This window comes from Pelodiscus sinensis, chromosome 3 (assembly GCF_052426305.1).
Source record: "Pelodiscus sinensis isolate ZL-2025 chromosome 3, ASM5242630v1, whole genome shotgun sequence".
Classification (NCBI taxonomy): domain Eukaryota; kingdom Metazoa; phylum Chordata; order Testudines; family Trionychidae; genus Pelodiscus; species Pelodiscus sinensis.
This window is the reverse complement of record NC_143054.1, coordinates 141,385,914-141,451,406: the sequence shown is the minus strand read 5'-3', so window position 1 is coordinate 141,451,406 and position 65,493 is coordinate 141,385,914. Positions and strand designations below refer to the sequence as shown.

The 65,493-nt window shown below is 49.9% G+C and overlaps 1 protein-coding gene across 9 annotated transcripts; it reads right to left on the bottom strand.

Moving 5' to 3' along the window:
• Positions 1-6,078: 6,078 nt before the first annotated feature.
• On the bottom strand, positions 6,079-60,296 carry TJAP1 (tight junction associated protein 1). Of its 9 annotated transcripts, none has more exons than XM_089777394.1 (13): positions 60,169-60,296; positions 58,895-58,975; positions 54,043-58,166; positions 30,520-30,613; positions 25,992-26,044; positions 24,687-24,845; positions 21,053-21,081; positions 18,813-18,974; positions 18,125-18,191; positions 17,647-17,676; positions 16,233-16,340; positions 14,604-14,687; positions 6,079-10,294 (listed from the first exon to the last, which is right to left on the bottom strand). In XM_089777394.1, exons 6-13 carry the CDS (start codon positions 24,810-24,812, stop codon positions 8,978-8,980), a joined length of 1,923 nt encoding a protein of 640 aa, XP_089633520.1. In that variant the 5' UTR covers positions 24,813-24,845; positions 25,992-26,044; positions 30,520-30,613; positions 54,043-58,166; positions 58,895-58,975; positions 60,169-60,296; the 3' UTR covers positions 6,079-8,977. The 9 variants fall into 9 exon arrangements, with proteins under 9 accessions (XP_089633520.1, XP_075781122.1, XP_089633519.1 ...); XM_075925007.2 differs by lacking the exon at positions 54,043-58,166 and adding an exon at positions 49,538-49,693; XM_089777393.1 differs by having other exon boundaries at positions 58,895-59,012; positions 60,068-60,286.
• Positions 60,297-65,493: the final 5,197 nt, after the last annotated feature.

Below are 65,493 nucleotides of genomic sequence, written 5' to 3'. Positions count from 1 at the left end.
TAGTGTGTTGGACATCATGGCACTATGGCAATATCAGCACATTCACTTCTTTGCTGCTGTGTGGCTGTTTTTTATACCCAGGCTGCTCCAAGCCTGGCTCAGGGCTGCCTTCCTAGGTACTCCCACCAGCACTAGTGGGGCCACAACAGTACAATGCATCTATGCTGGCTACACTTGTCACCCCCCAGCCGTTTCACATGACTACACTGAATGGGAAACTGAGAGCTGCTGGCTTCCGAGCGCAACCTAGATGTTGAGGTGTTCCTGTGTGCTACACAGTGAAGTGACTGGAGCCCATCAGTGCCCTGGCCTCTGCTCTTGCCCCATTTTGTAATCTCTCCTTCTGCCTGCTGTTGAGATGAAGTTAAAGGAAGGCATCACAACAGTGAACTAGCTAGGACAAAATGGGTAGGTGTTAACCTGGGTCTCAGGGGAACCTAAGAGCCTTCCTGTATGACCTTGGGCAGTCACTTAAGAGCTGGGTTTGTAAAGTTATTCTGGGTCTTAAAACTGCAGGGAGGTGCCTAGCTGGTGTCAGCGGGGGTTGGCTGCTTTGGATAAATGCCACTCGCAGCATTTTTAGAACCTTTACATCACTGAACCTCAGCCTTTCTTTGCTTCAGTTCCCCATGTGTGACACAGGGCTAAGATCAGTGCTCAACCTTTCCGCAGTATGGGAGAATCAATACAGTAAAGATGGTGAGGTGCTCAGAATATTATGGTAATGGGGGAGGCAAAGAAATATCTCAGAAGTTGGATAATGGGGCCTCAGCAACAACCCACACACAGCTCAGGGCAGCAGGGGCCAGGGGTGGCCTGTCCATATAAGCGAACTAGGCGGTCGCCTAGGGCGCCAAGTTAAATGGGATGCCAAATGGTGGTGCAATATAATTGAGGGGTTTGGAGGTGGGGGTGCCGATTGCATGGTTTGCCTAGGGTGCCAGCTGCTGGCAGCTAGTCTAAGGCCGCCCCTGGCAGGGGCCTACCCTGTAGAAGCAGGCAGGGTGTGAGTATCAGCACCTATCTTTCTCAGGAGAGAGCTGGAGAGAAACAAGCCTGTCTACAAGGAGGGGCCAGGGGTTACAATTGGAGGCAGGCAGTTGCAAGTTAACTGTGTGTGGCTTCTCCACAACAACACTGCAGGTTTGATGTGTCCATTTCCCTTCAGAGCCCCAGCTGTTGCCATGTGATGAAGCCCGAATATGCCTATTGATTGCTGATCAGTGTGCAGTCCTCTATACGAGTGGGTGGGGGGAGCCCAGGCTGCTGAGAGCCCAGGCAGCAATGCAAAATGTTTGTCATGGCCCTTGCAAAAAAGCATTGCATGAGGTGGGCAACTGTGTTACTGCAAAGCGGGCAGGCTTTTGAGAGGTAGGTGGGAGGGGACGTAGGAGAGGCAGGATTTGCACAGTAGAGAATGCAGCGTGCACCCAAGTAACTGGGAGGTCATATGCTTAGGTTCTAGCCAGATTCTTGGAGAAAGGATGGGCTTATTGGTAAAGTACAGGACTGGGATTCAAGGCTCCAGGATTCTAGCACTAGCTCTGTGACCCTGAACAGAGTCTCAGTTTGCCTCAGTTTCCCTGCACCTTGCCTTAGTTTCCCCATCTATAAAAGTAGAGTCTCAGGGTCATTTCCTGCACTATCCTTGAAAGATGCTGCTGTATAAAGTTTGTGTATTACTGTAGGTCAGGAGAGTATGTAACTTATGGGGGAGATGTAACAAACAGTGCACTCCTATACAGTATCCTCAGGGATCCATTGTTTTAAATGACTGTATGATTTGTGTTTGCCTCCAGGAACTAACCCCAGGGGGTGCGGGATTAAGGTAAATCAAGGTAAACCCTACCAAGGTATCACTGCCTGCCAAAACTCACAAATACTAGTTCAAATAAGGTTCTTCACAGACCAGTAGACAAAGAAGAGACTTTTGGATAAATAGCCTAAACTTGTATTGACTCGGGATCTTCCTCCTGATCCAGCAAAGGAACTGGCCCTGCTGTCCAAGAGAGGCCCCTGGTCACTGTGGAAGGGCTGACACCTATCAGTGTCAGGGTGATTGCTCAAACTTTTTAGCATATGTGTAGGGGGTTTAAAATGCTTTTTTTCTGGAATACTTTCAGCTTATGAATGTGCTTGCTTCCCAAGAGCTGTGTGGTAATGCCCAACTGCTGGCTATACCACTGTTCAGAGCCTCAGAAGAGAGAGCCAAAATACTGGCCTTCTAGGCAGCCTGGCTTGTTGGAAACATCATCATGCAGGCTTGAGAGAAATCCCAGTCAGGAGGGCCAGAGACATGGATCTCCACCCGAGAGAGGTGAGGGCTAGAGTGGGGTCTCTTGGATGACTACAGACCTAAATTCCAAAATATCTGCAAAGCTCAAGCTCCTCCTGTGGAAGGTGCAAGACACAAGCTTCACACCCTCTCACATTAGCAAAGAGGGCCCACATGCTTCTGTTCCTCTCCTCCCCCCCTCAGCCCACAGTAAGTCTCCCTCAATTCCTTCTCTCTTTCCCCCTCCCCCCCAAAAAAAGCAGGATGGGCAGTGGTGGGTTATCCACCTCCAGATGAGGCCCAGGGACAGTGCCTTGATAAACCATCTCTCATTCCCCAAAAACTAAGCACCAACTCTATCAAACATGGCCTATGCCAGGCCTGGGCAAAATACCCTCCGTGGGCTGCCAGATTCCCTGCCTGCCCCCCACGATACTGAGAGAAGCTGCAGCAGGGTTCTGTTTGAACAGTGTGAGCCTTCACATGCTGCTCCTGCCCCCAGCATACCACCATTGGCCAGTTTCAGTGGAAGGCACCCTTCCCCACACCCCTCAGGCTCCTAGCTGTTCAGAAACCACATGGTCCTGCAGCTAAGTGTAGGGGCGGGGCAGGCAGGTAGGTCTGCTTTAGAAGACTGCTGGCTGGGAGTCAAGCAAGTAAGTCTCCCAGCCAGCGCCTGCCTCTGATACCCCAACCCTTTGCCCCCCTACCCTACATAACCCAAACCCCTTGCCTCCTTTCTGCCTCAGATCACAACCCAAATGCTCTGCCCCTACCCCCTGCCCCTATATCCGCTTCCAGATCCTGCACCCCAATCCTCTGCTCCATGTCACAACCCAAACCCTCTGCCCCTCCTCCTGCACCTGCTACCCCACATAACGCAAACCGCCTGCCCCCCATTTCCATATCCCCTCCCAGATCCTGCCCCATGTCACAATCCAAACCCTCTGTCCTCCTTCCTGCACCCACATCCCCTGCCCCAGGTCACAACCCAAACCTCTGCATCCTAGTCTCTTAACCCATGTGTGACAAGGTGGCACTGCCCCGCACTGCGGCTAAAGGAGTTCAGTTGGCCCTGGGGGCGGAGTGGACCCCCTCCCCACAGCCCTGCTGGGCATGATCAAGAGTGATGCCTCAGATAAAAGCCAGGGAAAGCAGGCAGTTGGGGGAGGTAGCCAAAGGAGGCAGGAGCACAAGGAAGAACTGCCCCCCCGTCTCCCCTGAAGCCAGGCCTGCCATCACCACCACCTCAGGAGCTAGGCCTGCTGATGCAGCCGCCTAGGAGCCACATCACTAGCCACAAGCCCGGGGATGTAGCCTCAGTTGGGGAAGAGGTAGGAAGCAGCCCAGGGTGAAGGAAGGACCTCCAGGAGGTCAGCGTGTTCCAGCAGACATCCCCGCCGACCAGGCAGTAGATATTTTCACTACCAACAGGGCCCTGGGCTGGGACTTGGTGGAGTGGGAGGGCCCAGGTCTCCCTACCTCTGCAAACCCTCCCCCCATAATCCAGCCTCCTGGACCGGGAAAAAGCCTTGACTTTAGAAACTAGGCCGGAGGGCCATATAACCCTGGATCGAGGGGCATTGAGGCCAGGCCAAAGAGATTGTGTGTTCCCAGAGCCAAGGGGGAATCTGCTCTGGGACTGGAGCCTACCCCATCACACCATGTCACAACTTCCTCCTTCACTCAAACTCCCTCCCAGAACTCTCTTCTACATGCCAGTCCATTATTGCAATCTCCCGTCTGCACCCAACCTCCATCCCAGGCCCTACACCTCCTCCATTAACATGGAAGAGTGTGGCCCTTGACCACTTTCCAAATTCTTGAGAGTGGCCCCCATGAAAAATTATTGCCCACCCCGGCCTATGCTGTGAGGGAGGGTGATAGGTACCTTGGTAGAACCCTGCTGGGGAGGCAGGGCTAAGAGGAACTTGGTATAGAGCAGGCTCCCTGTGGGGAAGGCTCCAGACAGTGCCTGCCCAGCAGCATACATACAGTGGGCAAAATGCCCCTCACACCTTGTTGGAGCCAGGCAGAGGGAGATTGTGTTTCAGAGCTGGAATTAAAGGGCAGCTGCTTCCAGAGCACAGAATAAAATGATAGGAACAAAGGGAGCAGTAACCATAACTAAAATGGGGATAAGGGAGGAGAACACAGCAAGGAGGCAGCACTGGCTAAGTCCAAACTACCAGATGGAGAGGCAGGCAAGCCCAAGCCTTCCTCTGCTTAGCTATCAGGTCTTGGCCAGGGAGTTCCTAAAGTGCTCTAGAGAGAGCATCACCATGAGATCAGCAGCCCCTTTATCCCTCAGACTTGAGCAGCCTTTTCCTGAGGGGCTCACAGCATCACAAGCAATATTCAAAAAAATCACAATCCCCCCCCCCCCAGACTAGTACAATTTAAACAGTGGGTTCTTTTTCTTTGCCTCTGGCTTTCTGAGCCTTTAGGTGCCCTTGGATCATATTTGCCAGCTTTTCTCCACAACCACAAGGGTTAGAAAGACACTTCTTTTAAATGAAAGCTGCTAGTCTCATCGAATCACATGGCTCCAATGTTTGGGGCTTTTAAGAAAATCACCAAGCAGCACAGTTGGCATCAAGAGTTTGGCACTTGTGGGCTAGTTAGAAAAGGTGCAAGACTGAGCCCTGGAATTACAACACAGGAACAATCAGCCACAAGAAGGTTCAGAGGTTTTCAGTGCCCTTTTCTTCCTTGAGCACTGTGCTGCTCTCCTGAGTCTTAGGGGCTCCATGAAGCTGGCTTTGGTTAAACGATGCTGGCTTTTTCCAGGACATCTATATTTTCAAAATATGAAAGCAGGACACTTTAGGCCAGCTAGTTTAGGATCACAAAATAGTCATGCAAAAGCACCCTTGATAAAAAGTGTGCCCCTGTTAGTACCACCAGCTTCTAAGTCAGTGACATGCAAACTCTGCTAGGAGCGACAATTATTCCAGAAACTTAATGGCCTGAATGAAACTGAACACCTGACAACATTCACCATGAGCAATGGAGCAGCTCCCACAGTATCTACGCTCATCTGACTTCTCCTCGGTCCATCACTGTTCACCAATGTGAATTCTCCATCCATTGTCCTGTTGCTCCATTCCTGGTGAGTGCCAAGTAGATTCTCTGCGTAACGAGACCTCTTGAACAAACAGGCTACGTCTAGACTGGCATGATTTTCCGGAAATGCTTTTCCGTTAAAAGCATTTTTGGAACAGAGCGTCTAGATTGGCATGGATGCTTTTCTGCAAAAGCACTTTTTGCGGAAAAGCATCCCTGGCCAATCTAGACGCGCTTTTGCGCAAAAAAAGCCCCGATCGCCATTTTCGCAATAGGGTTTTTTTTTGCGCAAAACAAATCTCAGCTGTCTACACTGGCCCTTTTGCGCAAAAGTTTTGTGCAAAAGGGACTTTTGCCCGAATGGGAGCAGCATAGTATTTCCGCAAAAAGCACTGATTTCTTAAAGTAGGAAGTCAGTGCTTTTGCGGAAATTCAAGCGGCCAGTGTAGACAGCTGGCAAGTTTTTCCAGAAAAGCGGCTGATTTTCCAGAAAAACTGGCCAGTCTAGACACAGCCATACAGTGTAGTTCAAGTGCAGACAGGTACTGAAGGGTGAAAGGAAGAGCCAGGATATCAGCTGAAAAGATAAGCCATACACTAATTTGACCCCCAATGAGCCAGGGGGTGGCAGGCAGGACCTTGTCTCCCCCCATCCCCAGCACAGCAGCTTGTCACAAGAGGGCCTCCAATTTGGCTCCCACCCTGCAGTGAAAGCAACCCACATCCTACCTTACAACTTTTACTACTTTTAAAATAGTTTATTTCTGGTTTTAAAATATACATCAGTTTGAAAATCTCAGAAAAAAACCCACGTTAGTTGTAGATTAACAGGCTGGAATTAGGACACTGAAAATTGCCCCCCCCCCCCAAGAGTCAATACTGCTAGACACAAGTAGGAGTGCAAAGTCTGACGCCCCATGGATGCAGCCCAGAAGCAGGTTGTTCCTTCTCTCCTGGCTGCACAAAAAATTCCCCTCAACATTCCTCTCGTGGGTTCTGCGGCTGCCAGGTCACCCTCCGAAGGAGATGGCACTGCAGATTCAGGGCCTGGGCTGGGACTGTTCCCCTCCTCTTGCTTCTATCCTGCTGTGATCGAGGCAATAGAGAAATTTGCCTCACGGGGACCAGCTGCTTCAGCAATCAGGGGGGTTTCATTTGGGTCTGAACCACCTGTCTGAACTGAACAGCCAACTGCAGGACAACCAGAGTCCTTGGTGTTGAGCCAGGAGGGGAAGCACCGTGTGGAGAGAGGGAAGTGGACTGGGCCCACCTACACTGACCAGGAGCAGACACGGCCCAGGCCAGTCTCAGCCAGCTCCCGACATACATTTGCAGCTCGAAGCAAGGTCATGACACACAAATGAGGCCACCAAGCCAAGCAGGAGGCTTGGAGTCAAGCTGCTGACAAGGGACAGCCTGGGCCCAGGAACCCAATCAACAGGAGAGGCCCTGTGGCTGGGGCATGAAGAGGGGGTGGGAGGAGGCAGCAGCTTGGACCTCAGCACTCATGTTGCAAGGAGGCTACAGCAGAGAGGAGCTGAGCTGGGCAAAGAACTCCTCCGCTACCCAGCACTGAGGATTAGTACCTTGCAGGCTGAGGAGAGGCTCCCACCATTAGCACCAATTTTTGAGAGTCGCTGCGCTGAAATACTGAGTCCTGACCCAGCTCCATGCTGAGCTGAGTGGCCAGGAGCAAGGCAAGTGTGCAGGCAGCGGAGTGCCCAAGCCAACCCACACAGGGAGCAGCCCCAGGCTGGGTGGCCAAGAGACACTGGACAGGAAACTGCTCCCTTTCACAGGCCCTGCAGCCTCCAGGCTGGGTCTGAGAGCAAAGCTTTGGCCCTGGCTGCCAACAGCTACAAACAGGAAAGGACACTGCAACAGGGCAGCATCTCCTGCAGGGTGTTTGAATGAGGTTTCCTTCTTGCAGGGACAGGCCGCACGCTTCATACACAGCTGTAACACAGGTAGCTCCTGCTTCAAACCCTCCATGGCCGAGGAAGGGGTCCTCCAGCCCAACAGAGCAGCACAGGGACCCATGCCAGTGCTCTGGGGTATACTTTTGGGTGCAGAGGTAAAAATACAGATAGGCAAGGGCAGGTCAGAAAACTAACTAGACACCAGGGCTCTATGCCCCAAATAAAATATCTACACTAGAGACCTCTCCCCTGCCCCTGGGACACTGAGCACACAAACACTGAAAGGAAAATGGTACCAACACAAGGAAAACCAAACAAATTTCCAGCCCCAAGGGGGGGAAGCCTCGGAAGGGCACCAGAGTCAGTCCGGGATCCAGCCAGAAAAGGGGTGCATGTGCACAGGGGCCTTGCTCAGCTGAGGTACCGTGTCTGCAGACAGAAGCAATAAGCCCTGCTCCTCAGGTCTCCTGCTCTCCCTGGGGCCCTTGCTGGGGCCCTACCCAGAGATGGCTTGCTACTGTCCTGCATGTATTGCTCTCCTGGGGTAAATTCTTGCCCTGAAGTCCATATGGCTCCACTGGAGCAGAAAAGCCAGAATGGGAAGAGAGGGGGTAGTTCCTAGGGCAGGACCTCAGACTAGATCCCTGGGCAGACAATGGGTTGGCTGTCAGCTGCTTTGTTCATGTATGCAGGAAAAGAAAACACTGGAAAAGCAAAGGCCTGGGAAGAAGAAAAATGAGAGGAAGACCCAGGAGCAGAGTAGAGACCCATTCAAACAAGAGCTAGGCCAGTGCAACAGCGCCTAGAGACGGAGACACAAACATTCAATCTAACCCACGGCATGGGGAACCACTGCCATGGGATTCTGTAGGCCAGCCTTGCTGAGCAACTGCAGGGGAGTAGCTATGGCCCAGTCCCACAACAGAGGAACCGGGGCTCTCCCAGTGCATTGCCTCTGCGTGAGTCATGTGCTAGGCCAGGCCCATGAGCTTAGCAACAGTGATCTGCAGAGGAAGCTTTGAAGGAGAAACAGCTACCGTTGTCACCTAGTTTCCATACAGATCCACATGACCGGGGGGGAGGAGGTTAGCAAAACAGAAGTCTCCAACTCAATGCTCCTGACCCACACCAGGGGGCCAGGTGACAAGGAATACTCTCCACCCCCACCCCCCTCAGGGCCAGGTGACAAGGAACACCCCTCCTCCAGGGAAGTCCTCATGCCCCACTCATAGCCTGCAGGAGCTCACAGGGATCAGACAAGATCAGGAAAAGATTTTCTACTTGTTGGCACAAGTTGAAAGGTAGGAACACAGCAGCCATGGGCATCAGCCTGCAATGGGAACAGGGACATGGGTGCCAGGGCAAGGTTGTGAGCATGAGTGTGAGGGCAGGCACGGGTACCAAGGTGAGGGAGGGCATCGGTGCCAGGGTGGGGCTGCAAGACTGAGGGTGAGGGCAGGCACCGGACTCATGGCGGGTGGGCACAGGCATGGGCACGCATGCCAGGGCGAGCGAGGCCCCAAGTGTGTGTTCTACTGTGATGGGCACGAGATCCTGGCTCCTCTGGTATCAACACCAGACTAAACATAAGGGGAGAGTGAAGCCTGGAGCACTCTGGGGTGAGTGGTGCCAGGGCCACCAACGCCGTGAAGGGTGAGGCAGCCCTGGCTGGAAGGTGACTGCAGCACTGCTCTGGGGCACTGCTCCCTGCTCAGCCTCAGTTCAGCAGGTTGCCCTGCTCCTGGGCCTGTGTCAGGCTATCCTTGCGATGGAGATGGTGAACACCCATCCTCTTGGGGCTGCGGTGTGGCCGCCCTGAGGGAGGCTTGCTCCTGCATTCCCCGCTCTCCTCCAGGGCTCCCCCCGCTCTGCTCTCCTTGCTTGCTTGCAGTAGCATTTCCCTTTCCTCAGCTGGGCTCCCAGGTGAGCCCAGGTCCACATAGTCCTTGTGCTTCTCCGGTGGGGGGCTGCTGGGCTCAGCAGTAACCCCACCACTCTCCTGGAGCAGCTTCCGAGCCTCATCCTGGGAGAAGTCTGTGCCATAGTCGGAGGAGAAATGGCTCCTGCGGGCTCGGGACTCGGTGCTGTCTGTGTCCACACTTGAGTCCCGACTCACGGTCCAGCTGCAGCTCTGTGCAGACTCCTCACCGTCTGAGTAGGCCGAGGCTGCCCTGCCCAGCTCCAGCATGGAACGGCTGAATCGCTTCTGGAGCTCGGGCGCCATGTCACGGCTGAAGGAAGTGCGGCTCACCAGCACCTGCTCCGAAGTGGGGGGCTCCTTGTCCACAAACATCCGCTGCCAGTTGGCCAGGAGGTCCTCCTCCGAGCTGGCCGAGCTAGCAAAGGCGCTGGGGATCTGGGGTGGGCTGCTGAAAGGGCTGCTTTGCGAGGAGCCATGTGCCCGAGCTGCCTTGGGAGATGGCTGGTAGGAGCAGCTGGAGGCGGAGTGGCGGCCCTCTGAGCCAGGGCTGTTAGGGAGCGTCCGGTGCCGGTCACTGCTCTCATCCTCTCCCTGCACCAGGCTCAGGGAGATGGCCTGCCGCGTGGCATAGGTGCAGTTGGGTAGGGGGCTGTTCTTTGGAATCCTCACCTTGTCCTCAGAGAACTCAATCACCTTGCGCCCTGGGTACATGGGGTGGGGAGGGGAGGGAGTGGGGTAGGGGCTCAGCTTCTCAAAGGCTGGCACCTCCTCTGACAGGCTCTCCACACTGCTCTGTGGCTTGCAACCCCCATTCTGCTGCTTCCCCACCTCCCCTCTCTCCTTCCCTGGCAGCCCCGGGCTGGGGCAGGCATCTGGCAGAGCTCCACTCATATCCACGTGCACAAAGACGTCCTCAGCCATGGGGCAGCTGCCGCTGCTGGACTTCGCTGAGTTCAGGACCAGTGACTCTGGCTTCTCCAAGACTCTGGCAATAACTGAAGTGGGCACGACATCGGATGGGGCTAGGGTATGTGCAGCATCCTGCCCAGGGCCTGGGGACCCCTGGGTGCTGTGCAGGTGCTTATTGACCATGTCCTGCAGCTCATAGGGAAGCTAGGGAGAAAGCAAGAGAGCATTAAGCAGGATCTCAAATGGCCCCTCAGCAGAGCCAGGAGAGACCGGGAAAGAGCCACAAGCAGCACTTGGGACCCTGCTCCACCCAGCCCTAGCAAACACCCCACACTTGCCTTACCCCTAACGTCCACAACTGCTCCCCATCGCCTGGGTATGGGCCAGCCACTGGCATGTCGCCCTCCCCATCCTCAGAATAGGCCAGCCCCACAGGAGGACTTAGAACTTTCCCAGCTCTAACTTCCGGCTGCAGGATGCTGCTGTTCTCAGAGCACAGGGGCCTGCCCCACGCCTGACCGAAGGGCCCCATTCGGAAGAGGGAGCGAGGGAAGACTGCTCACAAGCCTTAGGCCTATGGCTTATGAGTGTGGAGCTGAGGCCTAGCTGGGGTATGCTAGGCTAAGGGGCTATTGATCAGTGGAAAAATCAGCTGGTGGTTGCACAGAAGTGACTGAAAAGCCCCCACTGACAGGATCTGCAGCTCCCAGGGAGCACACAGTAATTACAACCCCACTGCCTTGGCAGCTTGCCCTGGGAGCAGTATTGATGACTGGGCTTCCACTTGCCAGTTGCTCTGCCTGACCCAGCTGTCTCACTGGGGCATTAGCAGCTGGGACAGAGCTTTGGGGACCCACCACCACCACCACTTCACTGAGGGTTTAGCTCAGGCTTGGGCAAAATACAGCCCACAGGCTGGATCCAGCCTGTGGATGCTGCGGGGAGCCCCAGGCAGGCTCCCTGCTTGCCTCGCCCCACCCGCATTTCACTTTAAAAATTCATCCCAGAGGGGAGGGGCAGAAAGCTTTAGGAGCTGCTCCCGCCGCCAGCACAATCCCATTGGCTGGCCGGCTGGCCAGAAACTGGCCAATGGGAGCTGCCTGTTTCAATAACAGGCAGCTATAACGCACAAGGTGCTCCTAGTTATTCACATGTCACAGGGCTGCAGCTTGTCAGGGGGTGGAACAGGCAGACACGCTGATTCAGGAATGGGCTGCTGGTTGATAAGTTTCCTGGCCAGAACCTGTCTCTGGCACTCAGCCCCTCCTTTCCCCAACTTTCTGCCCCCTACTCCACCTACCCAAATCTTCTGCACCCCTCCTGCACCCATACCCCCTCCCAAAGCCAGCACCCCAATCCCCTACCCCAGATCACAGTCCCTTCCTGCCCTAGCTCACAACCCAAACCCTTGCATTCCCCTCCTATACCCCAATTCCCTGCCCTAGGTCACAAGCCAACCCCCTGCACTCCAGTCCAGTGCCCTCGGTTACAACTGCCTCCTTCACCCAAACTCCCTCCCGCACCCAAACTCCATCCCAGACCCCACACCTCCTCCATTAATATCATGGAAGAGTGTTGGCTCGACCACTCTCCAAATTCTTAGAGTGCCCCCTCCCCCCATACAAAATTATTGCCCACCCCTGGTTTAGCTGCTGGGTTCGAGCTCAACAGCAGGCTGGCAACAATCAAGGTGTGCCAGGCATTTCAAACTGGCTGCAGAGCTGGGGTGAGCACTGACCCTGCCACTGCCAGCCAGGTAAGCACCTTGCCCTATTCAATCCCATGCTGCCCTCTGACTGGCCACACAACCACCATGGCAGAAGATTGGGGTTGGGCTTTGTGGACTCCCACTTGAAACCCCCAGGTCCAGAGCCATGGCACAGGCTGCTGCAAGAAGGATCCTGCAGTCAGACAGGTGAGCCCAGGGCGCACAGAAGGGGAGTAGTGGGTGGATGGGAGACAGAAGGTCCTTGCACAGCTGCTCAGCTGCATTTTGCCTTGGGTGGCATCCAAGTGCCAAGCCCTTTGGGGGCAGAATTCAAAGCTCCTGTTTGGAGTCAGCTGGGAGGTGACGGTTACACCGGCAATAACTGATACATGCCCTATGGAGTTAATGTGACATATGCCTGGGGGTAACATACCAGACAACTGCTTGCTCACAAAAGACAAGCACCAGGGTTGGATGTGCAGGGCGCTGGGAGCCCTCTAAGGCAGTGGTTCTCAACCGCTGGGCCGCGAACTGCTGGCTGCCAGGCCGCAACCCTGCGGTAGGAGTAGGGGGTGTCGCAGTAGGATCCAGCAGCAGCCAGCAGGAGTCTGGAGCCCGGTGCAGCAGCAGGAATTGGGGGAAGCCATCACTGGCTTAGGACAGCAGCAGGGAGCAACTTGCAGCCTCTGCTTGTGGGGACTCTGAGGACAGGCTCCAGGCCAGATCCCTGAGCCACGGCTATGGAGGTGGAAGGGTGCTGCTGGGCAGGGGATCTCCCACAGCGCCAGTGGTATATAGAAAGCTGTTCCCTGGGAGCCGCTCCCAGGGCAGCGTCCCCAGTCTGGCCAGCCCCTGCTGCAGGGCAGGCAGCACTTGGGTGCAGGTAAGAGACCACCCTCCCCTTCTACTGGGAGCAGGGCTGCAGGGGAAGGGTTTGGCCTCGGGCTGCTCTCAGCAGAGCTGGCTGTGATCCCTGGTTGGGCCCAGAGGAGCTGCCACCAGCTCCCATAGTGTACAGGGTGGAGGGAGTGAGAAGGGGCTGAAGGGGCGGGGTGCAGATAAGCAGGCTGAAGGGGAACAGGGACATGTGAGGCATGAGCAAGATGCAGTAAGTGTTGAAGGGATGTTGGGGGGGATTCTGGGGAGATGGGGTGGATGGGAGCAGGGGTGCAATGGAGGGAAACTCTGAGGGAGGAGCAAAAGGGGGAGTGGGGGAAGATAGGAGAGTGTGGGAGCAAGAACAGCCTGGCTGGGGAAGACAGAGGTGCAGAGGTTATACAGAAGGAGATGGGGAGATACAATGCTCTCCCCACCTCCACTCCATGGGGCGGGAGTCAGGGAAGGCAGAGGTTACCGGGGGTAGCATTTGGGGTGAGGGGGGGCACCAGCTCCTATACATCTGGCAACATTTCTAAAGTTTCTAAATAGGGTGCCCCTCCCTGCACCCCTTCCTCTGCAGGCACCAGTTGCCCCTGGGGGAAGGGCTGCCCCTGCCAGCAGCCAGAGAGGAACTTTTTCTGTGATTTCTTTTTTCAGTGTTGATATCTGCAAAGTCTGATCTGAGAGGGTGTGTCTACACTACCACCCTAGTTCGAACTAGGGTGGTAATGTAGGCAACCGAAGTTGCAAATGAAGCCCGGGATTTGAATTTCCCGGGCTTCATTTGCATAAAGCCGGGCGCCGCCATTTTTAAATGTCCGCTAGTGTGGACTCCGTGCCGCGCGGCTACACGAGGCACAGACTAGGTAGTTCGGACTAGGAAGCCTACCTAGTCCGTGCCGCGTGTAGCTGCGCGGCACAGAGTCCGCACTAGCGGACATTTAAAAATGGCGGCGCCCGGCTTTATGCAAATGAAGCCCGGGAAATTCAAATCCCGGGCTTCATTTGCAACTCCGGTTGCCTACATTACCACCCTAGTTCGAACTAGGGTGGTAGTGTAGACACACCCTTAGGGACTGGTAACAGTTTATTTGCATATTCATTATTTGTATAATGAATATGCAACTATGAAAATAAAATGTTACCAGTCCACCAGAAGTTTGTGAATGGGTTTGGAGGTCCACAGTGTAAAAAAGGTTGGGAACCACTGTTCTCAGGGGCCCACGTGACAAGACTTTATAGAGAGGGCACGAGAATTCTGGGGTTGGGGTCAGACCCCCTTCCAGGGGACGAGAGGAACAAGAAACGCCATCACAAGCATGGGTAATTCCCTCACCCGGGGGACAGGACAGGACAGGACGGCCTCCCATATTCCCAACCCTACTGTGCACCCACAAACTTGCTCTCTGCGAGCCTGCAGGCATGGTGAGTGTCCCCAGACCTGCACGGGTAGCCCCATCAGTGGCAGATGAGTCAGACCAGCTGCATCCTCATTCACCTGGTCCCTTAGTAGGCAGGATGGGCCTTGCACACAGCCAGGTGCAAATGGGGGAGAAGACAAGGGGTCAGTGAGAGGCCTGCTCCGCTGCTAGCTGACTTCAGGCACCCAACAGGCTATCAGATTCAAGGCTACTGTGCTGGAAACACCACCCCTCCCTTCCTTGGAAATGTAGCTCAAGGCTCTTTTAGTAACAACCTCCGACAGATGTCAAATGCAGCCAGTCTGAAAGAGGAGCAAGCCAAGGCCTTGCACAGAGGGTTGGGAGCTCCTTACACCTCTGCCCAATGCTCTGGGGAAGGGAGTTGCTGAGACACAAGGCAGCTCCTTTCCTGCTTACAGGCGAGAGTGGCCAGGCATGGAGAAAGGGCCAGACACAAAGCAGCTGTGAGCCCCTCCCCAGCCTTGCTGCAGAGCTGGCTACTCACATCAGCAAACTTGTGGTTCCTGAAGTGGGACTTGTTACACTTGAGCAGCTGCACTGCGAGGTTACAGTCCTGCCGATAGCGCTCCTGCAAGAGACCGCACAGGAAGAGGGGGTCACCCTGGCATTGCCTCCCCCCCGCGCCACACAGCCAGCCAGCCAGCCAGCCAGCCAGCCACACATGCAGGCCCCGACCCATCCTGAGCAAGCACCTCACTTGCATGGGGGAGGGGAGGTCACCCCACACCATGGGGCTCCCACTGCTTCCCTAGGGAGACTCCTTCACAGACCAGTACCTCTCCGCCACACAGCTGAGTGCCTTTCAATTTCAGCCCCACGCTCCCGCTTCACACCCAGCCTGTAGGAGCTCCTCACCCTCCAAATATCTGTGAGGGTCTGTACCTCTCCCTCTAATGCTGTCAGCCAATTGGGAGAGATCACCACCAAACAGGCCCTCACTGCCCTTCCCCGAACTCCAGCCGACAGGGTATCCAGAATCAAGTGCAAAGTCTCAGGTACTGCTGCAACAAAGCTGCATGGAGGGACCATCCTCTCCCAGCTTTGCACCCCAAACTCAGATGGGCCTTTTTTTGCTGCCATTTCATATGGCAAGCTTAGATTTTGTTTTCTACTAACTTTCTAGGAAGCAGGTCAATGGAGCTATTTCCTGCTTCCCCTGTCTGGCACCCCTTAGCTCCCCAAAATTAGCACAGATGAATGCCAGCCATGTGCTGCTCACCCCTCGCCAACCCTTAGTAATTAAATTATAGACCAGACTTTGGATGACTCAGCCACGGTTCTTCTACACCAGGGGCGGGCACTAATTTTTGGTGGGGGACCACTCCAAGATTTTGCAAAGTGGTCAAGGGCCACACTTTTCTGTGGAGGAGGTGCAGGGTGTAAGATGGAGGTTGGTTACAGAGGGCGCACATGGTAAGGGAGTGGGGTGCAAGAGACGGTGTGGATCTGAGAGGGAGTTTGGGTAGAGGAGACGGTTGTGACCTGGGTCAAGGGACTGGGGTGTAGGGTCAGGGAGAGAGTGGGAGTGCAGGAGAGGATTCTGGTCTGGGGAAGGGCATAGGAGGCGGTACAGAGTCTGGGAGGGAGTTATGACCTAGGGCAGAAGGGTGCAGAGGGTTTGGATGATGACCCGGGGCATATGGGAGGGGCAGAGGTGCCAGAGGTAGGCTCTGGCTGGGAGGTGCTTACCTAAGTGTCTCCAGGCCTGCAGCATCCCCCCAAGGCAGGCTGGGCTCCCTGCTTGCTGCAGCCCCAGACTGCTTAAAAGTGTGGGCTGCTCCCTCCATGTGGCTCTCCAATTTCTCAGTTCCTGTTGGTTGGTTGTTTCCAGCCAATAGGAGCTGAGAGATTAGCTGGGGTTAGTTCCTATTGGCCAGTTGTTTCTGAGGCTTGGGCTGGGAGATCACCCTCCTTCCAGAGTAGAGAGTCTCACAGAGCAGCCTTTGCTTCAGACCACAGCTGCATGGCTGAGGGTCCTGGCAGGGTGGTCTGTGGGCCAGATCCAGTGGCTTGGTGGGCCACATCCAGCCTGCAAGAGGTTTCTTGCCCATCCCTGTTCTACATCCTCATTTCCCCACACTGAGCAGACAGAGGCTGTGGACTGGACACTTACATTGAGTTCCTCAAGTTTATTGATGGTGGTTTTGGCATCTAGTAGCTTGTTAGTAAGCTCCACGATCTCCCAGTCGAGGGTTTTCCGGTCCAGCTCTGCCTTTTTTATCTGGGGCACAGAAATATAAGGCATAAATCCCCCCCCAGCACAGGCTAGCCTGGCCTCTCACCCACCAAGCCCTCTGCATAGCACAAGACCACATTCAGCTTGGAAACAAAACCTTCCAGACAGACAAGTAACAAACAGTCCTGGCTCTTCATTGAGGGAGGGTCTCTGACAACACAGAATTCTTGCCATATCTGTTAGGTATTGAAGTGAGGTGAATCTGATCCTTCACAGTACAGCACAGCTCCACTCCCTACTCTTCCTGCAGTAGGAGCATGAAGCGACAGAACTCTCTCAGCTTTAGAGCCACAAGCAGATCACACTGGCAGCAGGGAAGAAGCTTGCACTGAAGCTTCTCTGGAAATATGCAAAGGATTCAGTCCCTGTCAATCAAACACCTTTCACCAGCAGCAAAGGCCGCTGGGTTTATGACATCCAATCCTCTCCACCATGGCAACAGGAAGATGTTGCTCAGAGAGGCATGGGAGACAAAGACGGATGCAGCAGTTGATTCAGCATCGAGAAGCTTCTGCTTTTGAATAAGAGCTCTGGGAAGACTCCAGGGCTTGCTCTGGTGTGAAAGGATCTGTCTGGGCAGTTTCTTCTTGGTTAATTCTCTTCCCAAAGGACACCCTTTGGGCTCCTGCTTGGAGCAGACAGACATGGAGGCTACTAGCAGTGGCAGGTAACAGCTCCCAAGCCAGATCCTTTGCCTGTCCCAATTCGTCACGGCCACTGGAATCTGCTCCAAGTGTGTAACTAACCCAGCTCACTTGTGGAGCAGCAGTGGCAGCAGGGCCCAGTGTGACAGGTAGTGCTGCATGCACGGACAGGGCATTTCTGAAACATGGACTGACTTTTGGGCAGCTGTAGAAATATAATGAATCCAGAAAGCTCCTAGTGCCAAGGGAGAGAACTGACCCTGTATACTTTTTTATGGGCAGGTGACTTATCACAGCTAGAACTAGCATCTGTTTACTTACAGTATGGGTGACCAAATGGGCTCTCAGCCACCCACCACCATAACACAGTGTTGCCGGCTGTAGACACTATGCTGTCTAGCAGGCAATGCTCCATTTGGATCAGAAGCAAATGTTCACATTCTGACAGAGCACTGCATGCTAGGACCTGTCATCTTTGTGGGCAGCTGCTTTGTGCTGCAGAGGTGGAGCCCTGGGCTGGACAAGGTTTGGGGCCCCTCAAGCTAGGATGGTGCAAAAGGGCCAAGTAATGTGTGACTGACAATGAAAATGACAGGCTTAGACATGTGAAGAAGGGGAAAAAAACCACATAAATGAAAAGACGCAACTGCAAAAATCCAGCTTTGGCTGAGAGAGGCCTGAGAGGTGAGTGCACCCAGCGTGTGCCAGCAGCAGCATGGGGAGGAGAGAGAGAGAGGGAGGGAGAGAAAAGAAACAGCCATGAGTGTTATGAATGCACACAATGCACACACACAATGCACACACACAGGTTCTGCTCCACTTGCCTGAGCCCCCGAGGGCGATCCCCTGGAGTCTCTAGCGCCTTTCAAAGAGGCAGATGCAACATGACAATTACATGCAACTATATTGTGGGCAAACCAAGTTCTTGGGCATGATAAAGTGGGAGCTCGGCAAAGTATTCAGTTCAGGACACCAGGCTAGGCCTGGGGAGGGTCATGGCCAGAACTTCCCCCCACAATCTGTTGCAATGCCTGACCTGTCAGCCAGAGTCCCCCACCCCTCCTTGCATCCCAACACACCAGATTCCTCCACTTCCTCTCCCCAGAGGCTCAGTGCATCAGTTACCAGGGCATGAAGCTTCTCCTCCAGGTCCTGGTTGGTTCTCTGTGAAGCAGTGTAGCTGTTCTGTAACCTAAGCAGAAGCACGAATGTCCAGGTGAATAGGAAACCAGGCCATTAACTCAAGTCCTCTCCATAGCTTGGGAAGTGAGAGCCCCCCCCAAGGAAAGACTGATTGCTGCAGAGTGCACAGACATGTTAACTCCTTGCTCTGATACTCTCACTTGGTAGCTGTGATCAGTATTTGGCTGGGATACTTCCATGGAAAACACAGTCTGCTTCAGGGAGTCTGTGAGCACTCTACAGTACTGGGTTCAAACGTGATGACAGTGAGCACTGTTCTTCCTAAGGGGTTGCTTGTCAGGTGAGACGTAAAACAGATCCCAGATACCTATGGCCACTGTTTTCCCATTACATTAGTCAGGGTATTCATTTTCAAATCCTGGGTAAATTCCAGCTTAGACAATACCATTCAGCCTCTGAACGAGTCACATTGATTAAAAATCGCTTCTATTTCCTGCCTTAAATTTCTGGGTAGCACTGCTGTGCTCCCTCCCACGGGCAGCTGCATTATTACAATGGGTGCTGAGCTTTCTCGGTATCTCTGTGTCCTTCTCCAGGCAGCCAAGTGACCCCTAGACAGAGGTTCCCTATCTCCCCACAGCCACGTTCTCTCCTCTGGCGTTTGCCATACCTGCGGAATTTGTCCTTAAATTTCTCCAGCTCTTCACGGTTCTGGCCCAGCTCTAGCTCCAAGTAGTCTTGGCCAGACTCCAGCTCCCTCTCCATCGCCTCCATCTTGTTAGTGACATAGGCCAGCCGCCGGCGCAGCTCCTCGTTCTCATGCTGCAGCAGCCTGAGGCACACAGAGCAACACCCCTCAGTAAGTGGTGGCACTTCAGGGCTCATGCAGACACCCCACACCTAAGCTCACTTCAGGATCCTGAGAAGCAGAGACCCCACACAGATAGAGAAGAGGCTCCCAGGTGGTTCTGGTGGCATCATCTAAACAGCTGCCAAAGGCCGCCATTCCCTTTCCGGCTCACCTATTGGGGAGCATGCAGGCATTTCACACACAGATGTCCCGTGTGACTGGGAGGGGATTCTTTAGACTCAGATTTCATCCCTCCTCACACACCCACAACGGAGTGAGTCTGATGGTGTCTGAAAAGTGGCTGTGTGTGTACGCTATCCCCACAAGACCCAGTTACTCCTCTGGACTCAGAACAAGGACTTGGGGGGGGAGGGGCTCTGCAGACTATGGGCACTGAAAGAGCGGGGGCGGGGAGGGAGAGCAGAAGTGGACTAGAGGGGATGCAGAAGAGGATAGGAGTGAGATGCATGGACAATTTGGGGGCAGTTGCAGATCGGCTCCTGCTCTGGGTTGCTGTCACTCATGCCATGGGTTTTGTTTATGAGCAGCCAGGGCCTGTAGCAATAAACTAAACTGATGGGAGGACCAAATGCAGCACAAGGCAGCTCTGCTCAGCTCAGGAGGTGAGAAACTCAAACCCTTGCTTCCTGGCAGCACAGGTTGCTCTCTACTCTTGGAACAGGGGCCGAGTAGTGCACAGTAGCCTTGCTATCTGTGTCACCAGCTCCCTCTCAGGTTACAGCCTTTGGATATAGCCCACCAGCCAACTAGGCTGCACAGCTCAGGTGTCCCTCCCTGGAAAATGAAACCCACTCAATAATTTATCCCAGCCCATGCTGCAGGAGTTGGAAGTGAAGGAAGCATCCAAATCCCCAGGCCCAACCACAGCCCTCTAACCCTAAACAAGCAGTGGACAGGAGTCCCTGTAGTTTCTGGACCACGTGGGGGGTTCAGGCTGTGCAGGGAGGCATGGGCAGCATACACATTCTAGGGAGATGCTGTGACAGCCTCCAGCAGGCCCCATTCTAACAATAAGAGCTACATTCCCCTCACAGGAACACTCACTCCAAGGGATGCTTGCCACCTTCCTACACCAGTGGCATAGCGAAGGTGTTATGCGCCATGGGGCAAAGGCAAAATTTGTGCCCCCCAATCATTTTTTTCCTGCCTGGATACACCCAAATGTGCGTGAACTGAGGTGACTGGGTAGAGCGTATTCCTGCCACTATTTGCACTAATATGCATGCAGTATAACCTCAGCGCTTGTAGTACAACATAACTATCATCCTATTTATGAAGGTTTCGCTGAAACCTTTTCACAGTCGACTGTTGGAATATATACAAAATAGGAAATAATCATAAAAAAGGCAACAACAATATAACTTTTGGCAGCTAAATTGGTGCCCCTCTAGCATAGCGCCCGGGGGCAACTGCCCCCCCCATACCTCCACACTACGCCACTATCCTACACATGTGCTTTCAATGCACTCAGATGTTCAGAGAACCCTAGAAAACACAGCCTCTCTCGAGTTGCATCAGTTTGTTCTTCACTGGGATTTTGAGGGGAGTGAGATCCACAGAGCTGCAACCTGCTAGTTTGTTTGTACAGCAAATTTTCATGCAGTCAGCAAGAGGACCTCACACACTAGTTAGAGTGGGTCACCCCAAAATGGTAGCGCTTTTTTCTCCCTTTGATGGTGAAGAATAGATGCTTACAATTAGGGGTGTCTGCCCTCCCCTTCCCTCAAATTGTAACAGGATATGAGGCACCCTGAGCTGGGTCTCCTAAAGAAATCCCATCTATATCAGCATTAGGGACCATTCCCTCTTATGGGGACAGCAGCTCTAAAACTGTCCTTTCAGGGAACACAGGGAAGCCTGGCAAAATTTGGTAAGCGGAAGCAGAAAGAAATCAGCCCTAGTCTCTCCCCACAGAAGGGAAACCCATCATGCAGATTTGAAAGGCTAAGCACTGTGGTGGGAAGGGAATAATGGGAGATTGGAATCTGCGCACACAGCGGCAGTGAAACTAGCGCACGAGAAGGGAGCAGGACACTTACTTCATCCTCTCTGCATCGGTCAAGGGCTCCTGTGGTAAGAAGAAAACAGCTGTAAGAATCTCTCAAAACAGGTGTCTGACTCAAACAAGCACCAAAGGGCAGGATGCTGAGAGGTGAAGGGTACCCACTCCCAACACTTCTGGGCAGGCCATGTTGTGCCTGGCTAGCAAAGCTGGGCTCTATATTCACTGCTCAGATACTGCATGCGTGTGACGAAGTGGGTCTCTGCCCACGAAAGCTTATGTTCCAATATATCAGTTAGTCTATAAGGTGCCACAAGACTTTTGGTTGTTCTTGCTCAGATACTGCTTCTCAAACTAGTCAATATCAAGACATACCATGTGGTTCACTTCAGGGTCAGCACTAGTCTGGGTGAAACCGGAAACTGTCACATAGCTCCTGCAACATCCCTCCCCCCATGCGACAAGTTCAGGGACTCTGCAATGTGGAGAGCACCTCAGAGCTGCTTCCTTAACCTTTAGCAGCCCCACAATGTCTGGGTGGTGAGAATGGGAGTCTCCTGGGCCTGCACACACAAACCTATGCACCCTTCACTATGGAGGTGGCTGCAGCCTCCCCGGGATAACAAAAGAACTGCTCTAAGTGGCTGAGGAAGCATCTTTTCCATTTGTTTCGCCCAAGCATGTCCAGATGAGGGTTCCCTGGTGCTCAGCTTGAGCTGGTTATAGGTTCCTAGGTGAACCTAGACATAAAACACAGCAGGCAACACCTCTCCAGCAACCCGCCCCCCACAAGAGCAGAACCCTTGCACGTGAGCAGGGACAGGGGAGTGAGTAGGAGCAGCTTAGCTTCCCCACCCTGTGCATTTGATGTGCTAGCCCAGGTGACAGCAGCTGCCTCTCAACATGCCTCACTTGTGGCTGGGAGGAGAATGCCATCTCCAGGGATGGCCCTTTCTGGGAAGAGGAGGCCAACCCAAGAAATTGGAGGTTTCTCTTTGGAAAGCCCAGCTTGTTCTCAATGGCTTGAAGGAGCAGATTAGGGAAATACTGGACGGAGCCCTGGAGCTTAGCTAAGCAAAGCACTCAGGTCACCAAAGAGGACGCTGCACCTTAGAGAAGTACAAGGTCCCCTGCCACAGAGATTTCCTTGGAAGAGATTCAGTGCGAGCAATACCACAGTGCAAGAGCTGACCCAAGCATGGCCTCATTGCAGTGGGGCCATTCCCTGCTCCCAACAACCCAGTGCACTGCCATGGCCCACGCAGTACAGGGGGGTCCCCAAAGCTCCAGCTGCACTACACATGCTATGTTATGTCCCTGATGGTAAATGCAGTGCATCAGCCTGCACTGTGTACACCATGATTCTGTCCCAGTCTCAAGTGCACTATATTAACTCAGACCACAGGTAGCATCACCACCCTGCAACTGCCTCTCCTCTGAGGGCCCAGATGACAGCAGGCAGGCAGGTGAACAAAAATCAGGCCAGGAAATGTTCCAGGAGCCCTCTGGGTGCATGGAATTGGAGGGTTTGGTAGTTCTTGCAGACAAGGACTCCTTCAGATAGGTAAGGAACTTCTCACATAAATACAGGTCTGATTTACCAGGGTACCCAGGTGTGTGGGGCACCCATCTTAAAGCACTAGGGGGATTCAGAGGTCTCCTTCATGGACTAGACCATCCTGCTGTGCCCAGCTCTGCATACTGGTACCCTGTAGTCTGCTAGGCAGATTCTAGAAGCCTGCAATGGGAAAGAGGCACCAGCTGCTGCTTGTATGGCTAACAACTCCTAGGAGGAGCTGTTGCCTTCTCCTCTGTGAATAGGGGCACTCCACCTGGGAGCAACCCAACAAAGGAGCAAGATCTGCCACTGAACAGGTTAGTGGGGAGGCTGGAGGTCCATTAGCACCATGTGTGTATAGATACATAGATGGGCTAGGTCTGGAGAGTCACAAGGGTGATGCTCTGCCCCCACTGAGGTCTCAGAATTTTGTTCTTGGACACCCCCAACTACCAGTTCAGGAAGAGCCTCCCAGTAGGGAACATTGGGGTGATGTGAGGGGGACTGGGATGAGGAGGGTACCTTATGTGAGCTTCAGAGAGCCCATCACACCACTTGGAAAAGGGAGGTCAAAGTTCTTTGGCCAGGCCTTTCTGGGGCAATGGAGACTACACGATCCATAGACCAACATCCAAATGGAATAATGTGAAAGTTCAGCCATGAATGCCCCTTGCTCCCCACGTGGGCACTAAGGACACCTGTGGGAGCCAAGCAGGATAGGCTTGGCCTTTCAGAGGCCTCTGTCCCCATCCTGGGTGAGGGGCCTGTGCTCCAGGACTCTGGCACCTACCTTGTTTAGTGCTAGGCTGAAGGAAGGGGAGGTTCTAGGTGAGCTAGTGCTGTCTTCCTGGCTCCAGTGTGTCGGAGGGGAGAAGGACGCTCTCTCCAGGTAGCCTGGCTCTGTCATGGGCTTCTGGCAAGGTTTGGTGCCATGATGCTGCGATCGCACTTGCCGCACCTGGTGCTTGCTTCGGTCCCTTTCTCTGCCCTTTCCTCCCTCCTGACTGGTTTTCCACAAAGGCAACAACTGCTGCTGCTCAGAGGACACCCCTGCCAAACCCAGTTCTGCCAGCTGTTGCAGCTCATGATGGCATAGATCCACTACCCGCCTCTCCACAGAGAGGAACTTCTCCTTGCTGTCCTTCCTCACCAGGACGGGCTTTCTCCTCATCCTGGGGGCCCTCACAGCCTCCTCAGGGGGCTTCTTCCGGCAGGCAGCCACTTCCAGACCCTCACGCTTCTTATCTGCTCTTCTCCTGCTCAGGCGGGGACTCTTCTCTGCTGCTCTCTTGGCCCCCTCAGGCTGGCTTTCTTTCTGGCCTTCTGGAGTGGAACCTCGTGGTGAAGGAGAGTCCTGGCCTCCCCCTCCTGCTCTGCCCTCGCCTAGGGACTGCAGGTGGACAGGGCTCAGCACGCGGTGAGTGATCTCATCCAGGAACTTGGAGAACTGTAGCTTCTCCTCAGTGACCTTCTCCTGGCGCTTGATGGCATCGGCAGTGCTGCTGCTGCACTCTAGCGAGCGCCGCTCCCTCCGGCTGAGGCACAGCTGAGGGTCACTGTACTTGCGTGAACTTTGGCCATGGGCCAGCATCTCCACCGAATGGGACTTGCGCAGGCTCTCAGGGTGCACTTCCAGCATACCTGTCTGCTTCAGGATCCCTTTGAGAGGCAGAGGAGTGGCAGAGGCCTGGAACTTCCTGGGGGCTAGGACCTCAGCAGGCTCTTTGAACATGAGGGAGCGCTCTAGGCTCCTGCTTTTGAAGGAGCAGGTGGGCCTCTGGCTTTCATCTCCAGACACCACAACCGTCTCCACACTGCGGCTCATGAACTTGCTGAGACGCCCACGGCTGGGGTGCCGGCAGTGCTTCCCGCTCCGCCTCCCTGCTTTCCCGCTGTGCAGCAGCACAGGCGACAGAGTCCGGCTCCTGAAGTTTAGCTCTGCTCGGCACCCTGCTACCTCCTTGTCACTGCTCGACTCCAGGGACCAGGAGGAAAAGTTAAGGTTGCACACCTCAAACCCATCCACCTGTTTGAACTGGCCTGCCTCGGCATAACTAAACCCCGCCTGCTGGCGTAATGGCACCAGGGCCTTAGCTGCCCGGTTATCCGTTACCTGACTCTGCTCAGCCAAAATCACACCGTCTTGGTCGTCTCGAAGGATGGGAAGGTCATGGCGGATCTCACGGTGCTGTGGCGGAGCCTTGCGGTAAGGCTTCTTGGATGGAGCTGTGCTTGTCATCCTCCTTTCTGCTTGGGCGCAACAACTGGTCACCTGCCAAAAGCAGAAAGGCAGAGAGCAGAGGGTCACCAGCGCCCCAGCCAGCCCAAAGAACTTTCCAGCAAGAGGAGATCCAATACTCTATGCTCCCCAGCAGCTCCCCATCCAAAATGCTGAGAGAGTAAGAGGAACTGCCAGCCCAGGATCATGGAGCAGCCGCCGTGGCAGGAAAGCGAGACAGAGAAGAATTTAGCTTTGTCCTTCTCCCAGCCAGCGCAAACAGAGAGTTGGCACATCCTCCCCCCGCCGCCCGCGCACACTCACGTACAGCGTGTGTCCGGATTATATATAGTACATGAGAACAGGCCTCAGAGCAGCATATTGATTGGGCTCTTTAGGAAAGGCCTTTTCCAATATGGAAACTGCAAGCCTTACAGGCAGCAGTGACAGTCAGGGTAGGAGCTATTGATCTCGCATTGTCACTGCCAACAGGGGTTACAAGGGAAGGGGTTGCAGTCACTACATGCACAGCCTGAGCCAACTTACACTAGTTACAGTCAGATCGTCCCCACAAGCCCTCTCAAATGCATGGATTGCCTTCCTTGAACCCATCTGTAAGGTCACTATCCCTTGTTCTAGCAAACCCTTGGACTTCACCTTTGCTGCCACACCCTGGGAAACAACAGGTTGTGGAACAGATGGGGGCAGATGGGGCAATTTCTAACAGCTCTGATGAGCAAGTGTGAGGTATAGAATGTAGAAACACACGCACTGTATTCCTCTCCCTCGCTGCCTGGGCATCCCTTCTCCTTCCAGTGTGTGAACTCTTTGGGGCAACGAGCAGTGCACCTGTGAATATGCACAGCACCCTGTACAACTAGGCCCCAGGCCTGAGTAGAGGGTTATGCTGCAGAACAAACACCAACTCTGCTGGGAGATCACCAGTGGGGCCTGCTCCTTCTGCAGCTCATTGCGTGAGGTGAGGCACCTCAGCTGGGTGACAGAGCTACCTTGCTTTCTCCTCAGAGAAAAGTGCTAAGTCCTGGCTGAACAGCAGCTCATGTGAGCCAGGCAGCAGCTAGGTGATGGATAGGGGTCTCCTTGTAACTCCTCCCACAGCTAGGAAGCATGGACAGGATGGGTTAGTGCAGGCATCACCCCACAGCAATCTTGGTACCCCATGGCGGGTGGAGAACTTACCAGCCTGCACTCAGCGCTGAAGTCTGATGTTGGGGGACACTCACTCAGATATCCTACAGGTGAGAACACAACGAATTTAAAACCCCCAGAGACCACTTGGGTGCCCCACCCAACCCTGTCACGGGCACCATGCGTAATACTACACTCTCATGTGTCTGCGGGGGGCAGGGGGTCACTCATCTCTGCCTGTGAGCTCAATGGGAGCTCCTGCTTCAATGCATATGTTCAGCCAGAGGAAGCTGGTCACTCCTTGCTCGCCAGTCCCCAGACTTTGAGAGCCCTTGTCACTGCCCAGTCACAACATTGTTTTAAAATAAAGCAAATATAAATTTCTCAGGTGGCAGGCCCTTCTCCTTTACAACCCAGAATCTCCTTGCCAGGCAGGAGGCCCCATGTCCAAAACAGTTTGGCACAATCTACACTTGACGTTGAAGGTCCGTTTCTAATTCTTTGGAGCAGTGGTCTCCAACCATTTTACACCCAAGATCACTTTTTAAATGTCAGGGCAAACCGAGATCTACCCCATCCCTTCCCCAAGCCTCCACCCCTTCCTTGAAGCCCCACCCTCTCCATTCCCCTCCTCTCCATCATTTGCTGTCCCCAGCCCTTACTTACTCTCACTGGGTTGAGACAGGAGGTATGGTCTCTGGGGTGGGAATGAGGGATTTGGGTGTGGGAAGGGGTGAGAGCTGCAAGCTCTGGGAAGGAATTTGGTTGCAGGAGGAGGTGGAGAAGGGGATGCTGGTTCAGGGAGGGGGCTTCAGGCTGGAGAGTGTTGGGGTCAGGTGGAGGGTTGGGGTGCTGAGAGCAAGCCAAAGACTTGTGGATATGGGAGTGCAGGAGTTTGGATTAGGAGGGTATTTGAGGGGCTCAGGGCAGGGGGTTCAGGTATACGATGGGCTCAGGATTGGAGTGTGTGGGGGGTGCAGGAGTGTGATGCTGCTGCAGCCAGATGGGGGCTGGGCCCGGCTTAATTTTTAAATAAAATATTATGTCCAACACAAACGTTTCAGCGTTGTCTTTATTTATGGGAGGGGCGAGGAACCTGTTTTGGGTCAGGGACCACTGACCCACAGAAAAATCAGTCGGGGACCACACAAGTGAGATGCAAAAAACCAACCCCACCAAACCCTCCTTCCCCCCAAGCCTCACTGATGTGGCCCCAACTGAGACACTCCAGCCCCACGCGGGGAGAGAGTGTAAGTAGGACTGAGGTTCAAAGCCTCAAGCCAGATTAACTCTTCTGGGGTTCCAGGGATAGTGGATTTTTTACCTAGGTTCTGGGGTGGGGCCAAAAATGAGGGATCCAATGTGAGGGACAGAGCTGCCAGTGAGTGGGATAGGACTGGGGCTGCAGAATCTGGGTGGGAGGTAGGGTACAGGAGCAAGCTGGGGGTAGGTGTCTGGTCAGGAGGGAGAGGGAAGAAACAGGGTGGCAGTAGGTTTAGGGGTGGGGGGGCAGGAACAAGGTGCTGGAGGGTATCTGGCCAGGGTGCTAGTGGTCTGGGCAAGGGAGAGGGGGCAGGGACAGGGTGCTGGTCGGTGTCTGGCCAGGGGAGAGGGAACAGGAGCAGGTTGGTCAGTACCTGGGGGTCTCCATGGATCAATATCTCCCTGGATCTGCAGGAAGCACTGGAAGAAGCACACGTGTGGCTCCTTTAAGCAATCCAACTGCTCCAGATCCTCCACCGCCATCTTAATCCCCACTCCCACCCCAACCCCGACCCAGCCTCCCCAGAGCATGAAGGAAAGACAAGAAAGTGCATGTGATGCTGTGGGGAGGAGCAGTGCGCGCGTTTCCTAAGAAGCTGGATCTGGCGCAGAGCCTCAGGACTTTTCTCCCTAGTGCTGCAGGAAGCCGGCGCTGGCTCCAATTTTGCGAGGGGCAGGAGGCTGTAGCGCCAGCGAGGGCTCCTTGTTGCAGGTGGGGGAGGCAAGGGGAGCACTGCATCGAGATTGACTGGCAGTGTGGTCGATCGCGATTGACTGGTTGGTGACCACTGCTTTGGAGCGAAGAGGACGCATCCCAGTATGACCCTGGTACAACACTGCCTTTCTCAGAGCCAAAACAATAGCTTTGAGGGCCCTCTCCTGCTTCCACTGATGGCAAAAGAAAGCTGCTAGCAAGAATGGGGCCTTAGAGAGTGATACATTCGCCTCAACAGGATGTTAGAACCCTCAAAACCACAGATTTGGCCATGTTAGTTATTTCCCTGCTGAGCATTTTAGCAGGAACATTTAGCTAATGCACGTCTCCAGGTTGGTGCTTGTAGTGGTGGCACCTACCAGCCCAAGAAGGGGCACTGCATACTGGAGCCTATAGGCTCCATAGCCTCTGTATTAGAAGGGCAAGCTACAAAGAAGTTTAGACATGAGACGTTGCTCTCTAGCTCAGTGGTCCCCAACCATTAGAGGTTGCCGGGCGCCAGGGGGCGTGGCCGTTCGCCCGCTGGGCACCAGGGGGCGGGGACACTTGCATGCCCGGGTCGGCCCCCCCCCATAGCCACATGCCCGGGGCCGGCGCTCTCCCCCCGCCAAGCGCCGCACGCTTGGGGCCGGCGCTATCCCCCCGCCAAGCGCAGCGTGCCCGGGGCTGGCGCTCTCCCCCCCCCAAGTGCCGCGTGCCTGGGGCTGGCGCTCCCCCCCCCCAAGCGCCGTGCGCGTAGAGCGCGGGCGGCCAATCCGCGGTGCTCCCGGGGCCGGCGCTCACCGTGCGCCATGTGCCCGGGGCTGGCTCCAGCACCGTGCATGCACCACGTGCCCGGGGCCAGGCCAGCCCCGAGCACTTGGCGGGCGGGAGCACATGGCCGTGGGCGCCATGTTGGGGATCACGGCTCTAGCTCCTGGCAGTCACCACAGCGGCAAAGCCTGTCCAACTCTACAGGGGTCTCCTGAGGTGAAGTGCTCCCAGACAAATACACACAGCACAAGCGTAAGGAGACTGACTGACAGTCCCGCTCTGAAGGCCAGCACTCAGGGTATGCAACCACCACAACAAAACACAATGAGATATTCCGGTGATGGGAGCCAGATAAGACCTTAGACAGACAGCCATTTCCTTCCACTGCCTGAGGCACTCCAGAAATTCCATGGGGCCCTCCCTTCCCCATCCATCTCTGCTGCAGACCTTTCCCTCTCCATGGCACCCAGCCCAGGAGGTGGGGACTGGAATCTTTGTACACATGCAGAGAGTCATACGGAAAGTGAATGGAACAGGCAGGCAGCAGCGACTCTGCAGAGCTCTGCTGAAACAAGTTTAAGAGATCCCCTGGCACTGGCCCTGCCCCAACAAGTTGGCTGGCCGACCCTGTTGACTACTACAGCGCTGTCTTTGTGTCTCAACGAGTACAAGAAAAACAGCTTCACAATGACATAGCTACCCCTCCTCAGGACCCCAGCAGAGCTACAAAACAGAGAGATCTGCTCAGCACTGCTTGTACCTACTCAGCCACAGACAGGGGACTCCAAGCAGGGATGGAGTGTTCCCATCTAATTTTTCCCACCCCTGAGCGGAATGAATTTTCTTATATACACCAATGTGGAGGCCCATAACAAGTCATGTGGCAGGAGTGGGGCCAAGGGGTTCTGTATAACAGTGGGCTCAGGGCTGAGGCAGAGCATCGGGGTGTAAGGGCTCTGGCTGGAGGTGCAAGCTCTGGGGTGTGGCTGGGGATGAGGAGTTTGGAGTGCAAGGCACGGGGGAAGGGTTCCAGGTTTGGGAAGGGGATCAGGGATGGGGGTTGGCATGCAGAAGGAGGTATGGGCTCTGGGCTTGAGGAGCAAGAGGAGGTACAGGCTCTGGGCTGGGGGTGTAGGCTTTGGGGTGCAGGAGAGTATTCAGAGTCAGGGAGGCTCAAGGGGGGGCAGGAGGCTGGCGCTCAGGCCTTCCTGGGCAGCTCCCTGCTGGGGTTGGCGAGGAGGGGTCCCTTTCCCCCAGACGCAGCAGTTCAGCACTGGGGCCAGCAAGGAGGGATGCCCCCCTGCCAGCCACAGCTGCTCAGTGCTGGGATCGGTGGGAGGGGGCTCCTTTACACCATCTCTGGAAGCTTCAGGGCTGTAGCTCCGAGTCCCTGCATGGGACTTAATGGTAAACTGCACAATCATGCAGTTTAGGGTAAATTTAGCTTAGCACAGCTCCTATAGGGTCAGCTGTGGCAGTGACTGCTGGCAGACAGCAGCTCCCAATGGCTACCATCAGTTTGGCTCAGACAGGCTCCCTCTCACCTTACCTGGGACAGCAGCTATGAATGCCCCACAAGACTCCTTGCTGAAGTCTCCACTGCAGGGACATTCAGAAGGCACAAGCTAAACATCGTCCCTCTCTCAGTTGGCAATTCTTCAGTCTCACTGCAACTACCCTCTTCCCTTCTGTGCTAGCTAGGACCTTTGCCATTCCTCACTCTTACCCCATCTACATTGCCCACAGGGAGGGAGGACAACCCCACTTCACATTCGTAACCTGCCCCATAATCTGAAACTTCTAGAGACATCCCAACACTCACAGCAACCCCTCCAAACAAGAACTCACAGATCCAAAGCAACGTCCCATCCAAACATCTCCCTGTCCGCCTGTCTCCGAGTCAGCTCTCCCTTGGCGGCATCTGGCAGCATCTGAACGGTCCCTGAAACATGAGAAAGGAAAATTGAGTCAGTCCCCTATCAGTATTACACATGGAAACACACACACATACAGTCCAATACCCAACTATACACCAGGACTGGCTGAAGTCAGCAACTTCCCCATGGCAGGATTTCACAGTGCAACAGGCTCATTGCCTCCACTATGTCCTGGAAAGGGAAGGGCAGGGAATTTCAGGCAGACCAGGGACTCCACTGCCCCAGGCCAGGAGCAGGATTGCTAACTGGCCTAATGCATCCTTCAGTACAGCAGCAACTTATGGCAGGATCACTCCAGGAATGACTGTAGAGTTGCACCTTCCCCCTGGATTTTATTCCTATATAGTGTGGTGTGTGTAACCGCACTCACTCTAGGAAGGTGGTAATTGCCACAGCAGCCCAGCTCACTCAAAGGACTTTCCTAGTCCTTCACCAGCAATACTGCTGGGACCCCAGAGTCATATCATCTAGGTTGTCCCTTTGTTCTGCTAGATTCAGAAGACCAGCTCCAAAACAGGTCTCAGTTCAGAGTGGAATGGAAACATACATGCCGCCACATAGAGCTGTTTGTTCAGAGGGAGAGAGGGAGGATGGGTCACTGAAAGCCATGTAGATAACATCCAGAACTGGGTACACACGGCACTGATTCTGCCCCATACTCACCAAGCTGTCAGCAACCCTATCTCATGTGCAGCCCTGGCATTGCAGCCACATCAGTCAGACATGAAGCACCACAGCTCTGACGTGAAGCCACCAAAGGAGGTGGTGGCTACAAGCCAGGTCTCTGGCCACTCTAATTAGCTCTGTATTGCAATACGAAACTTAATCGCTCAGTCCCTTTTATCTATCCTCGATATCTCTCATCAGCAAGCAATGCTCCTCCAGAATTAAATCCCTCCCCTTTTCTGGGCTGTGGTCTGCAAAGGATTCTGATAAATGCAAAATATTGGGAAATATCCTCTGGGGCTGCCGCTTTTCCAGGAGAGTTTCCTGGTGACCAGACTCAGTGGTGGGCATGGTCACCTGACACAGAGATGGGCAGAAGACAATAGAACAAGCCATTCCACTTCCACACACTGCTGTGAAATAGTTCTCTTTGCTCCTCATACACATGGAGAGGTGGGGCGTAGGGGAGATGTACCTTTTCCCCTCCAGGCACAGGGAGCCCCACTCTCTGAAAAGAACATGCTTTGTTTTCTGCCTTAATCGTCATAACTGCTTCCACTGTCCATGCTTAAATTCACAAGTGATGAGGTCCAATGCCTGGCTTCCAGCATTAGTGCCATTTCCACACCAGGTACTCCCTTCCTCCTCCCAAACCCATTACTATTTGCCCAAGTGACACCCCGTGATGATGCTGTGCAGCATCTCACAGCTCCTGCTTTCCCTGGGCATAGAGAAGTGCCGATCAGCTTCACTGAACAGTCCCTCTCTCCTTGACATGTACGATTTGGAGAGGAGAAAGATCTTCACCCTCATCAGGAATGGACAGAGAATAGAGAACTGCAAGAGCAACTGATCATTGCATCTACTGTGCAGGCTCTATAGAACTGTATTAACTTTGTGTTACTTCATTTACAAGTTTGATTCTTATCAGAGAGGAATGTATAAAGATATTGGCTGGCTCACACACTACCTTCCACATCCCAATGACTTCACCACCAACCAACCAACCAACGGGTACTTATAGAGGTGCAAATTGTTCTTATAGCCTCTTGTAACTGGAACAATCCAATTCACTATTTTTTTCTCCCTTCCGCCTCATCACTCCCCCCTCCCCACCTTCTCTTATTTATTCTTGGATCTGGACTCCAGTCATCTGAAGAAGAGGGCTGTGCCTACGAAAGCTCATGATGCCATCTACATGTTTTGTTAGTCTTTAAAGTGCTACTAGACTATTTGTTGTTTTTTAAGCTTTCCCAGTTACAGACTAACTCGGCTCCCCCTCTGAAACCTTTGTGTTTATAGTGCATTTGAGCCACAAGGTCTATCAGCATCACTCCTATCAGCTCCGGTAATGAAAGAATAGACACACATTGTAGTATATGCTCAGACCAGCAAATTCAGAAGGGGTATGTAAAAGGGTGGTTGGGGAGAAAGTTCCAGAGTTAAGAGGTGCCCTGCTAGTAGTCCCCTCTCTTTCATACTAATGGAGCACCAGCTCAAGTACCTGTGCTGGTTACCATCCAGTTTTCTCTTGCAGCAATGCTTCAGTAGAGAAACATTCCTGGGGCAGCCAGACACAAGGGGCTAGGGTATGGTACACTGCAAAGTCCAGAACCCAAGATACACCAATGAAAACTACCACTGCTGCTGTCCCAGGCATTTGGTTACTACTGTTAAGCCAGTAGTTTCACTCAGTTTTGAAGTGAATTCAATGAGATATGACTGACTTGGTCACATTCCACTCTGGAGCATAACAGTTTCACTCTACTAAGATCATGGAAAGTGAAGTCTCTCCCATCTGCAAGAGAGCCAGAAGATCCCCCTCTCCCTATCGCCTGAATATAGTCTCATTATCATTTCTAGCTTCCATCTGTGTCAATAGTGGGACTGGGAGTCTGTGGAGACACTGAAGCACAAAACAACAGAGCAATCAGACAAGCCAGATTAAGAGCTGATCAAATTTCATTACGAGCACCTGACCAGGAGTCTATATTAACCTGACTGAGGCTAAAACAATCACCAGATTGTTCTACAATAGCCCAGCCATCACAGGAGAGGGCAGAAGGATATTAACAACAGGAAGTTTTAGCATCGAAAGAGGAAGGCTCTCTTTGGAAGCCAGCTAATCTCTTCAGTCAACCAGGGAAACACAGGTAAAATTAGGTTGAAAATTCATTCTGCTACTAAGTAGCTTGTAGCTTTGCTCTATAGTAAAGGATAGCTGCTCTCTGCACAGAAACATTCATCTCTACTATGCTGGCTTTGCATATCCTAATGCTCACATCATAGGCTGGACTAATAATATTATACTATCTTCCCAGAATGTGGATGGAATTCCAGGGATTTTTGCACAATCCTGGCTCTTTTGTGTCAGTAAATCTTGATAACTAGGTAGACACTGCTTCAAGCATGTGATAGGTCACAAGAGGGATCAAGACAAAGGGATCAGCCTGGCCATTAAGCAATGAGCCCTACTTAATAGTTAACATTTTTCAAAGTTAATGGGATCAACAGAGCCCTCAGATTGAAAGCTTTTAATGTTGCGGAGTATAAGCAGGATCAGGAACATTAATAGGCTGCCCAGCTAACCTGTCCCAGAAGAGCACCTCCCTCACAATTCCCCTCATCCCCTTCCTCCCAATCACAGGGTTTTTTTGTATTAAGTTTTAACGAGTTTGCAAATCCTTGCCACGTAAATATCAGAAATAACACACTCATTACAACAATTGCTTTATTTAAAGAAACATTATACAGATCTGATTACTATATTCCTTTCCATTTACATGGGTGTTATCATATTACAGAGTGACCACCATCAGTAGTCCCTTCCTATAATATCTCATTTCAAGATCACAGGTTTTCTAACTCAGATGTACTCCATTCACTATGAACATATCTTATTACTTAATGCACTGATTGAACATCATCATCAGTTTCTACAGCACCTTATCTCCCAAAGTCTTTTATAAACCTGAACTGATTAACAGTGCACACTCCATACAATAACCCACTATTGACAGGCAGCCACCTCTGGAGTGGAATGCAACAGCTGGTTAACAGCTGAAGAGCAACAATACACAAAAGGTTAAGCCAGGAAGCAAAGAACCTGATACCCAACCAAACTGTAGAGAGAATGTTAGTGGGGCAAGTTAGAATTTGGAATTGTAGAACTAGCATTCCAATCCTCTCTCTCGTTTTTATTCAAAGTACAGAAAGAATCTTTAATGGTCACAGACTCAGCATTACCTCAGAGAAGAGCGCCATCTATTGAATTATCTGCACGGCTTCCTGCTATATAAAGTTTGCACTGAAGAGCACCCACCAAACACTGACCCTGCACAATCCTGCTTGGCTTAGGCTGTGCTCTCTTCATATCTTACAAGATGGACTTGCTGCTGGCGCAGCAGTTCTCTGCTCTGAGTTTCCAGTTTACATTTGTTTTCCCTCCCCTCACACATGTGCCCCTGATTTTTTTTATCCCCTTCCCCAAATAAATCTCCTCTTACCTGTTCTACCTTTAAAACGTCTCCTGGGCAGTCAGAGCTAAAGAATCATTGCTAGGCCTCATGCTGAGGCAGCAACAGCAGCAAGGCAGGGATACTTAGCCGTTTTGGCATAAAACCTCTTGAAAGAGACACTTCCAAGCATTCCAGTCCCTTGGCGAATAGCTCCCAGCGAACAGATGAGCTGTCAGAGGTTCCACAGGATAACAGTGATGGCTCTGACAGCATTAAGTGAGTGCTGATCTGAGGCCTAGTACTCTAGGCATGTGTTGGCAGGACACAGGAGGAAAGTTAGGAAGCCATTGTTTTAAAGTCTCTCACAGTGAGCAGTGATGGAACAGCTGCAGCAAGCAAACTGTTAGGAGAACGGTGCGGGAGTGTGGGTGAACATTTCTTTAAAAAAAGCAACAAGCAGGAATCCCCTTTCCCAGGGCCCTGCCAGCTCTGTGCTGTGTGGGTGGGCACCAGTGTTTCCTTTAAGATTTTCCATCCATGAGCAGAGTGGGTTTTGTCCTATGGCGCTGTTCCACAGAGACTCTCCTAGGTAGCAATCCCCCCCACACCTCTTGGGGAGGTGGTGAGATGTGCCCCTCCCCCCCGGGGAGCACTGCTCCCTGCGTGCATGGCAGGGACTGCCCCTGGCTGCTCCTTGTGGTGCTGACTAAGAGTCCCCACCTGGGGCAGAGGGAAGCTGCTGCCAGCACCCAGGGTTTGCAGGGAGTGAGGTGCTGGGGGTGGGAGTGGGGCAGTGACATGTGGGGGGCGAGAGACATAGGGTTGGGGGGCAGGGGGCTCTGAGGGGCAAAAAAGAGGTCTGGGAGGAGGGAAGAGAGATGCAGGGGGCCCCAGCCCCAGGAGCAGCCACACCACAGCCCAGCTCCAGCTTTCAGCAGCCGCCACTCGGCCAGCCCAGGGAGCAGTCAGGAAGCCACTTTGCGGCCCTGAACACACCTCAAGACCTGGGGAAGGGCTGGAGCTGGCCCTGGCCACCAGAGCAGCCACCCCACCATGCAGCCCCGGCTGCCTAAGCAAGTCTCCAAACTCCTGGCCCCCTGAGCAGGCCTCTGGCCCCCGGTCTCTCAGCAGCCCTGGCCCCCCCAAGCCAGTCCTGGACTCCCCTCCACGCAACAGGTCCCGGCCCCCTCCCGCCACACGGCAAGTCCTGGCCTGGGCCACCGGAACAGGCGCCCCTCTCCCCGCCCTCCACTGGCCATGTGGCAGGACCCAGGCGCCAGAGCAGGCCTCATCCCCCACCCCTCGCAACACAGCAGGTTCTGGCCCTGGCCGGAGCAGGCCACAGCCTCTTCTCCAGTGTCCTCCCCCCACAAACAGCCTCAGCCAGCCCTGGCCCGGAGCAGCCGCCTGTTGCGCCACTCACTTTCCAGCAGGTGAGTGGCTCTGCAAAGTAGGTGGACGGTTGGAGAATTTTTTGTGCGTGGCCACACAGGCGCGCACCTTAGCAGGAACTATGGTGGGAATGCGAGGGGAAGGAGGAGAAAGAAGAAATCAGAAAACTGCCTTCCTGCAGTATGGAATCCAAAATAAGTCCTTAAATCAGACAAGACAGGAACAGGTTAAGCTTTGCCTGGTCTTTCCTCGGGCAGCATTAATATTCCCTAATTCTTGTTTAATCCCCAGCAATCTAGATCGGTCTAGTCTCACAATCCTGAGATCTCTGACAGTCATAGCCTCTCACTCCATAACAATACAGAGGACCAACAGGACCTTTAAGACAGCCCTCTCGCACATAAGTTATCACAACATGAAGGGATGCTTCATACTCCAGGTCTCTACATAGTCACTGTAATATGCCACCTCAAACATCCCCAATTCATGTTCTGCAGCTACACAGAAGGCACCACAGAATTAGCGCACTCTGCAGTGTCATCTGGGACTACTAAAGGAGCCTCTTCTCCCACAACCAACACAAAACATAAAAAATAGCAGCTTGTAGCAATGACCAGCCCAAAGTGAACATTACCGATACTGTGGAAGCCTTAAATCCAATGGAGATGCTGCCAGGTGCTAAGCACTGCCTGGCCAAGGCAAAAGCAAATGTCAGGAAACAGAACTGCTCTTAATGGCAGCCAGCTTCATTCCAGAGCAGTGGCACTCCAATGAGCCTCATTCACTGGCTCAATACAAGCCCATGCAGCCCTCACCTGCATACAGAAATCTGGGCAGGTAGTCCTAATTGGATATGACACATATTATTGCCATTAGCTATAGAGGGAATTTTGAGGCCTTGATAACACAGTACAACACAACTAAGGTACACAAGGGGAAGAATTCCAGTTGCTAGGAGACGTACATTTGCCTAATTCCTGACCTGTTTTTTTTAAAATCTCAATCCTAATAATGCCGCATTCACTTTTGATGATTAATGTTTTAAGTATTTTGTCTATAACCACAGATTAACAAGTGTTTTGCACTTTAACAGCACATCCTACCTGAGTACTTGAACATTATGAACTTATTCATGGTCACCATTTCTACCCACTAAGAAATGTCTCCATTTCACAGGTGGATAAACTGAGACACAATGAATGGAACTGGCTTCCATAAAGTCACAAAATGAGTCAATAGCAAATTTGGGAATGGATTGCAGGTATCATGGCTTTATCCAGTGTTTTTACATCAAGAGAACACCCCATTTCCATGAGGTTTGGCTTGGAAAAGGGAAAAGCCACAATATTTTGGAATTAACCTCAGGAAATTCAATCAAAACTTAAGATGTAATGTTGCATTAGTGTAGGGTTTTTTACATGTAATAAAAACATTTACATAGACACACATCTACGGTAAAATGCATAATCTAAGGTAAAGGAGAGAAGGCACGTGTGCATGGTGTAGGCACATAACTGAACTGTAAAGCAACAAATCAGAAATGCCTTGGAATCCCAAACAAGCAAAAATAAAGCATCAACTCTGACTCCCAAGCAGGAGAAAGATATTTATACCAGGTTTAGTTCTCTCTGCTTCTAGGCTTTAATCACAGAAAGACTTGTTTTGTTTTAATTATCCTTTCTCCAGCAGCTGGTCACAGAGATGAGAAGCAGAGGATGGAACAGACCTAGCTGTTCTGTGTAAATTTGCAGCTATATCCATACCTGAACTATTAGGTACATGCCCATTATTGCAGCTGTAAAGTTTACATGGTAAGTTCCATTTCTGGCATGATGGGAATGTCATATACCTTTGCTCCAGATTCCATGCTGAGGAAAAAGCACTATCAAGAAGCAGGTGGGAATAACTAAAATGCAGCCTCAATCTAGTTGAAAGAAAAACTCGAAGAACAAGTCAGCTAACAGTCTTTTATAGTTCCTAGATGACATACAATCATATTTAAAAACATTTCTATGGAAACTTGAGCTATCCTTTTGACTAGCCATCAAGGAAAGTTTTTCAAAATGGGGCAGTTGCATGGTCTGTGTTAGGGATGTAAGCAACTAGCTGAATAGTGACTCGACTAGTTGCTCCCCCACCCTCTTGCTGCCTCTATCAGAGAGAGGCAGCAAGGGGGGAAGCAGGAGCTAGTGCTAGGGGAGCTGGCTTAAAAGCCGGTTCCTCCCAGCACTGTCTGGGGGGCAAGGAAGGCAGAGGTGTAGCAGGGGACTGGGCACGAGCAGGTGCAGTTAGCTGATTTCCCTGCTTTTTAAATGTATTAAGAGCTGACAGGCTCTAACACATTTAAAAGGTTAGTTCCCATGGCCTGGAACTAACCCCATTGCGGCTCTGCAGTTCCCACCTTATTGACTAATTGAGTAGTTGATGGAAATTCCATCAACTATTCAATTAGCTGATTACACGCAATTTAACATCCCTAGTCTGTATTAGGGATGTTAGCGTATAGCCGAGTAAACGATTAACTGATAAGCCCAGTTAATTATCTACTACACACTCTAATAAGCCTAGTTAATCATTATGTACTACACACACTCCCCCCTGGCCACAGATGCCTCTGAATCAGAAGTAGCAAGGGGGGGGGAGAGCAGGAGCTGATGCCGTGAGAAGCTGAATTTAAGCAAGCCCCCCCAGAGCACCAGATCCACCTGCCCCCCCATCCCCATACTTAAAAGCAAGTTCACCCAGCACCAGCTCTGTGGTCCCACCTGCCCCCCTCCGCGCTGCTGTCTCCGTCCATGGGGAGCTCAGACCTGCCACAGACATGGGCTGCTGCCACCCACTCTGCTGCCTCTGTGTCAGAGGCAGCTGTGCAGGGCAACAGGCAGCCGGTCCACGAGGGGAGCTGGTTTTTAAACTGGCTCCCCTTGTGGGCCAGCTCTCACCTGCCACCCCACAGTGCTGCCTCTGATAGAGAGGCAGAAGCGTGGAGTCGCAGTGGGCTCCCCGGGAGTGGGGTCAGGAGCACACTGGCTGCTAGCTATTACCCCAGGGACTATCAAATAAAATTTCACCGCTAAAATTACACGACTATTCATTTACACGATATCTAACATCTCTAGCCTGTATAGCACTGAGCATGCAGATGGCAGACAACATATTGTAGCTATAATCTACAGACTTCTGTGCTGTGTAAGGACAGAGGTGGGCCTGTCTGCCCCCCAACCAGCCTGGACATCTGTTATGAAGGCTCAATTTATGTATAGCCAGTAATAGTTCTTGATGGGCTCTTCTGAGTGGAGATGTTGCCCAGTCTTCCAACGGAGTGGGCTGGTGACCATCAACACACCACTCGCACCCATACCTCTCTTCAGTCAGGAACGTGTCCCTCAACACCAGATAGGCTCTGCTAGGTCTTCACAGCAGGGGGTGGCCATGTATTCCTCCAACTTGTACAATGCAATCCATGGCCATGCCTTTCTCTGCTGCTGGGCCAATTCATTGAATGCTGTGTCCTACATCCTCAGTGCTCCACTAGATCACAACAGTCTGACCTACTTGCTGGAAGCAGTAGTTTCTATGTGCCATACTCATCAAGAATGAGGAAAAAAGAGTCTGCTTTCTAAGATATACTCTGAGTGCAGCCAATTCAGGGCACAGGACAAGGGCTGGCATGGGTACAAAATTTCTCCCCTGCCTTGTACCTGGTGAAGCAGCAAGGTTACTGTAGCAGGGTGCAGTCCGTCAGTTTCCCTTTTGTGTTTTTCGGTGACATTCTGCTTTTAGGCAAGTTCAGTTGCTGAAGTAATTTAGCCAGAGGCCAAAGTCACAAAAGTCCACCCCTTCCAGGATAAAGTCGAAAAGAATCAAGCACACAACTGTCTTCAACCATTCTCATCCTGGAGTCAATTTCTATCCCTCCTGGCTCTCGTTCATCCCTTCTTCCTTCCCTTTACAGCAGGGGTTGCTACACCCCATCCAGGGTGGCAGCATAAGAGGAATTTGCTGCCATCCTTTACCAGAAACTCTTCAGCTCTGGAAACCCTAAATAATGGGGCTCTCTGCTCCCTGTAGCCACAAGCCATCCTGATTCTCCTTCCTAGGGCCTTTTCCTATTGTTTCTCTCCTTCCTGGGCTCAAATGTCTCTTTCCTTGGGATAGGGTAGCCACAACCTTCCTTCCTGGCATTGTGCTCCGCAGCCCTTCTTCCGTGGTCTGTGCTGTAGGCATCACTGATTCCTCAGCTCACCCACAGCCGGGATCAGGTTCTGCTCCAGGGAGTCTCCTTCCAATTTTCTCCAGACTCTAAGATCCCTCAAGTGAGCTCAGTACAATCATTTGCCTGAAGAGCAATCCTTGGGTAGGCACTTGGCCTCCATTCCCAATTTGACTACTGTGTTTCCCTCAGAACACATATTCTTAACATGGCCATGTCTTAGAAGAGGGACTGATACGCCCCAGACCCCAAAAGAGACAGACCATTCAGTTACAGTTACCTTTTCTGTTAAGGGTCAGAGTGTAAAGCATTCACAGAACTAATACTCCAGTAGTCACATGAGGACTGAGAACAGGTGGATGCTGATGTCTTGCTGAGATGCTGCAGTGTTGTGTTGGCCAAGCTTGCAGACATGTTGTTTGCTTTCATTCCCTCTGCTTAGTACAGGCACCATGGGCAGGGCTCCAGGGTCGCTACAATTCTGGGCTGAAGAATTTGTTGTATGGGGAAGCAACCACCGCAATACCAGTGGCTGCACAAACACAGGACAAGCAGCAGATTTTATTGCAATCTATAGCCATACTGGGCTTCCAGCTCTCCTCTCCCTCCCCCACAAGAGGGAGCTGTAGCTATTTATGAGAGTAGCTTACCACCTGATTCACAAACAGGAGCCTCTCTAGGCACCTACGCTTTGGATCAGAATGCTGAACCCCAAATCCAGCAGACCAGCACCTGCTAACAAAGTGAAAATTAGCCTAGAAACTGAATTTAAGAACTGACTACGTGCTCCCTACAAGCTGTCTGAACTACGATGGATGGGGAGGGAACAGGATAGAGCCTTCTTATACTGGCTCTAGGGCCATGTCCTTTTCACTCCAGCCCCCTCCAAACACCACCCAGCAGTCAGGAGATGGGAGGGGGAACACAGTGACCCTAAATTCTACTACAAGACCTCCTGGTTTTACTGTCATAATCTGTATCCCAAAGGAAACTGTCAGTAAGCTGAAAAGCCTGGAAAATAAATGCAAGGTGTTTATTTCCTGTTAAAGGATGATAAACAAGGAACTACCGTGTTTTAGCGTATATATCCCGCGTCCATGTATAACCCACGCCCTTGTATTACCCGCGGTTTTTCTATCCTGTGTAAAAAATTATTAGATTACCTGCGCACGTGTATAACCCGCAGAGACTTCCTGCTGTCAGTGAGCCGGCTGGCCTGTGGGAGGGGAGCCACGCTCATGCCCAAGACCATCCTGCGCAGCTGCAGCCAGGCGCCACCCACCCTCCTCCGGGCAGGGGGAGTAAAAATCAATTTATATAAGACACAGACATGTATACCCCGCGGGGGGGGGGAGGGGGAACATGTATAACCCGCAGGTTATATACACTAATTTACAGAAACTACGCAGACATATGATGGAAAAGTTGGGGACAACTTGTTTCAGAAGGTGGAATAAGTAAGGAAGAGGTCTGCCATTTTAGACTAGATTCGGACCACAAAACGGCATTGGTTGCCCTTGCTGAAGCCTGAAGATAATTTGAGGAAAGTGATCACAATGATCAACTTCATGAGTCTAAGCAGAGAAGGAGTGAGAGCAACAAAATAAGGACAGTGGACTTTAAAAAAGCAGACTTTAACAAATTCTAAAGATTGGGAGGTAAACTCTTCTTCCATGGGAAGGAAATCTAAGGGAAAAAAGAATTCAAGAAAGCAGGCAGTTTCTCAAAGAAACAAAATTAAAGGCATAACAGCAAAGTATAACGATATGAAGGAAAGACAGAAAGAACAGTTAAAAGCCAAAATGGCTACATCAGGAGCTTTTTAATGACTTAAAAATCAACAAAGAATTCTACAAAAAGTGGAAGCATGTACGAATTGCTAAGGACGAGTACAAAAGATTAGAAAAAGCATGTAGGAACAAAATCAAAAAGGCTATGGCACAAAATTAATTACACTTAACAAGGTACATAAAAGACAGTAAGAAGAGGTACTTTAAATACTTTAGGAGGAAAGAGAAAGATGAAGGAAAATGTAATACTCTTAGGCTATATTTACACTGCAATGCTATTTTCGTGTCTTCTGAGCGCACCCATTATTTCGAAATATAACGGGCTCGCTATTCCCACATCCCTGTAAACCTCATTCCACAAGGAGTAAGGGACGTTTTGGAATAGTGATTTATTTCAAAATAAGTGCTGTGTAGACATCACCAAATTTCAAAATAAACGCAAATTTGTGTAGCTCAAATTGCATATCTTATTTCACCCTACGGTGCAGTGTAGATGCACCCTTAATCAACAGGACAGGCGAGCTAATAATTGATGACGGATATGTCCCCCAGGCCAACGTCTGGGCAAGGAAGGGTTGAACATGGCAGGATACTGAGCAGTGGGGCAGATGACTTTATATTTGTGCCCTACGTCCATAGTTATCACCCAACTTCCAGCCTTGGAGTTGTCATTATCAGTGAAAGTGGCTGGTCTCTTCAGATGTGCAAAAGAGAGTAGTAGCAGGAGTAATTCAACCCAATGCTCATTTTGAATATTAAACCATGTGAAGACTGGATGAGTCCTCGATGGAAGACTCACGGGAGTGGAAGAAAAATGCTGACATGGTTCCACTGATCACAGACTCTGGAGCCTCTACATCAAATATGCATGACTCTCTCACAGTTTGTACAGACTACAGCTTTGGGGGGGCTGACAGACTTGACAGGCCCCTGAGCAAGGTGGGAGGGGGGCCAGCTCCACACTCTTGGAAGGGGAGAGGCACTGTCCAAAACACACCATGCTTCCTACCCATCCCAACCCCGCCAGCCCTGAGAGATGCCCATAGCATGCTGTGCAGCACCTGGGCCGTGACTTAAAGGGCCATGGGCTCTGGCTGCTGCCGCCGCTTTGGGCAGCTGGGAGCCCTGAGCCCTTTTGAGTTACCAGGTGCCAGGGCAACTACACTCCCCCCATCAACTGATGGGCCTCTACAGTAGGATGGCATTAGCCACCCAATCACCAGTGACTTCGGAAGCATGCAGGCCACAGGGAATGAACCAACCTTAGCTGCCTTATTGGTGTAAGTTAAACCCCACCCCACACACAATTCTTTTGGAAGGAGCAAGCATGAGTTATTTTGCTGCAGCTATTTAGGCAATGTTGCTGCTAGGACATGCCCCTGGAGTGACTCTGTTCTGCTCTGCTCTCCCCCTGCATTCCTCAGGTTATTTAACATGGATTTGGCTCCTTCCTTTCCAGAAGTAAGGAGAAGCCTGAACCCTGAATGCCATCTACAAACACAGCCCAGGCTCCACCCCCAGGTGCCTGCAGGCTGCCAGGTGTGGCCAGAAATGGCACAAGCTACACACCAAAAACACCTTTGATGTGGAGCTGAAAGCAGGTAGCCCCAGGGCACAAACAGCACGCCGCCTGCCGCCGAACTGACTCGCTGTGCAGGAATGCAGGCTGCAACCACAGGCCAAGACAGACAAACAGGGTGCATTCCATACGGAACAGGGAAGGAAAACAAGCAGCTGAGCTCACATGCCCTCTGCATGCCCACATGCCCTCCACCCACAGCACATGCCACCTCCAGAACTAACACTAATACCTCTGTCCCAAACCCAATCAAGTAACAGGGAGTAGGAACCCCGTGGAGCTGCAAAGCAAGAGAAACAGCACAAGACAAGAATTAATAAAGCAGCCCACAGAGAAAGAGAAGCGGATCTGTCTGGGCTAGGTAGTGACTTAACATCAAAGTTTGTGGAGTAGCAGCAGGGAAGGGAATTTCCCTGTTTTCCCTATAAATAAGTCAACGTACAAACCTACAAACCTGTAAGCAAGTCTTGTTAACAGGAGCAGACAGAGCTGGACTCAAGGACAAAGCCTGAAGCTGAATTCAGGTATGAAACTAGTCAGAAGGGCTGGGCCTTTGGCCTCCCAGAAGGGAGATTAATTTCCTTTTTCTAGGGTCCACTATCATACACATCCTTCCCTAGAGATACAAAACTCCTCCCATTCACTCTTACATAGACACCCTGCCCTCACATCCATTTATATATACTGCCTGCAGAAACTGATCTAATCTCAGTTCCACTCCAACTCCTCCATCTCTGGGTAGGCATATGATCACGCATACTATGGTGAGGAAGAGAATTCAGTGAATGCACACAGATGCCTAGAAAGGTAACCTCTGCCTAAGGTGATTCCTTCGCATAGAACCATACCTTGCTGAGTAGCGTTATAAACAAAGCCCTGGCCCCCTAGCTAAAGAACTGCTGCTCTTGCCCCTCACCTGAAGCCACTGCTCTCATGATAGGAAGCCATTCCAAAGGAGAAAGCGATAGGAATGATCTCCAAAAGGACACGAGTGGGTAGTGTCCCCAAACATCCCAGGTTAAGCCTGGGTCACCTGTAAATGGTTAACCAGTAGGGGCTGGAGCAGCCCCTTCGCATGGCGGGCTGCCAGGCCCTCCCGCCGCAGGTTACACACTGCCCTTGCTGGCCCTGTTCCCTGGGAGGCTTCGCTGCAGGCTCCGTAGTATAAAGCTTATTTAAACTTTATACTGCAGAGCCTGCAGCGTGTGTGACTGTTAGGGTTTTTAGCAGTTATACAGTTACAATTTTAATGACTTTTTACATCCCAGTCATGTGCTGAATCTCACATACCCTGCTTTTCTGTTTCTTTTTTCTAAATTAAAAAAAGAAGTGTCTATTCAAGCACTTAAACCCAGTGCCATGGGCTGCTATGGAGCTTCATGGTCAGTGCTCTCACTGCCAGGGTGATGACCAGATTTGGAATCTCACAAGAGCTGGCCAGGATCAGGCTCGGCATTTACCAGAGACAGGACACTGTCACAGACCTTTCAGTACCTGCATTCTGGTTAGCGTATGCTTCCTGTGACACTCCTCAGCAACACCCACCCATGGGCTCCAAATGGAATCCTAGCTAGTGCTCATTAGCATGTGGGCTGGCAGCAGCAGTAATGCAAGGGGATTTTAAGAAGGGCTGGGATTTCATAACATGCACAGGGCAAAACCAGAGAAACTAGATCACACAGGGATATAGCAGAAGAGATATTCCCCTCTGCTCATCAGCATCAAAGGGCATGGTGAAGGGGAGCTGAGAAGAACAGTATCACTACCCAGTTACAACTGAGGGGAAATAACGTTGCAGCAATAGTACTGCATCCTAACACTGGGTAGAGCACTACTCCTCCCTAAGCCCAAAGAATTCACAGAAGAGCAACAAGGATGATCAGGTGGCTGATACGCAGTATTCACAAGGGGACGTAGCTGGAGAGTTCAAAAAAAAAAGGGGGGGGGAGAGTGGGAGAGACAGGACTACTACCGACAAGCACTGGAAGGGTGCAAAAAGAGCCCAGTGTGCCACCAGGGCTTAACCAGGAGAGAGTGATTCTAGGGAACTTGAGAAGGTCCATCGGGCTGTGGAACTAAGACTGGTAGGCCCGGGGTAACTATTCCCCAAAACGAACCCTTCCCACACAATACGGGCACTAAGGACCTGATTTTCAAAAGGTATTTAGGCACATCAAGGTGCAGATAGGCAACTCATTGAATTTACAAAAGAACCTACATAGGTTAGACACCTAACTCCCATCAAATGTAGACAGCTTGCCAGATGAGGAGCTTTTGTAAACCTCATTAGGCCCCTAACACCTTGTAAACCTGGGCCTGAGAAGGCATAAGGAACAGATGTGCTTTCCCAGTTACAACCACATATGTGCCACACATACCCAGCTCAGGTTCAGAGAGAGGAAAGAAGCTCCTTTCCACCCCACTTAACCCACCCCCATATCTGCCCCAACTCTCAACAGTGCAGAGTGCCATGTCTGCAGCTCTCCCAGCATTCACATCTTCCTGCTTCCAGGAATAGGTGGTGTGTCTGCAACTTTCCCTCTTCCTCTCCTAACCCACACATATACTTTGTATGTTTAACACTGTCTCCTGGTACAGCCCTCAGCCTGCCACCGGTGGGCGGTGAGTGGGGGAAAAGGGCCCTTTATAATTGTAGTGTTGCAATCTGCCAGCTCGGCCAGGCGGCCTGTTCCCGCCTGCACTGTATTAAATACCTTATAACTGATTACACCCCCATGGGGCATGATTAGCAGTCTCCAGAGAACAAAGTCTACTTTCAGAAGAATAAGAACAGACACGTATTGCTAACTTACTACACAGCTGGGCAGGGGAGCAAACAGAGGGAGCTTAACTCCACTCATTCCCTTATTACTCCTCTCCTTCCCTCCACTCTCCTCCCCCCTCCCCGCCCCACAAAGAGCTACACTAGCCAGTGTGAGGTTTCTGCCACACTGGATTATTCTCTTCAGAATTCTACTGAAAGATTCAGGAGATACAGCCTCACACAAGCAAACTGCTGCCTGTGAAACAGATTCCTAACCCTAGGGACAAACAGCCTCAAGGCAAGATTTTTTGGGTGTGCTGAGGTTAAACTTGTAGCTCCACTCTGGCTGACAGAGAAGGTAAATCCTTGACACTGATTTCTAGGGTGGAGAAGGGGTCAATTCCACCAACAGTACCAGGAGGACCAAGAGAGCTATAAATATGATCACACCCCTCTCTAGTCATGTTATGTACCTGCAGGGCTCTAAATAAAGAACAGTAACAAATCGGATTTACTCATTTGGGTTAACAGCCATCCAGACCTAGATTTTTAATATTCTGTGGCTTAGAGCCACTCTCCCATAGAGATGGATTTTAGGGATCCTGCAAAATAGTAACACCAAGCTACCTCTTATATAGAACTTTTCCTCTATAGAGTTCAAAGTGCTTTACAAAGGAGATCATAGAATCATAGAATAATAGGACTGGAAGGGACCTCGAGAGGTCATCGAGTCCAGCCCCCCGCCCTCAAGGCAGGACCAAGCTCCGTCTACACCATCCCTGACAGATGTCTATCTAACCTGTTCTTAAATATCTCCAGAGGGGGAGATTCCACCACCTCCCTTGGCAATTTATTCCAATATTTGACCACCCTGACAGTTTGGAATTTTTTCCTAATGTCCAATCTAAACCTCCCCTGCTGCACTTTAAGCCCATTACTCCTTGTCCTGTCCTCAGTAACCAAGAGGAACAAATTTTCTCCTTCCTCCTTGTGACACCCTTTTAGATATTTGAAAACCGCTATCATGTCCCCCCTTAATCTTCTTTTTTCCAAACTAAACAAGCCCAGTTCATGAAGCCTGGCTTCATAGGTCATGTTCTCTAAACCTTTAATCATTCTTGTCGCTCTTCTCTGTAACCTTTCCAATTTCTCCACATCTTTCTTGAAATGTGGCGCCCAGAACTGGACACAGTACTCCAGCTGAGGCCTAACTAGTGCAGAGTAGAGCGGCAGAATGACTTCATGAGTTTTGCTTACAACACACCTGTTGATACAACCTAGAATCATATTTGCTTTTTTTGCAACAGCATCACACTGTTGACTCATATTCAACTTGTGGTCCACTATGACCCCTAGATCCCTTTCCGCCATGCTCTTTCCTAGACAGTCGCTTCCCATCTTGTATGTATGGAACTGATTGTTCCTTCCTAAGTGGAGCACTTTGCATTTCTCTTTATTAAACCTCATCCTGTTTACCTCTGACCATTTCTCTAACTTGCTAAGGTCATTTTGAATTATGTCCCTATCCTCCAAAGAAGTTGCAATCCCACCCAGTTTGGTATCATCTGCAAACTTAATAAGCGTACTCTCTATCCCAATATCTACATCATTGATGAAGATATTGAACAGTACGGGTCCCAAAACAGACCCTTGCGGAACTCCACTTGTTATCCCTTTCCAGCAGGATTTAGCACCGTTAACAACAACTCTCTGACTACGGTTATCCAGCCAATTATGCACCCACCTTATCGTGGCCCTATCTAAGTTATATTTGCCTAGTTTATCAATAAGAATATCATGCGAGACCGCATCAAATGCCTTACTAAAGTCTAGGTATATGACATCCACCGCTTCTCCCTTATCCACAAGGCTCGTTATCCTATCAGTATTACTACCTTCCGTTTTCAGATGAAGAAACTGAAAGTTGCACGAAGGTGAAATGGCTTGTCTTAAGTCAGTAACAGAGCCAGGACTAGAACTCAGGTGACCTGAGTCCCAGTCCAATGCCACTAGACCTCACTGCTTCCCCTGCTTTTGGGTGTCTGCAACATAAACAACTCCCAATATATTTTACATTAACTGGCCTCAGTCTCAACTGAAGTGCCAAGGGTCTAGTCAATGCTGGAGACGAAGCACCTTTACCCAAAGAAGTTAGGGACTTGGAGAAGAGACCTCACTACTCTGACAAGGACATGAAGAGCCATGCCCCCCTGTATGTATAAGTGCAAGCGTAAGGAAACAAAGGTTGTGAGAAGCTCTTCAGCCCTTTTACTAGACCCCAATGGGTGTAGGGGTTGCCCCAACCATGGCCAGATCAGTGAGGAAATGTCAATGAATGACAGCTGAATTTAAAAAAAAATAATTGAGGGGAAAACATTCCTACTCCAGCGTGTGCCATCTGTACAGCGGCTCAATGAAACAGACTGAGAGGCTGTCTGCAAAGCAATGGAATTAGAAAAACTATTTGCTTAGTAGCTTCCAGAACCCATCTGTCTTGCCCTTGTCCATGACCCTTGCTTTGCCTGACGTGTGCAATGACATAGCGTGGTGTAGTTTGAAGGCATTGATACATGGTCATTATGTTTGAAGGATGCAAAAATCCTGCTGAAAGAATTCCATACAGATTCTCAAACCAAACAACCTACAGAAGGATTTGCTCAAGGAGACACTAATCCAGCAACAACTAACATACTAATATATGCATCACGTGTAGAATTTGTCTGAACATAATGGATGGTCTCATTTAGACTGTAAGGTCTGAGTATTCTTGTATTATGGTAACACAGAGACACCAACTAACACAAGGGTTTTGTCGTGTTAAATGCTGTACAAAAAGAGTGCAAACACATTCACAGTTATGAAACAGCTTACTGTTAGGGCCTGAAGAGAGAATTTACCATAACTAGTCCCCTCTCCCATGTGTTAGTCACTAGAGACATATTGAGATGATTCACAACCACTCTTTGAATACTCAAGACAGCATGAAAGAAATAGACCCCAGTTCTATTTAGGTTCTTATACTGTAGCTATCACCGAGGTATCTTTAGCATTATAATATAATTCTTACTGAAACGTGTAATACAGTTCTGAAGCCCAAGGTGGAGTCATACAACTTCCAGTTCTGCTGACATTCAGGAATCTCTGGGTACGTCTAGACTGCAGAGTTTTTCTAGGATATTATCCCGTAAAAGCTCTGCTGCATCCAAGGAACACATCTGCTTTTCTGGAAAAAAAAAATCGGAAAAGCAGACATGTTTTTTTCGGCATCCCTGTAAACCTGGTAGTAAGAGGAAAGAAGGGATGTTCCGAAAGAGGCTTTTTTTTTTGACATTTGGCCCAGTGTAGACGGGCAAACTGTCGGAAAAGCCTTTTTCGGAAGAAAAGCAGAAAAAGTATCTTCTTCCGATAAAACTTTGTAGTCTAGACACAGCCTCAGAGAAATTATATCATGGTCAGGGGCTGCCTTTCTATTCCCTCAGCTTCTCTTTGGCAGGAATGGCTGATCCACATTCTGACTATTGATTAGCTGTTAAATGTAGTCAATCCCCCCACTTTACAGGATACCCATCAATCAGGTATTCCATATTAGTAATAAGCATGATATAGCTACCATGACAGCCTGAAAGACCACCATTTCCCTTTCCCTGCCTCTTTGCCTGTCACCTGAGCCAACAGCATGGTGAATTGACTAAAATGTATTTTAATCAACTTTTCCATTTGCACCTTCATTATTTTCTGTTGATTGACATAACCATTAAAACACACTGTTTTACAACCAAATAAAGCCTTCACACAAGATTCAGTACATCTTTTTGCTATTTTGGAGGGAATACTAAAACTATTTACATATATTTAAGCAATTATATAGATTCATATTTCTACATTCTTATTAATCATATATTTTAGTATACTAGAAAATGGTGGATTTGTTGCTTACTTAATGGAAAATTAACTTTTTGCTCACAATTTGTGTCAATTGCATTAGGATAGTAACTGAAATTTAATTAATCACACAAAACAGCACGTAACATTTATTTTATTAAAGCTTTGGATACATAAACATCCAATCAAATCATGTTTCACATTTACAATTAAATAATTTATTAAACAGAGAGATTAATTGTTTCATGTCAATTTAGGAAAATTTTCCAATATGCCTAAGTGAGCATGACAGGAGCTTTAATTGACTAAGTTTCTTAAAAATGCAAGTCCCCTAAGTTATTTAGATTGTTCTTCAAGTTTTAAAACTAGTAAATCTCTTCTCCTCCCTCATCATTCTATTCATAGATTGGAAGAGAAAGACAAGTTTTCCTGCTTTTCCAACTCCCAGTTGATCTCTCAACTTTGAATGAACTAGTGCAGGTGAAAAAAAAAATCTCTTTCTGGGTCTGCAAAAGAGACTACTATTGTCAATAGCTGGTTTAGCACTTCAACAAACTGGTTGGTTGGTTCCAGTTGCTTAGCTAATAACTTATACCAGTTCTGTGGCATGACTTCCTTTAAATTGAAATCTGAGCCAGTCAAAGCTCACCTAGGGAACAACTGTAAAACAGGAGCACAAGTCTACTCAGCTGGGATCAGTGGATGATCCTAATGAGCTATATATGATGGTTTCTCCTTAAGTCAGACTTCAGATTCCCAGTGCCTATGGTGACTTTGCTAGTCTCTTGCACCCAGTAGCAAAACTTCTGGGACCCATACAGGATCAAGTCCTTAATACAGTACATGACCTATTACGCCACATTTATCAATTTTTACCTAAAAAATTAGATTCTACCCCGCTCACACACACAATTGTTTTTTTTATATAGAAAAACAGCTTTTAACACAAAGTTTTTGATAGAAGGCCACAGATTCAGCTTTTTTTATGTAAATGTTTTAAGGATTGTAAGATGTTTAGGCTTTAATAGAATTTGTATTAAACTCAGATTTCATTTTAAACAGGTTTATTTTTAAAAAAAGAAAATGTATTTTAATATTTATATAAAACATCTGATTTAATATTTTTTAATGTTGATTTCTATCCACCCTGGCTAGCAGCCTTTCTAGTTGAAACTGCACTCTATTTTCTCCACTACCCGCATTCACCACTGGGACAGTCGACCCTAATTTAGCCTAGCACAGGCCTTCTGCAAACTGCTAATCCCAGTCCACAGCTGTTTCTCAAATGCACTGGCATGAGCAAACCATAAACGATTTATGGCGCGTGGCAGGAAGATTCCTACCTCCGTGCGTGGGCGGGATTTTGGTACAAGATCATGCTCAGGCTAATGTTTATATTGTGAGTTGTCAGTCTAGCAATAAATCATCTCCTGTACTACATGGTAAAAGAGCTCTCCCCACCCAGTTGGCACCTTGAACAGTGAATCCAATTAGACCATTTCAGACACACCTGGGAGGCTTTACACAGAAGCACCAACAAGTCAGGGGAAAACTAAGACATTTACAAATATAATCTGTAAGGATTCTATAGTCCTGCAGGTTGCATTTATTTTCAGGAATCAATCCTGCCTGGTGCAAAAGGCTTCATCAAATTACATTTCCCAACCTGCCCCAAGTGATCAGATGTAGGACATATATAAACATCTGCTAGTACAATGTTATACTTGTAATGAAGAGTTACCATCAAGGATATCCTTCTGAGTAAAGCTAGTTTTCAGGAACTTACACAGCTAAACAGAAGACCCGCGGAATGTTAAACTATGAATATGGGGGCACAAAATGTATTTTTCATACATTAATCACACAGGCACTATCTGCTCAGAAAGTGCGAACAGCTTAAACGGACATTGGCAATTTGAAAAATCATACTTATCTAATATTGTTGCTCAAAACAGCTCAGATTAAAAATATTTTTAAAAAATAGGACAATGAGATTTAAAACTATAAACCAGCAGGGAGAAACTGGGGCAGCTGAAGCAGCTGCAACTACTTTTAGCCCATTTTGTATCAACTGATTTCAAGTTGACAGCATCCGTTTCATTTTAAATAATATTTAAATAAATAAATACATAAATATTTTTTTAAGTTTTCCTCTTGGCAGGAACACAATCCTTGCTAAAAAACAGCAAGGGTGTTTCAAATACTCTGGTTTTAGGGGTATTTGAAAATTTGAAGATTGGCTTTAGAATGCAACATATACCAGGGAAACAACGTCAAATTTGCACATGATAAATGGATGCAAACCAGACATCAGAAATGGTAGCACACAAACTTGTAGGGGAACATTTTAACTTGCCTGAGCACTCAATCATGGATTTAAAAGTAGCCATTCTTCCACAAAGGACTGTTGCAGCCAATTACAGAGAGAGTGTACAGAATTTGTATTCCTCTGCAAATTTTACAGTTACTCTCAGCTTGAACAAACACATTATCTGGATGTTGCATTATAAAGCCAGTCTTCCTTGCCTTTAACACTGGATTTTTACATCAAAAGCTAAGTATGAGACACTTGCAGCCCTTTTAATTAGCCTCACTAGCACTGGCCCTACAATTGACAGGTACTTTTCCCCCCTCCCTGTTATAAAATACCTGCTACTTCATCATCTAATAAAGTGGGTTTTGTCCACGAAAGCTCATGATACTAAATACTTTTGTTAGTGTTTAAGGTGCCACAGGACTATTCATTTTTATAATCTAACTTGTTCTTAAAATCCTCTGCACACCTCTCAGGGATATACATTGTTCTGCCTCAGCCCAAGGGGCTGAGCTTGATGACTTCTTGTGTTCCTTTCTAGCCCTACATTTCTATGACTCTAGTCTAATTAACTTGGAAAAACATTTGATCTTCACTAGAAACAAATGCCACAGAGTCAAGTTTTCCTACAGTTTTATACAAGTTCAAGTACAATGCCCCTTTACAGATATAAGCACATCCCCTTCTCCTGTCTTTAAAGAAAATTCAGTAAGTTACATTAATGCCACATTAGAGTTGAGACGTTACATGTACAACAGCTGGAAATGTCAGTTATGGATTCTGCAGCATTGTCAATTAACCTCACTTCATAGATAAGTTATAACAAGATAGAACCTGGCCCAAGACACTGTTGTTGTGAGATCCACAGCTCTAACTATAAGCATAGTTAAACACTGGAATGCTGACCTTTGGGCATTTCAAATTGTTATATCAAGGCATAGCACTGAGCTGCCTCCTTCATGAGCACAAAGTTCCATACTGCTGATGAAGTGAAGCAGTCAGAGATCAGATCCCACACAGGAGCCCACAACAGTCTGCCTTAAGGTCCCTGCCTTAAGTCCTACTATCTGATGCTGAACCATTTCACTTCTCAACATTATTCCCTCAGAATCACACAGACAATTGCTCAGAACTAGGTGGGGAAATCACTGTTTGTTCACGGAACATGATTACACATAAATGGCTAAATTCTGCCCTAGATGTGTGCATAGTATCCAGTGAAATCCATGGGACTGTGTACACAGATCTCATAGCTAGAATCCATCCCCAGTTCTGAAAATTCATCCATTTTGCCATGGCCCTTGTAACTGACACACTCCAACATACACTGTTACCAAATGCCCTCTTACACACACTTCCCCTCCACAATCACTTACAAGGACCTTGCGCCTTATCAGTCCATCCCTCCTTCCCGATTCAGTCTGCATGACCACATGAACAGGCAGCATCCAACCACCTCTAGGTCCTCAGCAGTGACGGAGGTGGCTAATGGGATGATGGAAAAGTCTTGCAGCACAAGAAGGCTTTAGCTGGCACACAAACATACCAGATTTCACTAGAATGTCCTTAGAAGAGTTCCATCCCCCAGCCAGCAAGGCTTCCAGCAAGCACCTCTCAGACTAAAGTTCACTATAAGCTTGAAACGTGGAGGGGCCAAACTCCACACATTCCTTTTCCTTCTAGCAGCAGCTGAAAGAAGCACAGAGTGATGGTGTCCCCTAATAACCAGGAGTAAGGAGGCCATACCCACAAGGCAAGTGAGGACCCAATCATGTATAAGAGAAAACAAGACTGCACTAATCCCCAAGATTTCCCCCCTTCATGACCCTCTAAACCCCTAAAATGTTAGGACCACAAAGAGTGATCTTTAAGAGTGATCATCAAGAGGAAGATTTAACAGGCTATCTGATAGGGCAAAGATATACTGTACTTGAAGAACTGTCAGGATGGATCAGATATGGGGTCCATTTGGGTCAGGACACTGTCTCTGACACTGCCCAGTACCAGATGCTTCAGAAGGAGGTGCAAGAAAATCCTAGTCAACAGTTATGGAATAACCATTTTCTTCCTAACTCTCAGTAGTTAGAGTGGGTTTATGTGCTGAAGCATAAGGATGATAATCCCTTCTAAAATACATATTTTATTATATAATAAGAAAAGTAAATCTCTGGATCCTCTCATTCATTTAACTGTCAGACCTATTCTGAATCTCAGTTAACCCTTTGCCCCAATCCTATTAATTGCTAGTGAGTTCCACAAATTAATTATACATCACGTGAAAGTATTTTTAAACCAACATTACATTTGTTGCTCATCAGCATCACTGAATTTCATTCATTTGTCTGAAAAATATAGTCAGGAACTTTAGCTTCTCATACGAAGTCCTTCCAGGACTCAGCAAGTAGCACTGTGCCAGGCCAGAAATACAGAGCTGATGCAAGTCATATGAATAAAGCATTCCAATTAACTCTTTATTCCCATTCAGGCATTATGGGACTCACATCCCTCTGAGGCAAAATGCAGGACAATGTAGCACTTTAAAGACTAACAAGATGGTTTATTAGATGATGAGCTTTCGTGGGCCAGACCCACTTCCTCAGATCAAATAGTGGAAGAAAATAGTCTTCACAGCCATTTGGAAATCCTTAGTGATCCAGTAACCACAGCTTTCAGTAGGACATTCCAGAGTGTATCATGTCATTTCAGACACAAGACAGACTGAGATGCTGCTTCTGGGGCATCCCTGTCTGAGCACATTAGCAATAAGACAGTACACTGACATGCTAGCAAACAAGAGAATGGTTTCCTGATCTGAAAGAGAGGAGGAGATAAAAAGAGGGAAATATGAGCCACGTGTAAAGACACAACCATAAAAGAGAGCATGTAAAAAGTGGAAAAAATGTACAGTCCAGAGACTAGGAATTTTCTTGGAATGCCCTCCTCCTTTAATTGTTGCCCTGTTTTACAGCAATTTCATTATTCCATAGACTGTGAAAGACAGTGGACCACACGAGTTCCTCCTTCATTATGAGCAACAGGCAAGTCACACTTTAGTGTATTTATTTATTTGTAGGTATTTCTGTGGAGTTCATCTCCAAAATATCTGAGCACCTCAAAGACACTATTGAAGGAATCCTCAGCTCCCCAGTGAGGTAGTATTAGTCCTATATGTTAATGAGGAAGGAAGGCAAATCGAGGGGAGGGGAGCAGTGACTCACACTAAGTCTATGCAGAGCCAAAAACAGAATGCAGTTCACCTGTGTCCTAGAGACCTAGACCAATGCACTGACCACAAGATTGTCCTTCCTCTCAAACCAGGCCATAAAGACACTTCACCTGAGAAAAGTTATATTTCTCCAATTCAGTTACAGATCTATCTTGGATAAAAGAGCAGATTTTATGCTGGGGGACTGGCAGAAATCTACATTCACAAGTCTTTACTGGTCTCTGAATGCTATCAGTTTAGGAAGGGGCTGAATTCACTCCCATTCTTAGTGAACACAACATACTTGGCACTAACTGAACCCTAGCTAATAGTCTGAATAGAGGCCAAGGACCAAAAGGGTGACAGACTGAACTGTCCTGTTCAGGCATTTTATCTGAAGAGAATTCACAAAACACTTTAAAATCATTACGGGTCATTAGCATTAAGGAAAGTCAGTTTTTCTTTATTAATTAGTCTAGTAGCTAAAGAAAACCATATCTGCTCCCCCATGACAATTTCAGCTCCTGCCAGCCTCAGTCCTGCTAACAAGACTACAGGATACATCCCCCTTCTTGTAGTGGGCATCCTACCTTTCCTTCATTCCCTAGACCCCAGCCTAAGAAGTGACTGTGCCTGTGGGTCTCCTGCACATAGTACAGCAGCTTATGGCAGAGGGAATTGGACCAGTATTAGACAAATCTTGTCATACACTCAGAGTGTCAGCCCTGTGCTTATAAGGAAGCAATACACAGACTGGCTGTGCTTCTGCCCTACTACATGTAGCAATGTCTGAAGTGTGGCAACAAATGGAGCCTCTACAACAATTTTAAATGCCCACTACCTAAAAATGAGTAAGATATATTAGCAAGATGAGGAGCCCATCTGCTGTTACCCAGGCTATACCTCCTGATACACAATATCAGTCTCCAGGGCAATCAAGCACTATTTTGAATGGAGGTATCTTTAGCCTAGCTTGTGAAGGCCTTATACTTAACGATTTTCCTGTCTATCTGTAATGCAATAACTTTTGAAGGTTGCATCTGATCAACTCCAATATTTCAAGGAATATTCTAGATATCAACGCCCAGAAACCTACTAAATGTGGATAAAATCGGAAGACCAAAAGGGGTACAATGGAACACACATGAAGCTCTGAACATCTGACTAGCACAGCCATACCTGCAAGCACCTCTGCAACTGTCTACAGATCAAATTACTGGTTGATGGTACCCATTAATACATAACAATATTCTTATTTCATATCTGCCAATAGCTTCAATAGTTTTACATATTATCGCTATCAATGACATTTGATAGAAAAAAAACGGTGTGGGAAAAGGGGTAGTGGGAAATGGGGATGCCCACAGAGCTTCTGGTTTCAGAAGAAAACTGGGATCACTGATATGAGAGAGGGAGAAATGGAGCTCACAGAACACAGGGCAGGGAGAGACTGGTGGACCCTGGGGGGAGAGGTGCAGGGGGCACATGAGAATGGGGGGAGATTGGGAGACCTTGGCACATGGTTATAAAGCACCTCCTGTGGGGATAAGGGGAAAATGTGGGTCACTAACAGCTGTAAGCTTGAAGAAGGAGCTGAGGGCTTTGCAGAGTGTCCCTGGAGTAGAGGCGACAGGAATGTGGCACACAAAGAGCTTGTGGGAGGAAAAGGAGAGATGCAAGAAACCCCTAGTATGTGTAGTAAGTTCAGCATGCACAAATTAAGAAGCCCGTGATTTGCTAGTTACTGGGTAACACACAATCATGGTTTTAGTCTGTCCCATTTATTCTGCCATTATTGAGCAGAACGTCTTTTCTCACCCCTTAAAAGTGCCCATAAGGCAAGGCCAACAGCACTAATACTATATTATGTGCAACTCCTGATACCATGCATTCTCCAGAGGGTACCCACCACAATGCCAAAGTGTGCTACATCAGTAACCCACCATGAGCATGAGAGGCAGACCCTCAATGAGGAATACACCCGTCCCAAATTCCTTGGCCTTTTTACACTCTGTGCCATCCAAGTGCTATTCAGTAAGAGCGAAAAGAGAAGAATTCAGGGATTGAAAACTGAAAAACAAGCAACTTGCAGAGGACCACAGCTACTTAGAACAGTCAGTAGAAAATTGCAATGCCATCTTTGATACAGAGGGAACTGGTTCCAGCAGTAACATCCACTCTTGATGTTACTATATAAACACTGAACAATCCATCCTTTCAACTTGGTCTCCATACATTCCTCATCCAGCTGCGGGCAGGCCCAGAAGTGCACTTGCCTTGGCATCAGGGAATCACCTAATGCACAGATGAAATTGATGACTTACTAGAAGGAATTTAATGAAATTACCCAATATGATACACCACAGTTCTCACAATAAGCCACATCTGCACTACAGGTGCTATACAGCACAGCAGTAGCTGTGCCACTATAGTGCCTTAGTGCAGACAGTTCCTGCACTGACAGGAGGCATTATTCCATCGACTAAGCTGCATCTACATTTGGACGAGAACTACATCACTCATAGATGTGCTAGGCTGCTTTACATTTAAGCACAGAACAGTCATCAGAGTAATCCTGAGAAAGTGTGTTGTGCAGCCCCAATGAGGCAGATTTTTTAAATAAGGCAGGGATAGCTCCAGCACACCCTGGATCTGCCTGTAACCAGTTCATACTGACTCATTTCAAGAGATATACACACAGCTGCTTCAGCACAGAGACAGGGCTTTAAAGTGCTCCTTTCATGGGGCACAAAAAGCACTGACACTGCCTTGGCTGTTTAGTTTCTGATCTTGAATTCAACCTAAAACTCCTTATCTCTTGTATTAGCACCCTGCAGTTACCATCTCTCAAGTCTACCCTCTCACACTGGGTCTGATTTATATAATATGGATCTAATGTAACAAAGAGAATACCTGGGCATGCAGGACCCACAGATGGCTCATTTGCTAGTTACATGCCTCTCACATTTTTCAGGAATTGAAACACTTTGGGTGGAGCATCATCTCATTCCTGGCTTCCTTACCTGCTCTCTGATGTTTGTAGCCAATGGATTCACTTTCTCCTTCCGTGCAGTCCCTTTACATCAGATGTCTCTGGACTGATTCTGCAAAATACAGATCTGCAGCTTTGACTGAGAAGCCCTGTCAGGCAAGAAGCAGTCTCATTTTGCCAGGCTATCTTTTCAGTAGGCTCATTCCAGCTGGCCTCTCTCAGACCTGATCCATCCCCAGCCCAGAGAAATGTATAGCTCTCGTTCAACCTTTTGCCTATTAATGCAATTTTATTTGGAAAGATTTTTTTTCTCTCTCCCATTTACAAATCCAAGTGCCAGTCCTCAGCCTTTCACTTCTGTCATACTTCATTGTCTCCCATTCACCCGGTCAAGCTCTAGCCCAGATCCAAATGTGGTTCAGCTCTACTGATCTCTAAACCTTCCTTGTTCTTAGGATCTGTTCAGATTCACTGGCTTCCTTGCAGAAAGTCTCTTTGATGCTGCCTGGTACTGGGGAAGGGGGGAGGAGGGGAAGGAAAGAAACTCTAGTTTGGTAAAGAATCCTTTCTCCTCCCCAGCACAGTGTTTGTTCCCTTTCCTCACTCTGACTTCTTCAACACAGTTTGGGTCTTGATTACACAAACTGTGTCAGATTTGCTTCACTTATTTTCCAATTTGAAAGTTGTGGCTATCACTGACTCACTCCTAAACGTATGTAGTCCCCGGACTTTCACTCAATAAGGATCTGGTTCTGTTCAAACTTAGTTTAGATGTCTCTGGCCCATAAGCGCAGACAGTTCAGTTCTGGGATCAGTTCTTATGGACTCCCCTGGGTTTAAACTGGCTCAGTTCCAGACCCAGGATGATTCTCTGGCTTTGATAGTTTTCCTCCCTTGGCTCACGTCCCCAGTGCTGTTCTGATTCTGCTGGGCCCAGCTCCGCTCAGCAGCAATGTGACTTCACAGCTAGTTCTGAGCGTTTCCCTCCCCTTTGGCGCCAGGGCCACAAGCCAGGGCAGAGCCGAACTGCCTCCCTAGCTCGCGGGTCCCGGTTCGGTTCTGGATCGGACGGGGCGCTCTGTGGGCGGGCGCAGCTCTGGCCTGGCCGGACCCTACCCCAGACCAGCTCTGACCCAACTGGGACCTGGGAACTCGGGGCCAGGATCGGGGCCGGCCCCCTTCCCGCCCCCGGCTCGGTTCTGACCTGGCTGGGCTCCCTCAACCCCCCCGGGGTCCCGGTCCGGCTCTGAACCAATCGGGTTCCGCTCCTCCCGGCCTCCCGGGGACTTTACAGCCGGTTCTGACCCGGTTCGGTTCTGTCTCGGGCCCGCCCCAAACTTTGCCCCCGCTCGGCCCGGCCCCACACGCTCGGTTCAGGCCACCATTTTGCCGAGGGGTAGGTTGGGTAATCCGGTGGAATCCCCACGCACAGGCGTAGGTGCGTCATTGAGGAGGGGCGGAACCACGCACGGCGGAAGGGGGGGAGGCGCGTAGTAGATCGCCATAGCAACGAGCAGCGTGGGAGGCTGCGCGGTTCCTTGTAGCGTCCTAGCGCGCGAGACCTGCTCCCGAGAGACGCCGCGCGCGGGGGGCGCGTGCTGTGTAGGCGTCCCTGGAAGCGCCGCTCTCGCGGCACAGCGGGGGGGTTAGATGTTAGAGCGTGAGGAGTGTGCGCGGGCCTCGGGGTGACTAAAACGGGGTGCGCGTGCCCGTGTAGACACGGCCTGGCGGGGGGCAGCGCCGAGCAGGACTGGGCTGTCCCACGTGTCAGGGCTGAGGCGCCCCTCGGGGTCACGCACGCGTCGGGAGCCCGCCGCAAGGAGAGAGGGGGTGTGGGCTTTCGGGGGCAAAACCCGCTTCCTCGGATGAGCGTGAGCGGTAACTGCTTAAGCTAAACCTCCTTCCCTCATGGCTCTCTACCCAGCGATAGCTGGTCCTCTGGAAGCTCTCACCACCTTGTCTCTGATAGCCTGGGCCCCAATACAGCTACAACTATACTGCAGAGGGGACAGGTTGCTTCATGTACCTTCCCCACCAGGCTCCACCAGTAACCCACCCCACCCTGGAGGAGGGAAAATTCAGCCCATGCGTCCCAAGCTTCCGCCCCTACACCTCCACTTCCCTGTGACTAAGAACCCTAGCTCTGCACTGGAGGCACTGCTCCCGAATGGAGAAGAGGGAATGCAGTGTCACTAAAACCTGAAGAAGTCTTTCTGCTTTCACTCCATGGCCTTTTCCCAGCTCAGAGAGAGGGGCTCACATTAGGGATGCTCAGAGGGTCCATAAATCAAATGGGAAGCGACAACACAGATACAATTCTGCTGCACTAGGACGGTAGTCCTGGATGGTACCACAAGCAGAAGTTAAGGCACTGATGCTATGATTTGTGTGTACATGCAGGAGTCTTTTCTTGGTTGATTGCAGGACACTCTGGGCTGCATCACAAGAACAAGAGCCAGTTCTCATCTTCCTCCTCGGATATTTCTCAACTGCGTCACTTTGGCAGATGCCTGGGCCCAGATCCACAGCTTCTTTCATGTTAGGTAACTCATTTCCAACAAAAACCCTGTTTCCACTCCCCGGAAGGCTGCAGACTCAGTCCGGGGCACATCAAAGACTGTTGCTATGGGAATAGTTATGCTGCTATAAACAGAGGATCCTAACATGTATGTAAGGCCAAGAGGGAGGGAAAGAGATAGGTGGAGGGTAGAAAAATCCACTAAAAGATGTAAGAGAACTCTGTGTGCTCCTAAGAGTGCAGAGACTGAGGAGAGTGGATAAAGGCAGGCAGAATGTGGGCAAGGACTATTCAAACCATGAGACTACCATATATTCTGCTTCTGCTACCAGTACCCCTCACTTCTGATCTGCAACCCCTGCTATTGCGGTCCTACCACCCCAAACTCTGACTTGAAATTATCTCAGTTTTAGTCTAGACATAATTCTGCCTCTTGTTCCTCACTTCTGCCCATCCCACCGTTGTTATTTTTCAGTCCTGAGCATCTCCTGAGCAGAAACCAACATGGCAAATTAACTGAGCCAAATTGAAATAAGATGGAAAAAGCCCTCGAGTATTTTGATGAGACCCTTAAACTTACTTCCTCTGTGACCCTGCTAGTTCCACATCCACGTAGTGAAAGGCTGGTGTACTGGCTAACAGTGCAGCTGAACCCCTCAGAACTGTTGAAGACAGGGATTCAGCAGAGTTCTGCTGCCGTGATGTTGGGAATGTTGTGCTTGGGAAGAACCACACCCAGTGGGTGCCTGCTGCTCTGGGCCATGCGTCAGCCAGGGATATTTCAAGAAAGACTTCAATACTTGTCCCTCCATAAATTCTCCAAATCCTCTCTCTGCAGTGGAGTCAGATAACAGTCAGAAGAACAATGGCTCCAAGAATCCAGGCTGCCCATCTGCTCTGTGTTTCCAGATTCTTGCCTCCCCAGCGCCAGCTGATGAAATTTTCATAGCTGATGAGGTTTCTCATTTCCACTGGGCCTTGCTGCTTTGGGGCCTTCACAGTTGATCAGTATCCGAGTTTGTGTGGGTATATGCTATAGGAGACAACACTCAGACAGTCCCCTGCTCTTTTATAGACCTTTCAACTTAGGATCTTAAAGCGCTTTACAAACATACATTAATTAAGCCTCACAAGAAGTTAAGAGTCTGATTTTCAGATCTTCTGAGCACCCACTGCTCCTGTGAATTCTGTTGGAATTAATGGTGCTCAGCACTTCCCAAAGTTAGATCTTAAGTGACTTCTGCAATGTCAAACAATGAATTAGAGATGGAATCAGTGATATAACTCAGGAGTACCATGCTATAACCAGTGGAAAACACTCCTCTCCCAAACTTAAGAACAGCACCCAGCGGTCCTGGCTCCTATTACTTTATCTATTATTTACTTCCTCTTGTCTATCCTATCTCTGTGTTTCTGCAAGGTAGGCAGCAGGTTCATCCCTGCCCTGGGAACTGAGGTGTGAGATGTGGGGGCATTATGTTATGTTACATTATATTCATTTATATAACACTGTTAATACCAAAACGTTGCTCTCCTGGAACCAGTTGCTCACTAAATCTACTGGAGTTCAATTAACAAGCACCAAGTAATCTAACACTGGACTCCCAATAATCCCTTTATTTTAAGGGGCCTCTGGCTGATGCAGAAGCCCCCAGCAAATGACCCTAGAAATACATTTGAGATTCTCTTAAATACCAGCTGAATTTATGACCCTCAATGAAGAGCAGGAAAGAATCTCTTCAAAATACTTTCCAAGTAGCAGCACTTTATATAGACCACTGTAACAGTATAAAAGAGACTCCTGATGGGGCAGGTGCCACCCTGTGGAGAGATGAATCCCCTATTTAGTAAAGCATTTACAACCTTGACTGGTGATGGAGTGGACATCAGGAGGCTGAGAAGTACTATCTCCCCATCAGAGGGAGGCAGTGCAGGTTCAGGCCGCTCAGGTTCACAGTCACCCTATGTCAAGCTGATGAGACAGAGTGGCACCTGACTGGCTGGGCCCCGCCAGGAAAACCTGAAATAGCCTCAAGCTTTTCCCGTATGAAACAAAGAATCCCTGAAGAGATGTTTTCCCCTCTACTTCCTTGAGACACCACAGGCAGGCAGAGGGCTGTCAGGAAATGCCCTGTTCTCCCTCCTGCATTGCCAGTCATTCTGGGACAGCCTTGGATGGTTCTGGAGAGGATTTCTGGCTAGTCCTCAGCTGACAAGTTGGGACCTCAGTGGGAGAGAAATTTTGGATCGGATGGGTCAAAAACAGGAAGCATGTGAACAAAACCTTAGCCATATAGGAAATGCACTCTGGGGTAGGTATGCAGGCACAAAGGAATGCTGGTTCATTCAGGTACATTCCTTAAAGTGGAACACCCAGACATAATGGAATCCTAGGAATAACAAGAACAACCAAGCACTTGCACTCAGGAACACCCAATTACATCCTGCCAAGGCACAATGGGACAGCCAAGTACACCCCAACAGTATGCTTGGAGAGTGCACTTATAGATCAGTACAACCCACCAATAAAACTGCTGCTACCAGTTTAATTCAACTCATTCTCCCATATGGTAGCAAAGTCTGCCTCCCAGCTTTAACAATCGCATTTGACACTCAGAGAACCCCTTACATGTTGAGTTTTGCACCTGGAAACTCCAACAATAATGATTTCAGCAAAAATGAGTTGATTCCCCCTTTCTAATTAGTACTTGTATTCTGTAGGGCCCAAAAACAGTAATCAAGATTGGATCCCAATTGTGCTGAACACAATACAGACATAAAAATAGGTCCAGCTCCTTATCTTAAAGCGCATACAGTTTAATTCATGACAAGACTCAACAAGTGGGTGCAACCTATGATCAGTGGAAATAGGGAAGGAAGGAGGAGAATAATAATGATAAAAAGCACATGATAAGAAAAGATTGCCTTTAGGACAGCTAGATGAATTCAAGTCACTTAAACATACTTATATGGGTGTATATATTATGAAATATAAACACAAATCAAATAGGTTGTATGTGATCCCTCATCTTCATCCACATGGCAAATTCCAAAATAATATGGCCTCTTTGCAAAATGAACATACCCTAAGTCAGTCACTGACTGTAATGGAGGTGTGACAGCACCTCCTTCTGGCTATCCTGGAAATCAGCTCTGGTCCACCAGTGTGCCTTCATCCAGTGTGTCCTTCTGGGCCATCACTTTCATCCCTAGGATGGTTCGGGACGGTCATCCCAGGGCCTATGTTTTGGGAGGCCCTGCAGTGGCCACTTCAACCATACTGTGGACGGGTCCCAGGGCACAGGTGGGGCAGGGGCAAGAGGTTGCCTTGGCCCCACATTTGGGGCACCAGGGGATGGTCCCAGGCCCCGCACTACCCTAGGGACAGCCCTGCTTCTGTTTCCACCTCTAGGACCAGTGTCACTCCCCAGACTGTAGGATCCTCTTCTGGACACAGCCTTCTGGCCATACCCCACTCCAGCCTCTCCCCGCTTCCAAGAGTCCTCAGTCCAACCACTTGTTTCAGTGGCAAATTGCCATCCATGCCCTGGCCACTCCACTCAGTGGCAAGCGAGGGCAAAGGGAAGGGGAAATCCAGGCCTGCCCATTACCCTGGGTCCCAGCCCAGGGATCCTATAGTTGGGAGCTACATACTGCCCTCCTCCAACTCCACTGTCTCCTTCACTGAGTCACAGTCACTTTTCTACAGCACCAGCACCTTCTCTACCCCTGGTATGAGGGCCTTACTCTGGAAGCTGGCAGCCTAGAGCTTCTTCATACTCTGCTGACTTTGCCCAGCACTGCTCTGTCCATGGTGCTTCCACTTTTTAGGCGGCCAGGTTCCTCCCTCAAACTCCAAGAAGTGACTGACTCTGCTCTGCTCAGCAGCCCCTTCTTATATGGCCCAACCTGGCCCTGATTGGTTGCCTCCAATAACCCTTTCCCCAATTGGCTGGCTCTACAAGCCTTTTCCTTATTGGGTTGCTTTAACCATATTCCAGTGACAGGTAGCTACTCCATTACTCTGACAAAATACTTCCAATGGTCTAATAATATTCCGCTTATGTCCATCACTGGCAATTTGATGTTTTTGATGCTCACATAATCACTAG

Coding starts and splice junctions, on each gene's coding strand:
- TJAP1 (XM_089777394.1), bottom strand. CDS start 24,812: ATGACAAGCACAGCTCCATCCAAGAAGCCTTACCGCAAGGCTCCGCCA. Junction 18,975..21,052: donor ACCGATGCAGAGAGGATGAA/GTAAGTGTCCTG, acceptor TGTGTGCCTCAG/GCTGCTGCAGCATGAGAACG. Junction 16,341..17,646: donor GCCAAAGCTGGATTTTTGCA/GTTGCGTCTTTT, acceptor TCTGTGCCCCAG/ATAAAAAAGGCAGAGCTGGA.